The 70094-nt window shown below is 53.7% G+C and overlaps 1 protein-coding gene and 2 long non-coding RNA genes across 4 annotated transcripts; 2 read left to right on the top strand and 1 right to left on the bottom strand.

Moving 5' to 3' along the window:
• Positions 1-10765: 10765 nt before the first annotated feature.
• LOC123581500 lies at positions 10766-14642 on the top strand. 2 transcript variants are annotated; one of them, XR_006703764.1, is made up of 3 exons: positions 10766-12112; positions 12733-12871; positions 14295-14642. It is a non-coding gene; the product is annotated as an uncharacterized LOC123581500 (long non-coding RNA). The 2 variants fall into 2 exon arrangements; XR_006703763.1 differs by having other exon boundaries at positions 10789-12112; positions 12770-12871.
• Positions 14643-41711: 27069 nt separating this feature from the next.
• LOC123581499 lies at positions 41712-42665 on the top strand. The gene is made up of 2 exons (XR_006703762.1): positions 41712-41778; positions 42437-42665. It is a non-coding gene; the product is annotated as an uncharacterized LOC123581499 (long non-coding RNA).
• A 3736-nt stretch (positions 42666-46401) lies between these two features.
• On the bottom strand, positions 46402-69877 carry SDC1 (syndecan 1). The gene is made up of 5 exons (XM_045447639.1): positions 69456-69877; positions 50854-50935; positions 49383-49861; positions 48660-48795; positions 46402-48500 (listed from the first exon to the last, which is right to left on the bottom strand). The coding sequence occupies exons 1-5, from the start codon at positions 69519-69521 to the stop codon at positions 48331-48333; spliced, it is 933 nt and encodes a 310-aa protein (XP_045303595.1). The 5' UTR covers positions 69522-69877; the 3' UTR covers positions 46402-48330.
• Between the last annotated feature and the right edge of the window lie 217 nt (positions 69878-70094).

Here is a 70094-nt window from a genome sequence, read left to right as displayed (position 1 = left end):
GGAATCACAGTGTGTAACCTTTGGGGATTGGCTTTCTTCACTCAGCAAAATTCCCTGGAGAACAATTCAAGTTGTTTTGTGTGTCAATAGTTTTTCTCCTTCTTATTGCTGAGAAGCAGCCCATGGTGGGGGTACACCCACTTTGCTTCCCATTTGTCTGTTGAAGAACATCTGGGTTATTTCAAGTTTGGGGCTATTACAAATAAAATTGTTAGGAACATTTGTGTACAGATTGTTCAAGAAATGCAATTGTTAGGTCAAATGAGTTACATGTTTAGTTTTTTAAGACACTACCAGTTTCCCTGTGGTTACCTCCCCACCTGCAAAGTACATCCAAGAAGATCCAAGTTCTTCTCATCCTGGTCAGAAGTTGATGTTGTCACTATTTTTCCTTTAGCTATTTTAATAGGTGTGTAATGCTATCTCTTGTGGTTTTAATTGGCATTTCCCTATGGCTCAGAATGTTGAAGGTTTTTTCATATGCTTATTTACCACTAGAATATTCTCTTCAGTAAAATATCTGTTCATGTCTTTTGCCCACCTTCTAATTTAATGGTTTGGCTTTTTACTGTTCAGTTTTGAAACATCTTTATGTATTCTAGATGATGGTCCTTTGTGAGATAAGTGTTTTGCAAATATCCCCTCCCACATACACTGTCTTTATCTTTTTATCCTCTTTCCCGGGTCTTTCACAAAGCAAAAGTTGGGTTTTTTTTAAACTTTTTAATGTTTATTTATTTTTGAGAGAGAGAGAGAGAGAGACCATGAGCAGGGGAGGAGCAGAGAGAGAGAGACAGAGACACAGAAACTGAAGCAGGCTCCAGGCTCTGAACTGTCAGCACAGAGCCCTTCGCGGAGCTCTAACCCATGAACCGTGAGATCATGACCCGAGCTGAAGTCTGGTGCTTAACCAACTGAGCCACCCAGGCATCCTTTCACAAAGCAAAAGTTTTTAATTTTGATTAAATCCGATTTATCAGTTTTCCCTTTGATGGAGAGTGCTTTCGGTATCAAGGCTAAGAACTCTGCTTAGTTCCAAATTCCAAAGATTCTTCTTTTATGTTCGTTTGGTTTCCTAAAAGTTTTATAGTTTTGTGTTCCATATTTAAGTTTATGAACGATTTTGAGTTAATTTTTACACAGGCTACGGGGTCTAGATCGAGGTTCATTTTTTCTGCTTTGGATGGGTCCAATTGTCCCAGCACCATTTGTTTCAGAGGTTTTCCTTCCTCCTTTGGGTTGCGTTGGCTTTTTTAATCAAAACTCATATTGGGCATATTTGTGTGGGTCTGTTTCAGGGTTTGCTGCCCTGTCCCACTGATCCGTGTCCATCACCCTATCAAAAACATAAGCTTTCGTTACTGTAGCTGCATAGCGCCTGGAAAGTTGGGTAGATTGATGCTCACTTAACTTTTCTTTTGCAAAATTGTTTTAGCTATTCTAGTTCCTTGACATTCCCATATAAATTTTAGGATAATTTGTCTCTACAAAAAAGCTTATGCATTTCACAAGCTTTACTAATCGCAGAACCATAAAAAAAAAACCTCCTATTTTTTTTCCTGTTCTTTTGTAGTTTTTAAAAAATGTTTTGTTCTTTAAGTAATCTAGAGGTTCTTTTTTAAATTATGAATTGTGTGGAGTAAGGTGCAAACTTGATTTTCATTTTTTGTACTCATGTCTCTCAACCCTTTTAACTGAATATTTTTTCACTCATTTGAAATACCAACTTTATCACATACCACGTTCCTACATACGCACAGGCCTATTTCTGCACTCACTGTTCTCTTGCATTGGTCTATTTGTCTATTTATTCTTATATCATTGTTAACTCTATAACTTCACAATATTTTTTCTTGTGTATTAAGTAAACTCTATGCCCAACACAGGCTTGAACTCTCAACCCTGAGAGTAAGAGTCATATGGTCTTCCCACTGAGCTAGCCAGGTGCTCCCACAATATGTTTTGATATCTGGCAGGAGACGGTCCCCGTCACTGTTCTTCCTCTTCAAAACAGTCTTTTGCATCTTTTCTCCCATGTGAATAATAATAAAACTGTCGATTTTAATTAGATGGCTACTGGGATTATACTGAACCTATAGATAAATTTCCACCATGGACATTTTCACAAGGAAGGGATTTCCTAATATAGTACAACCCCCATTTGTTTGAGTCTTCTTTTATGTCCATTATTAAATTTTATGGTTTTCTCCAGATAAGCCTCTCATTTTTTCTTAAGAAAATATGTTGTGAGTTTTCATTGTGTGGTGAACACGATCTTTTTTCACATATATTTTCAAACTGGATGCTATCATGGAGGAACAAAGCCTTTTCTTTTTTTTTTTTTTTTTTTAATTTTTTTTTTTTCAACGTTTTATTTATTTTTGGGACAGAGAGAGACAGAGCATGAACGGGGGAGGGGCAGAGAGAGAGAGGGAGACACAGAATCGGAAACAGGCTCCAGGCTCTGAGCCATCAGCCCAGAGCCTGACGCGGGGCTCGAACTCACGGACCGCGAGATCGTGACCTGGCTGAAGTCGGACGCTTAACCGACTGCGCCACCCAGGCGCCCCGAACAAAGCCTTTTCATGTAGATGTTCCCATAGGATACACACAGGAATTTTTTATGGAAACCTCTATGTGAAAAAGGAGGGACTGGAGTTCAGAGAGGGGAACCCAGGGCCAAATGCAAGTCCTCTGTCTCCTCAAGCATCCAGAACTGCCTGGAAGGCTCTGGAATGGAGGGTGGGGAGAACAGCAGAGCTGAGGGGTCTCTCACTTCCTGAGTGGGGACCCAGCTCATGGTTTGGTTTAACTTGTCCTCCCCCTCAGAGAGGCTCCGTGAAGACTTAACTACAGCTCTCCACCCCCTATCTCCCCTCCCCCACCCTATCTCCCATCCCTGTTCCCTCCCTATTGCTTTGCAGCTTGTCTCTCACAGGCCAGGCCTGTGTTTCTACCTGGCTCTGTGACCAAGGTCTACTGTATGTGGATCCAAGGGTCCAACCTGGTAAGTGGATGCCCTGATTAGTAACAGGTTAAAGGGTCATTACACCACGGCATTGGTAATGGCGATGAGGCCACTGACCATTCCTTGAGGACAAGGTGAGAGGTGAGAAGTGAGTATGGAGAAGCCAGATTAGAACCGAATTCCTAAGGGCACCTAGGTGACTGAGTCCTGGTTCATGAGATTGAGCCCCACATCAGGCGCCACACAGTGCAGAGCCTGCTTCAGCTTCTCTCTCTCCTCTCTCTGCCCTTCTCCCCACTTGCACATACATGCGCTCTCTCTCTCAGGATAAATAAATAAGCATTAAAAAAAAAAAAAGTTATGGGAATGCAAGCTGGTGTAGCCACTCTGGAAAACAGTATGGAGGTTCCTCAAAAAACTAAAAATAGAACTACCCTATGACCCAGCAATTGCGCTATTAGGCATTTATCCAAGGGATACAGGTGTGCTGTTTCAAAGGGACACATGCACTCCCATGTTTATAGCAGCACTATCAATAATAGCCAAAGTATGGAAAGAGCCCAAATGTCCATCAATGGACAAATGGATAAAGAAGATGTGGTATATATATATACCATGGAGTATGACTCGGCAATCAAAAAGAATGAAATCTTGCCATTTGCAACTACGTGGATGGAACTGGAGGGTATTATGCTAAGTGAAATTAGTCAGTCAGAGAAAGACAAAAATCATATGACTTCACTCATATGAGGGCTTTAAGAGACAAAACAGATGAACCTAAGGGAAGGGAAGCAAAAATAATATAAAAACAGGGAGGGGACAAAACAGAAGAGACTCATAAATATGGAGAACCAACTGAGGGTTACTGGAAGGGGTGTGGGAGGAGGGATGGGCTATATGGGGAAGGGGCACTAAGGAATCTACTCCTGAAATCATTGTTGCACTGTATGCTAGCTAATTGGGATATAAATTTTAAAAAATAAAAAATAAAATACATACATACATACATACATTAAAAAAAAAAAAGTTAAAAAAACAAAACAACTCAATTCCTAGCTTGGGCAGCAAAGGGGTCCAGGAATGAAAGAGACTAGCCCGCAAGCACCTGGGTGCAGGGTGACATCCACTATGGGAAGGCCGGCCTACCGCAGGAATTGAGGGGCCTGGCCAGCAGCTTCTGAAGTAGCCACCCTGTGAGGCAGGATGTGGGGAGGGGCGGTCTGGGAGCCTGGGAAGCGAGAATGCTGGGAGTCCACCTCTGTGAATCACAAGTGTGCCGGGGGGAGCTTAATCGTGTGCATGACACTTGGCTTCTTTGTTCCTGTGTTTGTCTCACTCAGGAGTCATCTGGTGTCGGGAAGAGTCCCAGCCCATCTCGCTGAGTCAGGAGGCTGAAGGAAAGAGCACCCAAGCAAGTGCAGAATCAGTGTCCCCGGGGTGTAGTGTAGAGGCGTCAGAGGGAAGCAGACAGAGAACCCCGCAGAGGGAAGGAAGACTGGGGCTAGACTCCGCCCTGCTCTTTCTCACCCGAAAGACCCATTTCAGCTGCACCATGCAAATTCAGGGTTTCTGTAGTACACGAAGGTTATTCAGCTCCTATAGCTTTGTGACCAGAGCTATTTTCTCATCCAAAAAATAAAGATAATAATCCTACAAAGTTCCCCAAGTTATAAAATGCTTATCACTGGAGAGAGTGGGTGGTGTAATCGATTATTTTACATAGTATGTGGACATAGCTTTAAATAATGATGAACCTTGGGGCACCTGGGTGGCTCAGTTGGTGGAGCATCTGACTCTTGATTTCGGCTCAGGTGGTGATCCCAGGGTTGTGGGATCGGGTCCTGTGCTGATCATGGAGCCTGCCTGAGATTCTCTCTCTCCTTCTGCCCCTCCCCCACTTGCATGTGCTCTCTCTCTCTCTCTCAAAAAAAAAAAAAAAAAAAGTGAATAAAACGTTGAGGAAAATACATTACCTCCCCTAACCTTACAAGGTAAGGCCGTTCCAGAAAAGCTCAGCAGCATAATGAAGTCATTAAAGGTCCACATTATTTTAATCTTTCCTCCTCACCTTATTGGCTTAGTCCTTAGGCATGTGTCTTTGCAGCTACAAAATGGCTGCCTCCCCCCCACCCCCCCCCACCCCCAGGTCAGGATTAGTATATAGCCTAAAGACATCCATTTTATGTCTTTATACTTTAAGACATGCACGTTAATGTTATTTACAGACATTAAGGGTAGTCGCAACTTGTTTGCTTTAAGGCATATACACAAATGTGGTACTGAAAAGAAATTCACATAAAATAACCTTTTTAAAGTGAACCATTCAGTGGGTCACAAGGTTATACAACCATTACCACCATCTAATTCCAATTTTTTTTTTTTATTGTGGTAAAAAGTATCTCTAACAAAATTTATCATCCTAACCAGTTTTTGGTGCATAGTACAATAGCGAATGCACATTCTTGTACAACAAGTCTCTCGAACTTTTCATCTTGCAAAACTGAAACACTACACCAAACTAACGATCCTTATTTCCCCCTCCTTCCAGCCCCTGGCAACCCTCATTCTACTTTCTGTTTCTAAGAATTGTGACTGCTTTAGATAGTTATATAAATATAACTGGGAACGTGCAGTATTTGTCTTTTTGTACCTGGCTTGTCTCGCTTAGCACAACACCCTTAAGGTTCACCCATGTTACAGCATGTGACAGGACTGCCTTCTTTTTTAAGCCTGCAGGATACCCTACTGTATGCATATACTACATTTCTTTATCCATTCATTCTTTGATGGGCATTCAGATTGTTTCCAGGGTTTGTTTCCTCACTTATTTAGAAAGCGCACACGCAATCGAGGGAGGGCAGAGAGAGAGAGGGAGACAGACAGAGGATGCCAAGCAGGCTCCGCGCTGTCAGCACAGAGCCCAACTCGGGGCTGGAACTCACAAACCATGAGATCACGACCTGAGCCGCAGCCGAGAATCAGAAACTTAACCGACTGAGCCACCCAGGCACCCCCTCTGGGGTTTATTTTGTAAACAGGGAAGTAAATCTCTCCCAGAAGCTCCCAGGAGACTTTACTCAGATTTCAGTGGCCACAGCTGGGCCATAATTCCATGCTGGCTGACGGGAGGCTGGGAAAAGTATAGGGTGTCTAGCCTCCCTAGGAGGAGGAGGGTTCTTCCAGCAAGAAAGATGGTGTGAAAAGGCTGTAGATAACAGCGTCAGTCACAGTGAGAGCCTGGAACCTCTCAAACAGTAGTTCAAATATCTCAGAATACCTCAGCCCCAAATCTCCCCGTATGCAATAGTATCCAGCAAACAATAAAATGATAACACTACATTTAATTGTGCAGCTATTTCTAACAAGTGCTACCAGTTATAATTTCCTTTAAGAATAAGTAGATTTAAGTTCAAAAAAAAAAAAAAAAAGAAATTGAAGGACACCTGGTTGCTCAGTCAGTTAAGAGTCTGACTCCTGCTGATGCATAGGGGCACTTGTACCCTAGTGTTTATGCAGTGCTTTCAAAAATAGCCAAATTATGGAAAAAGCCTAAATGTCCATCAACTGATGAATGGATAAAGAAGATGTGGTTTATATATACAATATATATATATTGTATATGTGTATGTATATGTATGTATATGTATGTGTGTGTGTGCGTATATATATATATATATATATATACTTTGCGATGAGAAAGAATGAAATCATGCTATTCGCAGCAACGTGGATGGAACTGGAGGGTATTATGCTAAGTGAAGTAAGTCAGTCAGAGAAGGACAGATAGCATATGTTTTCACTCAGATGTGGATCTTGAGAAACTTAAGAGAAGACCATGGGAGAGGGGAAGGGGAAAAAAATAGTTACGAACAGAGAGGGAGGGTGGCATACCCTGAGAGACTCTTAAATACAGAGAACAAACTGAGGGTTGATGGGGGCGAAGCAGGGGAGAGGGGAAAATGGGTGATGGGCACTGAGGACGGCACTTGTTGGGATGAGCACTGGGTGTTGTTTGTAAGGGATGAACCACAGGAATCTGCCCCCCAAACCAAGAGCACACTGTACTCACTGTATGTTAGTCAATTTGACAATAAATTATATCTAAAAAAAAAAGAGAGAGAGAGAGAGTCTGACTCTTGATCTCAGCTCAAGTCTTGATCTGAGTTCAAGCCCTGTGTTGGGCTCGGCTCAGCTCAGCGCTGGACGTGAAACCAATTTAAAAATAAATAGATGAATAAATAAATAAATAAATACAATTTTAAAAAAGAATTTGACCTAAAGAAAATAAGTAGAAAATAGTACAACTGGTGTGCAAAAGATATGGCAAACATCTTTAAGGTGGTAAGTAAATCATCCAAGTTTGGGGTGCGGGGTAATGGTGAGGTTTAAATGACATAACATATGCAAAGTCTCAGCCCGTTGCCTGGAACACAAAAAGGGCTCTTTCAATGACTTGTGACAAAAACCGTGGTTACCTTCAAGTTAAAGTTGCCGGATTCAACAAATAAAATCAGAGGGCACTCAGTTAAATGTGAATTTCAGATAAACAATGAATAGGATAAGCATATCCCATGCAGTGTTTGGGACATACTTGTACTAAAAAAAAAAAAAAAAAAATTATTCATTGTTTAACTGAAATTCAAATTTAACTGAGCAACGTTTGTTTTATCTGGCGATTCCATCTCACTCGCTTTCCCTGGAATGAGGAAGAGCTGAGACACAGCGTGGGGAACCTGGATGTCATCAAGGTAGCTGGGCAGAAGATAATGAGGGAATGAGGAAGCCCTTTGGGGGGCTGGAGAACCTATGCCCAGGAGCAGCCTCCAGCCCAGGCACTGCACCCCCAGCCCCCATTTCCCCCCAACCCTGGGACAGACCCCTGGACTCTCCAGTCTCCTGCCTCCCCAGCTCCCGGTGGCTGTGATGTGGCCTGGGAGGGAAGTGTTGCTGGGGCAGCATATTATAGACAGAAAGGATCTTATGAACACACGGGAGTCTCCTGTGTGACTTTAAAGGTTTACCACAGGGACCTGGGCCCATAAACACTCAGACAAAGAGGTTTTATGAGTGTTGGGCTGAATGCATCCTTCCCTCACCTCCTCCCCCCTCCCCATCTGAGCCAGGCCAGGGAAACTCTTCTGTCCATAGAAGGGCACAGGGAGCTCCGGATGTGTCACGTGTCCTTTTACCACCCTCCCTGGCCATGCTGAGCAAGATCCAATCCCTCCCCTCCACCACCCTCTACCACACACACACACACACACACACACACACACACAGTGTCAGCTATAGCAAAACATGCCCCCTCACTTCCATTTGCTGCCTCAGCTCTTTGAGGGGGTGGGGGACACCTCAAACCAAGAGTTTCAACCAATCTCTGGGATGACAGGCCAGCTCACTCGTCGCTCCCAGCAGTCTACCCAGTAGCACCCAGCAGGAGGACGTCGTCGTAACTACACAGGCCTGGATACTTGATTCCCACCCCTCCCATAGAGCTTCTGTGCTTTACGACAGACCCCACTTAAACTCTCCGAATCTCCTGGGGGCTGACATCGTCTGCCATTTGTATTACAGGAAAGATGGGTTTAAATGGAATTCACTCGAGACAGCAGGGGAATTTCACATTCTCTAGGGAGAAAGACCTCAAAAATCTATGGGTCCTCATGTCTGGAAAATGGCGACTCTGATTCACACCAGGCCAAGAACAAAGAGATTCGTGAGCCCAGTGTGCCTTCTGTTTGTCCCATGGCACTGCTTAGCCCCATTACTCACACACAGACCAGGGTGACACAGCCGCTACACTGCTTACTCATGCACTGCTTATCCCCTGGGTGTCTGCTGTGTGGGTGTGGGGGTGTGGGTGTGTCCTCCCCAGACAGACCGAAGCCCCTCTATGGCGGAAAGATCCTCTTGTTCCTTTGTGGCTCCATGGATACACAGGAAGGACATAGCAATAACTGCCCACCCTGCTCAGAACTTCTGGCTCCAGCATAGCTCACCCGAGGGGGTGTGTGTGTGTGTGTGCATGTGTACACACAGACGTGTACACCCACCCCCCATGTCCAGCCCCGACGTCAGCTGTTAATCCCCTTATTATTGCACACCTTTCTATCTGTCCATCAGGTACAGACACAGAAGCCTGCAGCAAACCCACTCATTTATGTCTGGGTAACGTCTACCAGCCTCTGCAGAGGCTTCTCTGGAAAGGGGATCTGCCCTGTCCCTCCACGCCATTCCACTCACCCCTTTCTTCTCACAGCGCCCTCCTCCTGCACATCACAGGGAAGAAAGCCCCCTTCCAGCTCAGGCCTCTCTCTTCCATCCCCTGGCACGGCCACTCAGGCTCTTGGCTCCTCTCCCTTCTGGCACCACACTGACCCTTGTCCCCTGACCACTGGCTTGTGTGGTCAGCCATTCTGCTGCATCTGTTCTCACTCGAACTGTGCCCCGAGGGTGGGAGTCCGACCTCAGATCCCACAGCTACACTTCTCCAGGATAAACAACCCACTGGCATTGCCACAGTGGGCCACCTATCAGCATGTAGCCAGAGTGAAATCGTGCCCAGGGGCCCTATCTCTCTTCGCCTTGAGTTCAATGCCCCATTTATTAACCCAGCTTTGGTGTGTGCCAGGGATACAGGTGTGGGCAGGAGAAGAAATGTGGGCAGCGTAGGAAGGAAGAAAAAACCCACCCCACCACTTGGGGACACGTGTGCACAGTGGGCACCGCCAGCCTGCCCAGGTCGTGTTGCCCGGCCTCCTGAGGCTGAGCATGATTAGCTTTCCAACTGAGGAAAGTGAGAGGCTCGGAGAGCATTTGTCGCCAGCACTGCAGAGCAAGCAGGGAGGCAGGAGCACTGGAGCCCGGGACCAGCATTGAACCAGGACAGCAAACCCTCCCCAGCTTATAAAGTACCGCCCCCCACGCTGCACCTCCCCTGTCCCCAAAGCTGTGTGGCAATTCCAGGCAGCAGGGGGGCCAGGAGCGGAGGACCCAGAGGAAGCAGCAGAGCCCCCTCGGGAGAGCTGTTCTCCTGAGGTGTCCCCCTCATGCCCACAGTCAAGTCCATGCCCCAGGAAAAGCCAGGGTCCTCACAATCTCTGGGCATGCCTGTGTGAACAAGGGCCCCGGGAGGGGGGGCGGGCACGGCCAGGGGAATATCATCCTCCCTGCTTCCCTGCTTCGCCCTGATTCAGGCATTCAACTTGCACTCTTGCTGCTCTAGCTATGGGCCACACCCCACTCTCGTGAAGATGCCATCCCTGTCTCTGAAGCATGTGGCTTCAGGGCCCTTCTGGCCTGGGAGTGACACTGAGGCATGGCCGTGTCACACAGCACAAGGCTGGCCTGCTTTTGCGTCAGGGTAGCGTCATGACCTCAAGCCAAGGCATCTTATGGTGGGGGGCAGGGGTGGGGGAAAGGATGCACGTGTGAGAGTCCCAGCCTCCACGTGGAGACTGACCCAGCTGCCCGAGGCTCCTCCCACAGCCCGGTCCTGGGTCTGACAGGCTGCTTTTATGTTGACAGCTAAGGTTTATAGATATTTCTGCAGCAGCAAGTTAAATCGCATCTGCTCGGGCAGATATCCAGGCCCAGGGCAGGCAGGCAGATGGAGCAGCCAGGGCCCTGGGGTCCAGAGGCCCTGGCAGGCAGGCCTTCCTGCTGTAAAGCCCTATGTCTAATAGGAAATGCAGGCTGGCAGAGAGGCAGGGGCGGCCAGCGCTGCTTCCTTCAGGGTCTCAGTGCCTCAGACGACTCAGCCTGTTCTTCGGTAGCCTCTTCACGTGGATTCTGAGTTCTGGGTCTGGGCAAACCCCTTTCTGGGAAAACAGAACTGATATCAGACTATGGCTTGTGGAACGAGACAGGCAGGAAGAGGGAGGTCCCCTTCTGCCAGCTGTGACCAGGCAGGGGATCCAGAAAGCTGGCCCAGGAGGCAGTGCACGTTGGAGCAGTGAGCGGGGAGCTGGTGGGGAGCCCAGCCATGGGCCCCCGTCCTGTAGGACTGGCAGTGCGGGGCACATTATTGATCATGGAAGGTAGGGCTCAAAGCAGACAGGGACCTCAGAGCTAGGTTGGAGGTGAGAGTGCTGCCCCTCGGGATCTCCTCTCCCTACTGGGAAGGCAGAGAGGGGCTCCCCCTCCGGTCCTTCTGCCACCAGCACAGCAAGCTTTGGTGGGGCCATTTCATCTCACAGCCAGCCCCTGCCTTGGTCCCAGGCTATGTGATGAGATGCTCAGAGACCTTCAACACACAGAGAGTGGACACCTCGCCTAGTACAGCCTCTGTACTAAGCTCTGGGGTTACTGAGTAAATGAAATACAGTGTCTTCCTGGTTGTGGAGAGTAAGGGCAACACACAGATTGTGCTGGGGAGCAAGGGTAACAGAATGCAGAGCTTGTCCAGGAGGCACAGAGGGCAGGTCCCAGCCTCAGGGTGAGAGTACAGACCCCAGAGGGCAGAAGGGCAGGCTGTGGATCCTGTGGGGACCACCATCCCCAGCCTGGTCTCAGCCTAGAGTTGCCAGACCCCCCCTCACTCCCTCCATCCCTTCCTGGGAAGCCTGTCATGGGCAACGGCCAACAGGAAAAAGAAAACCCTCCCTCTCAGTGCTCCCTCACAGAGCCTGTTTCTGGTCTGGGGACACAGGCCCCCTCCAAGGAACCAGCCAATTGGCCGGGCTGGGGTGATTGACACTCTGCCCCTCCGGAAAACCCAGAGTGACTTAGCTAAACAAACCTCCCAGCAGGCTGACCAGGTTATCCTGTCCCGTGACCAACGGTCGCTCACACCAGCCCAGTTTCCAGATCACATGTGTTTACCTTCATGGACTGCCTACCACGTGGAAGGTGTTGTACCGGGAGGGGCTTACAACATCCCTCAAAGACAGGCAGGGTGTCAGGTTATCACCTAACACTGCAGAACTAACCACCCAAAACACATTTACTTTGCCTGGGAATGTGCAGTGAGCAGGGCTCAGCAGGGCCAGCTTGTCTCTGCTCCACTGGGCATCAGCTCGAAGGCCGAGTTCAGTCATCATGTAGGGCCACTCACCTGCCTGGTTCTGGCTGGTAAGAGCCAACGGCTGGGGGCAGGAACAGCTGGGACTCCTCACACACACCTTTCTCCATGGCAGCTGCTGGGTAAGTAGACTTTTTACATGTGCTCGGGGCTCCTGGGGCAAGTGTCATGGGCAAGAGAAAGATGGGCAGACACCATATCCCCTTTTCTGACCTAGAATCAGGGGCCATATAGTATCATTCCTGCCTCCATTCATTGGAAGCATGTCTTCAAAGCCGCCCCATATTGAAGGGAGGACAATTAGATTCAGTCTTTTGATGGGAAGCATGCCAAAGAACGTGTGAACATGGCTGTGAACGTGTTTTTAACTCACCACACAAGACAAGGGTTATTGTCCCGTTTCAGAGAGGGTCTTAGTTGGGGCACCTGGCTGGCTCAGTCAGTAGAGCATGTGACTCTTGATCTTGGGGTCATGAGTTTGGGCCCCACGTTGGTCTCAGAGAGGCGCTTAGAATAAAGTGGCTTGTCGAATTCACACGGTAATTTGGAATTGGGTGAGAACTCTAAGCCACGGCTCCAAGACCAAGCCTTCCTTCTGTCCACCACATGGTTCAGCGACAAAGGGCTCACAGTTCTTAGAGCATCTGATGAAACCTATGGACAGTTTTCTCGGGGGAAAAGTGTACACATATAAAAACGCGTGGCTGTGAGATTGTGTGGGCACTCCCTCTTTCTCGTCCAGCATGTAAAAAGCTACAAGTGGCCACTCTTAACAACAGGTAAAGAGCTGCAAACACTGAACACTCAACAATCCTTCCTAGATCCTTCAGAGGTGGGGTCACCGGGCAAACCATGGCCCCCAGAACCAGAGAGACAGACAGGTGAGTGCCGTGACCACAGTGCAGCTTCCAGAATACACTGGAAGCAGTGCTGGGCAGTGCTGGTACAGGGACTGGACCAGAGAGATTGCTGGAGCCTGAGAGAGAAGAACTACAGGGGACCCGGTTGCGGGGGGGGGGGTGTCAGTTTTATCTCCAAGACCTCCCAGGTTTCCACAGTGAAAAGGAAAGAAAAATCCCCTCAAACTTGCTTCCAGCACGAGATGAGAAAAGGAACCATTTTGAAAGCTCCTCTTAACACACCCTGCCCTGGGGGAAACTAGTTAAGCACAGCCTAACCTGTGGGGATTTTATCTGAGTCTAACTGACCTAGGAAAAGGGAAATACCCAGTTCAGCCCAGTCTAGCCATCTTGTCCCACCTAAGTGGGGAGGAAAAAATGGAGAAACATTTGTGAAGTTCACAGCCCAGAGGCATAGGCTCGCTGAAAGATGGAGACCTAATCACAGGACTATAGAATGTTCCCCTCGCTCCGTGTGTCACAACCATATCACTAAAGACCTACTTATAGCAATTTCTTTTACCCAATGAATCATACAGCTGTCAAGAAAAAATTAAGGGCATACTAAAAGACAAAACACAGTTTGAAGAGACAGAATAGGGGTGCCCGGTTGGCTCAGTCGGTTAAGTGTCCAACTTCGGCTCAGGTCACGATCTCACAGTTTGTGAGTTCAAGCCCCGCATTGGGCTCTGTGCTGACAGTGTGAAGCCTGCTTGGGATTCCCTCTCTCCCTCTCTCTCTGTCCCACACCCTGCCGGCTCATGCTCTCTTTCTCTACCTCTCAAAATAAACATTAAAAACATTTTTTGAACATCTATAAGTAAGATGCTAACAACTCAAAAGAATAGACACCATGCAAGAACAGACAGACAACGTACAGAGAAATGGAAAGTCTAAGAAAGAACCGATAGAAATGCTAACAATCAAAAACACTAATAGAAATGAGGAATGCCTTGGATGGGTTTATTAGTGGACTGGACACAGCTGGGGAAGGTAGGGAATGTAGCCAATGGTATCGTAGCAGCGTTGTGTGGTGACAGATGGCGGTTACGTTAGTGGTGAGCACAGCATAACGCAGAGTATTCAAATCACTGTGTTGTACACCTGAAACCAGTGTAACATTGTGTGTCAGCTATATTTCAGTTTTAACAATTAAAAGAATTTGCTCGAGGATATCTCAGTAAATTCTGGGGAGCAAACCAGTGTGACCCCAAATCAGGCTAATCAATCGTCAACTCCACACGCTCCCAGCACAGCCACCACAGCCAGGGCAGCTAGAGCACAGCCAGGAGCACATTCCTGACCCCGCACCTGCCCGGCACCCTGGAGGCCTCTCCTGGGGCCCAACCTTGGGGCTCTGGGGAAGGCCTCGCTTGTGGTCACGCTCTGGGGCTTTCCTCTGCAGGTGCCACCATGGTGCTGGGTCAACAGGACATCACATGGAAGCAAAGGAGGAGTCCCCTTCCTGCTCCCCATGTGGATGGCCTCCTAGGGCCTGAAAGGAGAAAACCAGAACCCTCAAAGCAGCCACCGGTCTCCTCACGCCCGGGAGCAGACTGGCCAGGGTCCCAGGGCAGCCACACCACAGAACAAGAGTCCTCTTGGCTTTGATACAGCGAGGGGTAGTATGGTGGGTCCCGGCCCTCCTTTCCTTCCGATCACACGTGAGGGAGGAATGTGAACATCGCCAGCCCGCAGGGGAAAGAGGGGTTGAAAAGTCCTTTGGCTCTGCAATAAATAACCCCCACTCATCCTTGCTGTCGAGAAGCCTGTGTGTAGTAGAAAACAGAGAGGCTTGGGCGCCTGAGTGGCGCAGTTGGTTAAGCGTCCGACTTCAGCCAGGTCACGATCTCGCGGTCCGTGAGTTCGAGCCCCGCGTCAGGCTCTGGGCTGATGGCTCGGAGCCTGGAGCCTGTTTCCGATTCTGTGTCTCCCTCTCTCTCTGCCCCTCCCCCGTTCATGCTCTGTCTCTCTCTGTCCCAAAAATAAATAAAAGTTGAAAAAAAAAAATCTATTAAAAAAAAAAAAAAAGAAAAGAAAACAGAGAGGCTTTATACATGGAAACTTGTGGTACCGTCCCTGGCACCGGCCACATGACCTTCAGCAGGTCCCACTCTGGCCGTGTCTCCTGATCTGTACTTAGGGCTGGAATGAAGTGGAATATCCCACATTTGCAGGATGGAAAAGGAAGGGTCCCCTAAACAGACTCGCTGGGTGATACTGACAGCGAGTTTCTTTGGTATTCCTACGGGAATCCTTTTAGGTGTGTAGCCTTGCCCAAAAGTTTTCTTTTCCTCTTTTATTCATTTGGAGAGGTGATGGTGCTGAAGAAGGGGAACCTCCAGGGCAGGAAGAGTTTGGCTAAGGGGTGGGGAGAACGTGGCACCAGGGACGGATTTCACCCCATTTCGTCCCCTGGGCTAGTTTTTGAGGCTGTTACAGGGCTACAGAGGGTTACAGAAGGGTTACAGACAAGAACTGAAAGAGTTTTGTTTCTTTTTCTCTTCCTGAAATAACGAGCTTTATGACAGCTTGGACATCAGCTGCTTCTTACCTTAAGGCCCAGGTGACAAAATGTGGTGCAAATTGGAAGGAGAGAGGACCTCGATGTGTGGCCCAGCCCCGAGGTGGTGCCTCAAGTGTTCTCCCGCTTTGGGACACCTGAGCAGCGGAAGCGGAAGGAGCAAGTGACAAAGGTGCCAGCAGGCGGGTCAGATGCCCAGTGGGCCTGCCGGGAGAGAAAGCAGCAGTACCTAGCAGGTGCGACCCACGCTCGAGCACACCTCAGACACAGTGGGGGCGGGGTGACGCCGTGCTGCCCGGAAGTCCTGCCGTGGTGTGGAGCCGTGAAGGTCTCGTCTGTGCCATAGGGTGGTGGGAGTGGAGTGTTCCCACTGGGAACACTGACGGAAGTTTTGGTTTTTTTTTTTAATTTTTTTTCAACGTTTATTTATTTTTGGGACAGAGAGAGACAGAGCATGAACGGGGGAGGGGCAGAGAGAGAGGGAGACACAGAATCGGAAACAGGCTCCAGGCTCCGAGCCATCAGCCCAGAGCCCGACGCGGGGCTCGAACTCACGGACCGCGAGATCGTGACCCGGCTGAAGTCGGACGCTTAACCGACTGCGCCACCCAGGCGCCCCACTGACAGAAGTTTTAAAAAGGGATGTGCAGAGGCTCTTGGGTGGCTCATTCGACCGACCATCCGACTTGGCTCAGGTCACGATCTCACAGTTCATGAGTCCAAGCCCCACATGGGGCTCTGCTGTGACAGTGCTGTCTCCCTCACTGTGTCTGCCCCTCCCCACCTCCTCAAAAAATAAATAAACATTTAAAAAAGAAGGAAAGAAAGGGATATGCAGACAGCAAGTGAAGCTGTAAAAAGCAAAAGAGTAAAATCTCACATTCAGTTGGGAAACTGATGTGGAACTAGGCCTTGAATGACCAGGACGCCTGAGACAAACACAGACAGACAGAAGTCAGCTCGTTGCAGGGGGAGGAAACACCTGATATGGGTACGTGAAAAATGCTCCATTCTTTTTTTTTTTTTAATGTTTGTTTATTTTTGAGAAAGAGAGAGAGAGAGAGCGTGAGCAGGGAAGAGGCAAAGAGAAAGAGAGAGACACAGAGACCGAAGCAGTTTCCAGACCCTGAGCTGTCAGCACAGAGCCCGATAAGGGGTTCGAATCCATGAGCCCTGAGATCATGACCTGAGCTGAAGTCGGACGCTTAAACAACTGAGCCACCCAGGTGCCCCGGAAGTGCTCCATTCTGGGTATGGTCATTGCAAAGTTCCTACAGGAATATTACAAGTCTCTGACAGGGTGTTTTGCAGAACTTCTGTGGGGTCACTGCAATATCACGGTGACGTGGGGATGCTGGATTACTGCTGGCCTGCTGAGGGTAGAGAATGTCCCCAAAGGCTGGCGTGGACATCCTCTGACATGTGACTTTATTCCTGGTGTCAGAGATGAGGAAGTTTGTCTTTGGGCCCAACAGCAGCCCAGAAAGGCTCAGGAGGGCAGAAGGGGAGTCAGCCTTGGCCTATGGAAGGCATTGTCAGAAGGAGAACAGCCAGGGACCAAACAAGGCCCTGCTCACAAGCTGCACTCTCCATTTGGTTGCCACTGGCCACATTTCACAATTTATATTGACATTAATTAAAAGTAAGCAAAACTTAAAATTCCATTCCTTAGGCACAATAGCCACATTGCAAGTGCTTAACGGCCACCTCTGGCCAGAGGTTACGTGGTGGATGGTGCAGACATAGAATGTTTTCATCATCACCAGAAAACGCTGCTACAACACTGAAGAAAGTCAGATGGAATGAGAGGCAGTGCTCAAACCCTCTGGAAGTGAGCCAGATGCGGAGGAGTGGGTCATAGAGGAGGCCTTGAAAGACCAGCGGCCCAGAGCAGGGCCCACCCCCAGGCCCAGGTCCTCTTTCCTGGCCCTCCCGGGCAGCCCTGAGGCCTGTCTGCAGCTGTCCCCACCACTCAGGGGCAGAGAATGGGCTTGCAGGGACCTGCAAGGAGCTGACTGGGTGCCAACACAAGGTCCAGCTGGGGTGGGGCCAGCAAAAGCGCTGCCCACCTGCCCACACCCTAGAAAGCTTTGCAGACAAAAAACCTAGCTGGGGAAGGGAGCCGGCTGGGGCTGCAGGCGAGTCTGGCTGCCTTCCGGTAGCCTCTGGCCTTCATCACCGGGACAGGCATTGATGTCCTCTAAAATGTGACTTTATTCCTGGTGTCAGAGATGGAGCAGTTTGTCTTTGGGGCCAACAGCAGCCCAGAAAGGCTCAGGAGGGCCCCAGAAGGGGGCGAGCACTGTGGTTTTTTTCAAGGCATCTTTAATGTGCCTTGGAGTCTTGATGTCAGAGGATGTCCCCAAGCTCACTGCGTCTGTCTGCTCTGGGGTTTCCCTTGTATTCATTTTTAAATTCATCTCGTAAAATTAGTTCTGTAAAGAGCAAAAGAAGGAACCCAGTGGAAAAGAAAAATGCTACAGTTTATGGGGGGGTAGAGGGAGTGAAAGCCCATTTGTGGCAAATGGGGCGCAGCTGAGAGCAAAGACCTGCTCCTCCAGCTCATACGTAAGGCGTCAGCGCTTGGCACATTAAAATCTCTTAGAGTCTTTATAGAATCCATGTATATTTCTTGTGGATGAATGTAAAATCCTTGTGAGATCTTAATGGAATCCATGTAGAAGCTTCATAGAATCCTTTGAGAAGCCACATAAAATCCTCATGGAATTCACCAGACTGCTCCTAGAAGCCTAAATCCCCATTGCTACACTCACGCACACGCTCCTATCCCCTCCAATAGAAGGAGCAAGTCACGTTGAACGGGGCCTCCTTTCCTCAGAGAAAAGCCACGTGATAGACCCGTCTCTTACATGAATGTAGGGACTGGAGACACCCACTGCCCAGGGTAAGGGGTTACTGCAAACTTCTGTGGCCTGACCTGGACAGGTATCTATCTTCAGGCCCCTTGGTCTGTAAACCTGGTCCCTTGGGAAGAGGGGGATCTTGTTCATAAGGATCCAAGGGCTTCTGAGAAGAGAAGGGATCCCAACCCCTGTATGAACACTCGTCATGGTGGCCTGGGTGTACCGCCCTCCTGAGTATGAGCCCACGAGGCAGGAGGTTTGGTTGATATCGTTTACATGTCCCCAGAACCTACTCCTGGGCCTGACACATAGTGGGTCCTCAGTAAATATTTGTTTAGTGAATAAATGAGTGAAGGTGTGCTTGCAGGAAAGGACTCCAAGGGCTCAGAAGGGTGCCCACCAAAAGGACACCTGGTGACCTGGGCCACAGGTCAACACAAGGATTGGGCCAGGCACTGGGCACTACAGCAGACTGGCTGGGGATCTGGACAAAAAGGCCTCCTCACTGGAGAGAGAGAGAGAGAGAGAGAGAGACTCATCTAGTCAGGGAAAAGCCAGGAAATGGGATTCTGGGAGCACTAGGGCAAGGTTGATCTTGAAGGCATCTTGGTGGTGGATGGCCAGGGACTGCAAGGGCAGTCTCTGGCCTGTCCTGGGCACGGGGGGTGAGACAGAGCTGAGGATTAAGTCCTTGCAGGATCTGGAAGGGTTTTCTGGTTATTTTCTGGTTTCATTGCCGGCAGTAGGCTTTTGCTATCATTCTTCAGAGTTGCATTCTGCCAGAAGCCCCCAAATTCAACCTGCAAGAGGTTTGTAGAGGCACGCAGAGATGGGGTCGCACCAGCAAGCCTGGCTGGGGGGGCTCAGGTTGCCAGGAAGGAGAGAGATTCTGTCTCTTCCAGGCAGAGAGGATAGGACCCCTTCACTGGGAGCCCCAGGCTCTGAGAAGTCCCTCCCAGAAAGCAGCAGGGCTGACTCTGGTCAAAGAAGCTGAACTCTGCCTGTCTGTCTGTCTGTCCCTCTGCACTGGGCACGACCTCTCTCAGCAGCTCCCTCTGCACACCCTGTGGAGCCGCAGCTCCACACCCCTTCACTCAGCTTGGCTGAGCGTGGACAGGAGCCCTGGCATCCAGGAATGAGTTGTTTTAGTCCCGCCAGAGCAAAGTAGGCCCAGGATTTATGTTTAAAAAAAGAAAGGAGTGAAAAAAGGGCCAAAAAAGGAATTCAGGCACCTCTAGCCCACAACATTTTTTACAGAAAACATCAAACATCCTACTTCTGCCAACATTCAAATTCAGGTGCCTGGAAGGGACAGCTAGAACTTACATGATAAAAGAAACCACACCGTGGTCACCGCCAGCGCCTCTTGCAGGCACAGCCCCCTGCCCCATGTGCCAGCAAGGACCTTGGGCAGCGGGGAGCTGGGCTGGCCTTCTTGGGAGATTTGCCCACCAGATATAACCTCAGCAGCGGCAGAAGGACTGGGAGGACAAGGCAGAGCAAGCAGGGCCTCGGGGGTCTGCTGGAGTCAGGAGTTTGTTCTTCAGTGCTGGGGAGCCTTTGCAGGTTTTTGAGCAGGGGAGTGACTTTTGAGACATGTGCATTAGAAGTGTTCTATTTAGGGAAACCGAATGTTCCAGTGTGCCTGGCTCAGTCCTGGTTTTCTGGGATGGTCCCGATTTATGCCTGCTATCTCCATTAACTCCCTGTTACACTTTCAAAACCATCCTGGTTTTGTTTACTGTATATTTTATGCTATTAGGGAATTATTTTTAATTGTTTAAGATATGATAGTAGCATTGTGGTTACGTTTTAAAAAAAAAAAAGAGTTGTTATCTTTTAGGGATATAGTCTTTAATATTTATAAGTGAATGTTGTCTGAGATTTGCTTCCAAATAATCTGCGGGGTGGATGGCAGCAGGGGATAGGTGGGAGCAGAGATGACACCAAAATTGGCTGAGTTAATAATTTTTGAGATTTGGTGTGGATACATGGAGGCTAATGAACATACTAATCTCTCTATTTTGATATTTGTTTGAAATTTTATTTTTTTAAATTTTTTTTAAAGTTTATTTAATTTTGAGAGAAAGACAGAGAGAGCAAGCAGGGGAGGGGCAGGGAGAGAGGGAAAGAATCCCGAGCAGGCTCCGCACTGTCAGCTCAGAGCCTGGTGCAGGGCTTGAACTCAACCAACTGTGAGATCGTGACCTAAGCTGAAACCAAGAGTCGTATGCTTAACTGACTGAGCCATGCAGGTGCCCCCGAAATTTCCTGATATAAAAAGTTAAAAAAGAAAGTGTCCCAGATTGGACCATAAATATGGTCACTCTAGTTCACTCACCCGGAGGGATTTTGTCCCCAGGGAACAGTCTGCAATGTCTGGAAACATTTTGGGTTGTCACCATGTGGGGTGGGGGTGGGTACAGGCCAACGAGGCTGCTAAATTCTGCGGTGCACAGCACAGCACAGCCCCCACAACAAAGCATTATTCAGCCCAAAGTGTCAGTGGTGCTGAGGTTGGGGGACCTGGGCTAGTGACAACGTCTACAATTTACTTTAAAGCACCAATCCGTGAAGGCAGGATGGTATGTGTTCACTGTAATTTGTGCTCTAAGGATGAGTAGTAAACAAACACTCACAGAAATTCATACTGTAGGAGCGGCAAGTAAGGGCTTCAAATATAGTTACCTAAATCCACTCCCCAAAATTCATTAGTTAGCATGGAAGGTGTTCTAGATACTTTGTCTTTGGGGAAGTAAGTGATATTCAAGAGATGTGTTTGGCTGGAAAGATGGTACATGCACCTGTCTTTACTTGAACAAGATAGAAGAATCCCACAAAGCTGGATAAATGGCTCATGACCATGGACTAGTGCTCTGGGTCTGTTTCCATGTGGTTCTGGGTCTCTCTCTGAGCCCCAACCAACCCCCAATATCAATAGAAGATTCTGTCCCTGGTCCAACCAGAAGGTGGGCTGTTCAGGCAGACAGAACATAGGCTTGTCTTTGGGGCACTGAACTTTTCACGCACGTGTTTGCTGGCATACCTAAGGACAAAGGAAAGGGATGCCCCCAAGCTTAGTAGACAGGGTCAAGTGACCGTTTTTGTGCCTACTCGCTATTGAAAATATGCCACTGTGGCAGAACCTGGTCTGAAATTTGCTTTCATTATAACAATCTATCACCTAAAGACTCATAGCCCCACCTAATCCTTGGTGACACCAATGTTGACCTAAGAACTTGAGGATCAGGGAATGGCCAAGTTGGCTGAGGTCAGGAGGATGATGCTGGCGGTGTGAGCAGAGGACAAATGGACATTTTCCACTTCCTTCAGCGTCTCTAAAACCCTGTACCTTCCTGGCACCAGCACCACGTATCACACCTTTTCCCATCCCGCAGGGGTCTCATCCACATCTCCCAACACTTACATCTGTGGCTTCAACCATGGCCAGGAATGGTCTCTTTGTGCCCAGGGCCTCCAAGGCAGGACAGTAGACATTCAGGAGAGCTCTGTGGCCTGAGTCTGGCCTCTGGGGCTGGAATTCATCATGGTGGCCAAGACTGGTTTTCAGCTTCCTCTCATCTGCCTCCAGCAGCAGTCAGGCAGGAACAGGCTGCCTCAATGTCCTAGAAAGCCAGGGGGCCTGGCCGCTCAGCGTCACATTTCCTGCCCCCAGCTAGGCTCCCTGATCATAAGTGGTGGTTTGCATTTAGGGGCAGGGGGCAGTTAGTGAACAGGGGGAATGGCTGGGAGGACCACTCAAGAAGCCTCATTTTCAGTCATCAACAGCTCAGGAGGTGTGAGCTTCTCAGAGCATATTCTGAAAAGCCTATTTGGCTGGAGAGAGGTGGAGAGGGCAGGGACCACCGAGTGAGTGGGGAAAGGGGTGGGCATCGCAGGGGAAGAATGCCAGCACACCAGCACACCGAGGGAGGCTGCAGGGTCCACAGAGAACTTTCTAGAGCTGTCACGAGATGAACTCCACTAACTTCACCATTCGGAGGAGAAGCATTGCCGTCCTAGCCAGTCCTCAACACATGTGCACACATACACATACACACGCCCACCCAGAGGTCTCTGGGCTGCATTTGTTGACCTCAGGGCCCTTTCTTTCCCGAGGTCTCAGATTACATGCCTCACATGGAGATCTCCTAGCTGCTAATGCCACTGTGTGAGGGCTCGGAGCCCCCAAAATGCTCCCACTGGCCCAAAGGCAAGTTCCCTCAATGGGCAACTCTGTCACAGTCAGAAGAGTCCCTGCAGGGGGCCGAGATCCCCCCAGAGGCCCGTGCTCTTCTGCCGGGGTTATTTAGTGGAAATCTCTGGTACAAGCCCATTGTAGCCGTCTTTGCCTCTATTAGGGCCAGGAATTGTGCCACGGGGAAGCTTGGGGTGGGAGGGAGAAGGGGTTCTAGGTCTCCCATAATCTTATTAGCTCCCCTCCCCAAATCATGACAAATAAATATCCTGTAAAACAAAACAAAACAAAACCGGTTTGCTGCTTCTGGGCCCTTTTCCCACCAGCTACCCCCCAAGCCCTGCCTGTCCAGGGGTTCTGAGTTTCCCCAGATCATAGCCTACAGTAGCACTGGGATTCTACAGGGCCTGCATGTGGCTCTTGCCCTCTCCTCATCCATCTGGGGTTCTCTGGGCCCAAGGATGGGGCTGGGGCTGGGGCTGGGGCTGGGTGTTGCTGATCTCTGTCTTTCCCACAACAGAACTCAGCCCAGAACCCCCTCGCCCTGTCCCCACCCCCCGCCCCCATGGACAGAGGATGTCAATGAGTGTGGGCAGAATTTAATTGCCTGGCAAGTTCGGATTCGCATCTTTGATCTGCAAACCTGGCAATGCAGGAGACAACTCAGGATCTGGGCACAGACGGACCCAGGCTGGAATCCCCACTCCGTCACCCACACCGAGTGACCTCGGGTAGTGGCTTCACTCCCCTAAGCCTGAGTTTCCTTGTCTGGGAAGTGGGGACAGTTGCCTAAATCACAAGGGACCGCGTGAGGGGTGATTACACAATGGGCACAAACAGCCCAGCCCAGTGCCTGGTGGCCTCTTGGCTTCCCCTTGCGGATTAGCCAAGCCCAGTGATGAGTGTTTTCATCTTGGTTTTGGGTGCTGAGGTTTCTGCATTATTGACCCAGTAAGCACTTTATGTATACCCTACTCCTCACAACAGTCCTCGGAGGAAAGCATCGTCATCATCGGCAACAACACCATCTTTTTCATAGTCCAGGAATCAGGCCCAGAGAGATGGCGACGCTTGGCCAAGGTCACACAGCCATAAGCAGCAGAGCTGTGGTTTGAACCAAGGCATTTGACGTCGGTACCCACCAGCCTCTCTCTGCCACCCCACTGCTCTGGGATCACTCTAAGAGAGGAGACTGGCAAAGAGACGTTCTTTGATGCATTCAACCTATTTGCTGAGTTCCTACTAGAGAATTAGGAGAGCTGGTCTCAGGCCCACCTTCGGATGCTCACTATGGGGTCCTGGGGAAAGGCTCCAGCCCACGCCTGGGGGGGAGCTCTGTGGAGCCCTGGCAGGGGTAGCCCTGCCCATCATGTCTTCCTCCGTAGCAGCTCGTTCGCCTGCCAGGGCCTTTGAACAATGATTAACTGCAGTGGGCAGGCTAGTGCAGGCTGGGACGGGCTCCGTGGGTGAGCTCACCCCTTGCACAACGGCTGCCGCACCCACCTGCCCGGCTCAGGGGCGGCCCGTGGGGGGGGGGGGGGGCGGGGGGCAGGGCCGGGCAGGCTCCAAGAAGCTAGGGAAATGGCCCTGGGAAGGACAGGGGACAGCCTGGCTGCAAGGGACCGCCACCACATCCCGCGCCCCTGGCCTCGGCTCGTGGGGCTTCTTCTGGGGGCTCCTGTGCGTCCCGTCAGTAGACTCCAGCCACAGGGATTGGTGGGATCCGCCTTGCTGGAGGTGTTTTTCAGATCGTATCACCTAAGCCCATCCCCTCTAGTCCAGCCGAGGAACAGTGTACCCAGATTGGACCAGAGGAGGCGGTAGCTCCCCCTGGGGGCCCTCCACCCCCGCTTCAGGCTCTTGGCCGAAGGAGCTACACAGCTAGCTCCTGTGCACCTCCTCCCCTGTCCTTGCTACAGCAGGAAGCACAGGCACATGCATGTTGCAGGCATGGTGCACCCACCCCCACACCGCCCCCAGGGCCCCTTCCCCAGTCGCTCGCTAGTTCCTGGAGCGGTGATGGTAGTGAACCCACATTCAGACCAGGCCAAGTCTGCCTCGAGATGCACTGCTATGCCCACGCCCTCGTTCCCAGGCTCACCTGCGGCCTGGCCTGTTTGTTGGTTGAATGGAGCACGAAAGCCCTTTGTCCTGCATAAAGTCTGTGCCTGGGTCAGGCAGGTCTGCCTTCGCTGCTTCAGAAGGCCAGATGGGATTGGGCTGTGTGGGTGGGAGGCGGGGTGGAGGAGTGAAAGGCAATTTTCTCTGAAGCTGGAAGGGAGGTGTGGGTGCCATAGACAGGGCTGACCCTCTCCCCGCTCCCACTCCTCTTCTTCAATATTCCAGGACGTCCATTCCTTGCTGGTCCAATGAGGTGTCTTGGCTGACATAAGGGGTCAGTCAGCCTTTTGGATGCCCCTCAGAGAATGGCCTCCCAGCTACCTACAGTCCCCGGGGGTGGGGCACTAAGCAAGGCCTGGGCCTGACTGGGCTGCCTGGCCTCTCCTCACAATCTAGGGACACGGCGACCCCGAGGCTTTCCAAAAACTTTTCAGTAATAAACAAAGGGTAAGCTCCTCCTTGTCCCAGATTCACCTGCCCAGCCACCTCGGGGAACTCAAGTGTTGGCCGTCCTGCGTATTCTCTGAAATCAACCCTCCCCCACCCACCCCCACCGACCCCCAACCCCCTGCCCTGAACCCAGGTCTCAGCCTCTCAGCTGAGCCCCTCCCACCAGCCTTCTTACAGCAAATTCATTTGTTCACTCAGCAAATTCATTTGTTCACTCCTCATCTGGGCTGGACAGAGGGGAAGAGAATAGAATATGCTCACTGCCCCCAGAGCACGTGACCTCCTGGGACAGACCGGCACATGAACAAATGGCAGAGAATGGGTCAGAATTGCCACGATGGAGGCCTGTCCTGACTGCTCTGACCCCTAAACAGCACCTTCTGTGTACCAGGCCCTGTTCTAAGCAGGTCCCATGTATTTACTGATTTCTATGCCATGAGCCTCACAGGAAGATATGCCCCGCACAGTAGCTGATGAGGAAAAACAGAAATTGAGTAACTTGCCCAAGGATGTAAGTAGCAGGACCGGGATTCAAACCGGGGCACCAGTGTTCTAAGCCGCACCAGTGCTTTGCTGCCTTTGAAGCAGCATAGAAGAGAAAGGGATGGCCAGGGGCAGCTTCCTAAACCAGATGGTGGCAGAACTGGGCCTGAGGTGTGAATAGGAGTCTGTCAAGAAGCAGCATGGGGCAACCCCAACAGAAGAATTAGTATCTGCAAGGCTGGGAGATGTTAGCAGCGAGCAACCCCCACAACCCCGGGGAGGAGATGGGGACAGGGGGCCGTGTATCCCCATACCTGTCTGGTCTGAATCTCTTATAATGAGCACATATTCATGTATTACAGGTGAAATTTAAACACACACAAACACAATAAAGACTAAGTAACATGTCAAAAAGCAACACCCTAAAGCAGGAGTTGGCAAACTTTGCTTGTAAAGGGCCAGATGGCAAATATTTGATGCTTTGTAGGCCATACGTTTTCTGTCACCACGACTCAACTCTGCCACGGGAGCCCCAAAGCCTCCACAGACAGTGTGTGAACAAATGGGCATGGCTGTGTGCCAATAAAACTTTATTTAAGGACGTTGAAATGTGACACGGTTTTCACACACTGCAAAATACTCTTCTTTTAGATTTTTCAGTCTTTTAAAATGCAAAAGGTGTTTTTAGCTCACGAGCTATACAAAAACAGGCATGTGCGGAGTGATTTGGCTGAGGGCCACAGTTTGCCAACCTCTGCCCTAAAGGCTCACAGAGGTGAGAGAGTATGGAGGCTTGGAGAGCTAGTTATGCAGATTGGCTAGAGCCCAGGAGCCCAAGGATTGTGAAGTGAGGCTGGGCCAAGATTGAGGAGGACTGGAGCCACCCCTAGGGTGCCTTGAGGGCCCTGAGAGCAGGTATTGTCACAGCAGGGTCAGCCCCAGGTCAGGCTCCAGTGTCACCAGGCCCTGGCTGTGAGACCCAGGTGTTTCCTTCTCTGAGCTTCAGCTGCTACAGAGTGAAATGGAACACTGGCATTGACCTTAAAAGTCCTGTGAATCTGGTCTGCTAAGGTGGGGGATGGGAAGGGGGTCCTTATTAACTCATACAATTGTTTCAGTTATTCTCAAATTTTCGGTGGCAACTTATTCAGATGTGGATTTTGGAAACACCTCCCTGGTGGCCATGTGAAGAATGGGTCAGCATTGGTGTGAATACCTTGCATTTGCCCTCTAGATCCACCCTCCACCCGCTGCCCTGGGCTGGGAAGACCAACCTGTGTGGACAACATCTGATGGGCATCTCTACCTTCCCACAGGGAGCCCCTGCAGAAGGTGGGGGGAGACAGGAGAAGCAGGTTCAGGCACCAGCTCCCTGCAGGGTGTCGCAAACTGGCTGCACCCCTTGGGGAAAGCCACAGCACTAGGCCTGGCTGACCTCACCAGTTCTCAACGGTTTCCTACCCCTTGCTCACATGCTTGCAAATTCTTCTGGCTGTCCGAACTGGAGTGCACCCTGGCTGATTGACTCAAAGAGAGGGAGACTGGAGAGACATCCCAGTTAGGAGACCATTGTCATTCTGACGAAGATGAAGCAATAATCTGGGGCTGGGGTGGGGGGGAGGGTGGGGGAGGAAGAGCTGGAACCAAAACAGAGTTAGAAGCCAAACAGGTCAAATGGAGAGCATGAAGGACAGGGAGGAGTCTCTGGGACATCTTGCATTTCCAGCTTGGATAACTGGGAAGATGGAGATACCCAGGAGGTATCCAGGAGGGGAGGCAGCCATTTGGAATGGAAATGATGAGTTTGAAGTGATGCCTGCAGGACATCCAGGTGGCTGGGTGCACAGGTGTACCCCAGCCCTCCTGCAGCCCTGATTTTCTACCCAACCTTTAGCGATGACCCCTCCATTCCCCCAGATGCGCCACCACGCTGGGAATAGCCGGGGAGCCTTCCAGAGGCGTCAATGCATAAATGATTGCTGGCCCTTTAGATTCAGGGAGAAGGCACTTAGATGCGTGGACTCAGCAAGAAGGAGTGACAGGGCATGCTGGGGCCCTCAGGAGAGGTGCAGGAAGACTCCGTCCCCAAAGAACCATTGGTTAAATAAAGACAGAGCCACCAGCCAGTAATATTGACAAGGGACACTTTTGCCCATCAGCCAGGGATGCTGAACATGATGAGGCACCTCCATTTGTGATATGCACTAAAACCTTGGTTTGCAAGCTTAATTTACTCTGGAAACATGCTTGTACTCCAAAGCCCTTGCATATCAAAGCAAATTTCCCCATAAGAAATAATGGAAACCCAGATGATTCGTTCCACAACCCCAAAATATTCATATAAAGATGATTACAATACTGTCATATAATATAAAATAATAAAGAAAATACAAAAGAAAAAGAAAAAGAAAGTAACCTGCACTTACCTTTGAAAACCTTCGTGGCTTGTACAGGGGAGACAGGAGAGAGGAGGGTTATCGTATAGGACGACTTTCACGATCACTAATGGAATCACTGCTATCTGTTGGCTCAGTGGAATCTTTTTCTGCATAGGGGCCATTGAATACGCTTGCACGGATGTTGACTACAGTGCAGTATAAATAAACTCTTGTCATATACTGTATTTAATGTAACTGGTAATAAGGCAGCAGAGGAAAGGGTCTTTATCTGCAGGCAGCTCGACCTAGAATGAAGCAAAGCATTCCTAAGCTTACTCTTGCATGGAAAAGCAAAGGACTGTCCATAGGTGCTTTGAAGTGACCAAAAAAAAAAAAAGTGGTGCCAGTTGTGGGCACCTTCCAACATTCTGAAAAATCACTGATTTCTGCCAAACACCACGGCCTGAGACTGAGCAACTGAGCATGGGAGATGATCCCCCACAATCCTGCATCGAGAGAGAGAGAGAGAGAGAACCATTGGCTCAGTTGTGATCATGTGACATTCAGTGTCACGTACTACTTGTATTGCAAGACATCACTCACTTATCAAGTTAAGATTTATTAGAAACGTTTGCTTGTTGGGGCACCTGTGTGGCTCAGTCAGTTGGGTGGCCAGCTTCTGCTCAGGTCATGATCTCACAGTTTGTGAGTTCGAGCCCCACGTCGGGCTCTGTGCTGACAGTTCAGAGCCTGGATCCTGATTCGGATTCTGTGTCTCCCTCTCTCTCTGACGCTCCCTCCCCCACACACACACTCTGTGTCTCTCTCTATCTCAAAAATAAATAGACATTAAAAAAAATTTTTTTAAAGAAATGTTTGCTCATCTTGCAGAATACTTGCAGAACAAGTTACTCGCGATCCAAGGTTTTACAGTATTTGGTTTAAATCTTTTTAACTACCCATCTCTTGTGGCTTGTAGGAGACAGGAGGTCAGATCCAGGCTTTCTTCCAGGGTGGGTCCTGATGTTGGAACATTTTGGGGAGCAAGGGTACCTCCTTCAGACCTCCCTAGGGCTTTATCTCCTTCATAACTGCACTGCCCTCTGATTACAGTGTCCTTCCACAAACGAATACTTGATTGAATATTTCTCAATTGAGTCACTGTTCAGTTTTCCCTCTCCCAGGAAATCAAACATTCTCTGGTTTTGCCTCTTCATCTTTCTGACCACAGTCATGCTGGACCTTCTCCTGGGATGCGTATTTGGGCTTCTCTGCTCTCTCTCACTCGCAGAACACTGGGCAGTTCGAGTCTCATCTTAGATTCATGGTTTTAGAGAGGGCAGTGGTTTGCACAACGCTGCTCTCCACTTGCCCATGATGAATTACCATGTCTCCTCCTGAGAGGCTGGCCCGCCTTTAAGCCCCCTACCCCCACCACCTCTAGCCCCAGTCCACAGATCTGGTATTAATTAGTGTCTAGTCAAGGCCTGATTCAGCCACATTGCTTCACAGTCAGCCTAGCAGGCAGACAGCTAATGCTCTGGGCAACCCAGGTCTGACCAACTGGTTGGTCAAGTTGGATGGTCATGTCGCTAACAGGAACAGCTGGGTGGACCTCAGCCTTAGGAGGCTGAGACAGGGCCCATGGGACAGCCCCTTGCTCTGACTCACCAGGTGATGCTGAAACCTTGAAACACCCAGGAAGGCCTTTTTTCCCAGAGAGCCTTCCTGGTTCTGCCATCAGGCCTGGGACCTCTCTTTAGGCCCTGCATTGCTCTGTGCAGAGGATAGGGTATTCGTTGACTGAGCACTGCTTTCTGGATTGTTATTCTCTGATATACTGGCAACTGCTGAAGACTTAAGCTTTCCAGAAGATCCATTAGATGCTTAGCTATTGAACCTACACCTTAGTGGGCATGAAGTAATTAAACTATGTTATTCACTTGCAAGGGTCAGGACAGAGGATGGAATGGAATGATGCTATACAAGAAGTTCATGTATCTTTATCTCTGCCAATCCATTTTCAGCTCAAACTTCATGCAAGAAGCAGGTTTCCACCACAAAATTCCTCATTAAGACTGAGGTATGCCCTGGGCTCAGACTGTAGCCCCTGGGCTCAAATTACACCTAGGGGCTCCACATCACATAGCAGAATAGCCAGGGTATGACAGAATTGGAGGGATGCAAGTCTCCATAGAAATCAGTTGCTAGAGATTTCTTCTTAACAAAACGCATGGACATCCCCACTCACGCAAGACAGTGTTGAACAAGAACGTTGATGATAAGAATCAGCCCACCGTGATTAAGGCTTCTCAAGAACTCCTTGGTGTGAAGAGGAGAAACACCAAAATGAGTCCCCTGCCTATCCCTCATGGTCTAGTTCATGTAAGGAATGGTGACATAGGGGTCCCTATACAGAGTGGGTTTGATCTGGTATTCTCAAGAAGCTCACTGAGGCCCCCAAACGGCCCTGAGCAGGAGCCCTGGGCAGTTTCACACTTGGGGGGCTTTAGGGCTTGGGCATTTTGATACCAACCAGATCCCAAGGTTCTACTCGGGATCCATTTTCCTAAGTGCCCTGAGGAGGGGGAGGGGTGTCGGGAACACCTTCTGATGGGAAGATCTGCTTCCTGTTGGGATTCCCCTGTTGATTTCCTGAGCCTCAAGCAGCCTCTGTAGCAAAAAGCCAGATGAGCCTACAGAGTAGGGGAGCCTGGATTCTGGTGCTTCCCCCTCCCCCAGGGTAGTCACAGCCTGTAGACAGCTCTGCCTCGGGAAGTATGACCCCCGGGGCTCATGCTGACTGCGTGGGACACTTTCAGAGGTTAGGAGTCCCAGGGGTCATTTGAATAGGAAGTTCTCAGGTCACATCAAATGTTCCATGTCACAAATCCCCCATTTAACCCCTTTTCGGGAAGTCATCAGTCTCTGTGGCAGGGTCAGGGAGGGGCATAGTATTGTAACTGTCATGAGTAGGTAGCGTCTAGCTGTCCCTCCGGTCAGCGCACCGGGCTAAAACACCATCTCTCGGCACAGCCTCCATGACAGCACAGCACAGAGACAAGCCCCTTTGGGGTGGGCACCACCCAACTAAAATCACGAGGAGCTCCAGGAAAAAGCTGAAGGGAGGACATCTGGTATAAGAGTCAGGGGTGCTCCTGTGTTCAAGATTGGAGAGGCAATGAGGAGAGATGGCCTCACCCCTTCTCTCTCTGTGCCTCTTCCTGTCTCTCTCTCTCTCTCCCTCTCGGTTTTAAATCCTCCTGCTGTGTCCCCAGGCAGCTGTCCCACACCTGCAGATCCCCCCAGACAGACAAAATTCTTTGTCCCACAGACTGAGAACACCTCAGTCTAGTCCTGCCTGGTCCCCACTGCTTAAACCTGCACCTTACCCTCATTGTGCTTGAGGAGAATCTGTGGGTCACAGTAAGGGTGGGTGATAGAGGGCAGAGATGCTTCCACTCACAGCCTCAGGCCCTCCCCTGGAAGGCTCCTAGAAACTGCTGGAAGTTTCTAGAGTTACAGATGGATCCTTCTAGCACTCCAGGATCCAGCTCAGTGACACTGCCTCCTGGAAGCCTGCCCTGTGTGTGCTGGCAGTCTTAAAACCAGAGGGCAGCTGCTGAGAAAGTAATGAGGGGAAGCAGAGGCCAGAAAAGTATGGGGGAAGAGGAGCGACAGAGAGGAGAAGCCACAACGTCCATCCTGGGGCTCTTATTCTCCAGGAGGCTGGCTCCATTCGTGTGTGGTCCCAGCTCCTGAGGATCCTTCCTCCAGGTGGCTGCCCATGGTGCAGGTGGCCCTCTGGGGGAGGCAGCAGGTAAGAGGGAGGGAAGGCCCTCCTGGACAGGACAAAGGGAGCATCCAGAAGGCCACAGAGAAGCTGCCTCCCCACAGGAGGCAGCGCTGTATGGGTGGGGACACAGTAATGTGCTGTCTGAGCTTCCCGCCTGGGGGCAACCTGAACTCACCCGCCTGGGGCAGAGCTGAACCCTTCTTCCTGAGCCCTCATAGGACATCTTCCCCATGCAAGGAGGGGGTGCTGGGAATCAAGCGCCAAGGGTGGCCCCTGACTCCCTGGAGCTCATGCCATCACAGTCCCCTGCACCATCATGCCCAAGGGGTGGCCCGCTGTGGCCTCGGCTGCTATGAGGAAACTGCTCCTGGAGAACCAGCACCCCCTGTGGCAATGCCTAGAAAGGCTGGGGTCCCCCATCAACTCACTTCCCCTACGGGACTAGGTCTCTTAGTTCTTTATTTTTTCTTAATTCTAGACCCCTCCCAATCAGAAATCTTATCCTTCTAGGCCAGCCGGGGAGGCCCTCCCTGACACCCACAGCCCTCGGCAGGCTTCTCCCTCATCCCCTTTCTCCTGCAAGGCCTGGAGTTACCTCACAGTGCCAAGTGCTCAGAGTCTGATGTGTGTCTTCCCAGCAGGACCGTGGGGTCCCTAACAGCCTGTGCCACTGGGGTGTCTAGGGCTGGGAATCTTGTAGGTACTTAGTGGGAACTCAGTGAGGGGCCAAGTCCTCAGCTACAGCCCCTCTGCCCCCTCCCCTGTCCACTCCCCATGGCTGCTGGCCTCAGGAATTCCTGCCTGAGGGCACAGCCCTGCCCCAGGCTGCACAGGCAGCAGCTCAGATTCTTCTAGGCTGCACAAACTTGGGACCTGGTTCCCAGAGAACTCTCAACAACTTCCCACTGGTCACTGGCCACTGCTCCTTTCTCTTCGAGGAACTAACTACTGTTCTGTGAGTCAGTAACTGGGGACAGAGGGAAAGGGTGGCCTCATGTGACAGCTACAGTCATGGGGGAAGGCCCATCCGCTTCTGCTTCTCCAGAGAGACATTCTCCTCCAGTGGGAAGGAGGCCCCAATCACAATACAGGTTAGATGTACACGCAGTCTGACCAGATGGGTTCCTGGACAACCACCTGAGCGGAGGAAAGACACCCGGCTGGGAGCAAGGGGACTCAGGAAGTCTTGGTTCCCCCTCTGATTAGCACATCACTCCCCTTCTCTGGACCTCAGCTTTAAGGGTATGGCCTCAAGAACCCTAAGAATCCTCAGTTTTGTGATTTTCAGAAATTCGTGTATGTGGAGACGTGCTGAGGGGCCAGTCGCATCCTAAAGGACCCACGTGGAGTTTGTTGCCGTCAGCACAAATCCTCTGGCTGAGAGCAGGCCTGGCAGCTGTGGTTCTGGGTTCCAACCCCAGCTCTGCCCCTCACTTGCCCATGACCCAACTTTCACAGAGGAGACCTGAGGCCCGGGAAGAAGGAATGCACCCATGATCTGGAGTGTGCCCCTGAGCCTGCTGGTTTGCAGCTCCAGGATCCTGCCCCTCCCTCCCCAGAGGATGCACCCTAAAGAGTCGATGTCCTAAAGAGGGCCAGGGTGTGGAAGGGGGTTCGGCTTTCAAGGGCTGGGATGAAGGCACCACCTCCAACAGCCTAGCTGGGAAGGCCAGTTCCTCTACCCAGGAGCATTTATGGCTATGCTGTTGACTCCGCGTGTCTGGAGGAAGGGTGGGGGCCAGATGGGAGCACGTGACACCAGAGGGAAACCCTGGAGGGGTGACTGGGGCCGCAGCTGGTCCTGTGCCTTTCATCCCCAGATGCCGGGCCTCCCTCCCCACATGGTGCCCAGAAGGAGTGTGGGGTTTCCCCTCCTGGAAACAGCCTGGGGCAGAACTGGGGGGGGGGCGGTTAGAGTGGGCTACACCTCCCACAGTCCTTGAAGTGGGTAAGGATTTCTGCCTTCGTGGCACTCCTCCCTGCCCTACAGGTCCCTCCCATCCTTTTCAGGACCATTTATTAGGCGGGTCTGGGGTGGCCCACGGATGCAGGAGGGGCAGAGAGGGCATAGTTGTGTGTGCAAATGAAGCCCTCTCCTGCCCATTGGAGTGTCCCCCTGAGGCTGTGTCTGTGCACACTGGTCACTGCCCAAGGGCTGTGTCTGCTTGAAGGTGGTGTCTTCCTTTCTAACTACAGTCAAGGCCAGGTCCATTCACATTGCCCTCTGCCTGAAGCGCTGGATCAGTCCAGAGGAGACGCTGTTTCTAATGTGCACAGAGATGTGCTGTGTGCCCCTGGTGCCCATCCCTGGGCAGAATTTGGGTGGGGAGGAGGGTCTGGAAGCTACACGACAGGTGGGAACTCAGTTCACAAAGTGGCATCCCCTTGATGCCAGAACGTCTTTTTCCCAATTTCTGACACACCTGGTTGGGGACCACTGGCGCTTCCAGCCGGGAGTCCAAGCGCTCAGTCAATTCCCACAGGGCCTGGGAGCGCCATGGCCACTTCTGGGCCAGCGTCAAACTGTCCCGAGAAGCCAAAGAGAAAGGCTGCCTGGTAGCACGTGCCTTCCACCCAAGGCGAATCTTGCCCGGTCAGTCCCTCCCTCAAGAGAAGGGTGGGTGGGGGCCTGGAGCCCAGCCCCTCCCACAACCCCATCGCCAGGCACTAAAGCCCACGGGTCAGTTCTGATCTGAAGGCCAGGCTGGGCAAGGAAGCCCCAGGGAGCTTTAGGATCAGCCAAGTCTCCCGTTTGGGGTCTCAGACACTCCCTCCCCCATGCATCACAGGGTCATTGGCAGGAGACAGGATGCGGGAGCACCAGCCTTCTCCTCCCTGCAACATCACCAGTCAAGCCCCCACCCCCACTCCCCAGGACTCTGTGCGAAAGACATGTGACCTTGACATCTGTGACCTTGACTGAAAGCCTGCATAGAATAGGCACCCACACAACCAGCACCTCGGCTCAGGTGATCCCTGGGGGCCCAGGCCCTGTGACCCGTCCTGCGTCTCCTGCAGCACCTCACATCCTCGCCCAGCCCAGGACCAGGGAGTCGAGTGTAACACTTGCAAGAGCTGGTGCATGAGCAAGGGAAGGGATGGGGAGCAATGTCCTCCGCGCTCACCCTCAACCGCCCACCCTCCCGTCCCCGGCTCGCAGCCCGGCCGGCAGAGCCCAGGTGTTTCCCATTAAGGGTTTTATTGCGGATTCTCAGGCTCTGGCTGAGGAAGGCTGAAGGAGCTCCCCAATCCTGCACACACACCCCCGGGGCTGTGCCCACACAGCGGGGCCTGTCCTCTCCCGCCACCTAGCTGGGAGGTCACCCCAGGCCCGGCTCCAGGCTCCAAGCCCATTCCTTTCCACACATCCACCCTTCCTTCACACCGCAACAGCCAGGCCATCCTTCTGTGGAACAAAGCTAATGATTCCATGCCCTTACGTTGAAATCCACCAAAGGCTGCCTTTTGTGTGCGTGCGTGTGAGTGTGTGCGCGTGTGGTTTTTTGTTTTGTTGTTGTTTTTTTTAACAACTGGCTCTGATTTATAGCGCTTACCAGTTCCCGTGGTGTAAATATCCCCACCACGGCCAATTTCAAACTAACAGTGTGAGTCACTGAACTCGTGCCCAGTGAGCATTCACGAGTCAGGAGGAGCTGGCCTCAGCTCCTGTACCCCTTCACCCTTGACTGAGGATGCAAAGTCCACCTCTCCTGGCCCTAATTGTCCCTCCGGCCTCATCTCTCACTGCTTTTCCAGCCCTGACACAGACACTGCACACGGATGGCACCCGTGGGTCCCCGAGTGCACCCAGCACTTGCCAGAAACACCCCTCTCCTGTTTGGCCTGGCCAGCTCCTTTGTTAATACCCCGTTCAGATGTTTCCTCCTGTAGGATGTCTCCTCTAACTCCCCATGCCCGATTAGTGACCTTTCTCTGTGACCCTAGAATACGGCCCTGAGGCATCTCTGTCCTTGCCCCAAAACTGAAGGCTCTGCAGAGGCCACTGCTATATTCCGGGTCTCTGGGTCTCGGCCCCTGATCCAGAAGAGGCCTCAAGATTGAGTTGAGGGAGTGAGATTCGTGGAGTAGCAAGCTTGGGGCCCAGGGCTCCAGGGGAGGGGCTACCCGGGGATCCAAGGCACTCCCTGGGACCTTTCCCAGCAGAGCCCGGTGCCACCTTCTTGGCCAGCTTTCTAGGACAGCTGCAGGAGAGGGACAGGGGACATGGCCTATATTGGGGGAAGGGGCATCCGTCTACCTCCTGGGTCTGGATACACCAGGTGCCAGCCATAGCCTGCCCCCTGGCACAGAGGGGTGCAATGCTGGCTGGGGCTGGGGCTGAAGTGACCTGCCGCCCCTCCCAGTTGTTTGTATCCTCATGACCATGGTTTCCTGTGGGCAGTCTATCATTATTGACTTTGACACCAGCACCCAGGCATTTCAGGGAGGCCACCCTTTCCCATGCCTGGGAATGGCCTCAGGGGCTGCTGGGGCAGCCTCTGCCTGGATGAGCCTCCCCCAGGTCCTGCCTAGGTGGTCCTTTGTGACCAGAATGGGTGAGACGGGAAGCAGCAATGGTATGGGAAGGGCTGGGGGAGAAAGACCTGGGTTTGCACATCAGTGTGGCCACTCAGTAGCTATACCAAGTAACGGCATGGGGCCTCAGTTTCCTCATCTGCAAGATGGAGGTGGTTATATCTGCCTTTCAGGGTTTTTGTGAACATAAGAGTAACATCCACTATTGATGGAATGCTTGCAAAGCGCCCACAGGGAAAGGCACTTTACTCACATTATCTTCCATAATCCCCCCATAGCCCTATGAGATTGAAGTTGTTAGCCCCATTTCACAGATGTGTAAACTGAGGTTCTGAGGAGTTGATAGTCACACAGTAAGTAAAGCGGGGTGTAACTCCAAAGCTCCTGCTGCCACCACTGTGCCACTCTGTGTCCCTAAAATTAGAAGGAAGGTGTGTGTAGGGCCTGACACATCCCAGGCACAGTGTAGATAGTAGCTATTATTAATAATCAGGAGGTGGAATTTTTAAATATCCCTTGCACAGTGTTATCTGAACCTGAAGGTAGGCACTGGTGTTCCTGCTTTTCAAATGAGGAGTCGGAGGCCTGAGGAGGTGTGAGCTTCTCCGGGTCCCGCAGCTAGTTCCCAGGCTCTGGGCCCGTCCTCCGCAGGGTGGGGGCCTGCTTCTGGCTCCTGGGAGAAACCTGATGTGTCTGTGGGTGCAGGTGAGGAAGGGGGCCAGAAAGACAGGGCTGAGGAGGGCTGACCATTGGGCCTGGCCCCAGAGGGGGCGTAGAGGCCAACTCCCCACCTCCTCCTCCACCAGCCCTTCTCCTGCCCCCACCCTGGGCCACATAACTGAGTTGGGATGGGGGCGGGGGAGCACAGGGTGCCTGCAGCTCCAGCCCTGCGTCCTCACGTGTGGAATGGGAGCGATAATGACACGCGCACTACCACTGAGTCCCAGGGCCTGGGGACAATAGGAGGAGCTGAGAATGGTGACACCTGGCCGGTGTGTGGGAGGCCCACCGGGGAGGGCGCGGCCAGCCTGCGCTGAGCAGCAGCTGAGGGGCGCATCTCAGGGACAGCTAGGCCCACCTCGCAAACAGTGATGATGTGGCCTTGCTGCTCACAGCAAAGCCCTGCTCTGTGTCTGCACTGTGATGCCTGACAGCGGCTTGTCTGTCACACCAGGAAACAAGACTTCTCTAGTGAGGTCCAGTGGAGGCACACCTGATATGGCAAAACATCCTAGTTTAAAAAAAGAAAAATATATCAACATTTCAAATAGCCTTGAGGACCCGTGGCAGAGAGAAGAGTTGATAAAATTCTCCCTCCTTCTATGGACTCTGGACAGCCAGCCACTAGTTGAACTTGAACAAACCCATGTACCTCAGGTTCTGTTCTCACGATTAGCCAAACTGGAGACGCCAGGGAGGCTTGGCTGCGTCTGCATCAGGAACCCCTCGGGCCTGGTGTAGACCTTCTGCCCCTCATCTCAGGCTGCGGGGACCACCTCCCAGGAGGGTGAGTGCTGGGATCTGCATCCTCAAAGCCCCTGGGTGTGGTTATCACCAGGTCAGGTCACCCTGCCCTGGCAGAGTTCTGGAAGATGCGAGGGGTGATCTCACCTACGGCTACATCCTAGGGGACTGGGAAATTGTGTCCAGAGGGAGAGAACACTAGCTGGTGAATGTCCACACTCAGGCTCCTGCACCTTGCTAGCCTGTGATGCTGTCACCGGTTTAACCACAGTGTCTATTATTTACCACAAGGCAGCAACAGACTACATGCTGTCCACCTAATACCTCACTGAGTCCTCAGGACACCCTGTGAAAGAGATCACGTGACCGGTAGATGGCACAACCAGGCTTTTGGGCCCAGGCTTCTGCTCCAGTCTTTGTCTCAACCATCATGCCATTCTGCCTTCTCCATGAGTTCTGAAGGGGTAACTACACCTCCCGCTCCCCCCACACCACCTTCACTTTGACATGAGCATTAAGAGCCCCCAGCCTCGGAAGCCCTCAGACCTGGGGCTGCTGGAGCAGGTGTGCCAGCCAGTGTGGGTCCTGGCCGGCCAGGGCTTCTGTCCTAGGAAGGGCTCGATAGGTTCAGGATTGAAGTTGCTCCCCTGGCAATGTCTCTGGGGTCCAGACTGCCCGTGGCGGGGGGAGGGAGGGGGCGAGGCAGCCCAGTGACACAGCACAGGCCACCTCTGAGGCTCCCACAGGGCCTCAGGCTTCCTTGCCTCCCAGGCCTGCAGATTTCAGCATTTTGCTGCTTTTAAGGGTGGGCGGCCCCAATCTGGGCTGCTCCATGTGGTTGTGAAAGCTTTGCCTGGGTCAAGGAGCAAGCAGGGGGTCAATATCCTATTGTCCAGGTTCAAAGTTCATGGGCCTAGAGGAAAAGGTCCTTTCTCTTACTAGACAAAGGTGTCTGTGAACCCGCAGGCTCTCACAGGTAACTTCTCTCCCTCAGGCAACAAGGACCATGCTTTCTGGATCTGAAATCTGGATTTGAACTTGGACAAAGGAAGTACAGATTTATGAATCTAGAAATGAGGAAATCCTAACAGTTGAAGAGCATTTGGGTTGTTCTAGTTTGGGGTGATTATGAGTGAAGTCACCATATCCGTACCATGGAACACTACTCAGCAATAAAAAGGAGCCTGCTGTACCCACAGCTTGGATGGAGCTCAAAGGCAGACTCCTACATGAAAGAAGCCAGACCCAAAAGGCTCATGGTATATGATTCCATTTACAGGACATCTGGAAAAGGCAAAACTGTCAGGACAGAAAACGGATCAGCGGTTGCCAAGGGCTGGGTAGGGAGTAGGGTTTCGACTACAGAGGGGCCCTGGGAAGTTTTCAGGGTGCTGAAACTGACCTATGGTGTATTTGTGATGGTGGTTACATGGCTGCTTGCGTTTGTAGAAGAATTGTACGACAGTGAGTTTTGCTGTATGTAAAATAGATCTTAATTTAAAAAAAAAAAAGAAAAAAAATTACATTTCCTTTTCTGTCTCTTTTTCCACTCGTGTTGACCTTAACACAAATTTGAATATTAGCCAATTTGACTTAGTGGATATTTCCAAAGTGCCTCCTGTGTGCCAGGCCCTCTGCTTTGCCCAGAGAAGGGAGTGGTACCCTGAAGCCTGAGCCCACTCGGGGACCTCCCCACCCCCATCCCTCTTCAGCCGTCATCAGCCCGTGCCTCCTCCCACACCTCCCAACACACCTGCTGAGGCCCAGTGCACCCCTATTTCCCTTTTAGGGGACTCTGGATCACTTCAGCCTAACCCTGACTGATGTGGGTCAATCGGTAACTATGTGCTGAAATACTGGAATTTCTGAGACATTTCCATGGTTTATGGGACCATAATATTTGAAGTGGGAACCTGGGAACCATCCTTGACACCTCCCACCTCCTGGTCACCCCACCTCTCCATGCTCCACACAGTGGCGGGGGGGGGGGTGGTCACAAACAACCAGGCAGGTGGCCCGTGGGGGTTCAGGCCTAACTATGTGTCTTATCAGTATGAATTCTATGTCACAACTTTTGGGGAGGGCAGTTGGCAATGTCGTCGGGGGTTTTTTTTTGTTTGTTTGTTTTCACTGACCCCAAGGTGCCCTGGACTATTGTGCAAAAAATCAATCCACTGGCTCGTCCTGTTGGTCTTCCTTCCTGAATGTCTTCGCACCTTCCTTCCCCAAGGCCGCTTGTTCCAGGCCCTATACCTCTCACAGGGACCCCTGCACCGGCCTCCCAGCTGACCCGCCGCCTCTGTCCCTCACACTGCCGCCAGAGGGATATTTCGGACACCAGAACCCGACAGTCTGCTCCCTCAAAATCGCTGGCACATGAGGAACCCATGCCAATCCATTAGGAAAAGACAAAAGGCCCATTAGGAAAACATGAGAAAAAAACATGAAAAAGCAGCTGTCCTATGAAAAAAGAAATACAAATAGCAAACACATATAAAAAGATTCCTAACTGCATTTACAATTCAGTAAGTGAAAATCAAGCATGTGATACTGTCTCCCTCCCCCACCACAGTGGGGAAAAGAAAATGGAACCATTTGTGGGTATGGGTGGTAACGTGGCCGGCGGAGGGGGGGGGGATGTCTAGGAGTCTCTCGCATGTCGTGTGGGTATGGTGACAGGTGTGGCACATTGGTGAAACTTTTGGAGGGTCATCGTGAGGGATATCCCCTTCCATCCAGGACCCACTGCTAGAAAGGGGCCCATGGTTTGTACTCAGAACACTTCGTCATGTCTGTATGATACACCTGCTGTACCACGGAGGTGTGGGGAGGCCTCCTCCCACGGTGTTCACCAGGGCAGAGGCCTGGAAATAAGATGCCCGCCAGCAGGGGAGAGTCGAGTCACTAATGCTCTGTCCACACTGCGAAATGCTCCACAGACATTAAGAAGAATGGAGAGGGACCAAGGTGACACTGAGTCTGGAAAAGGAGCTACAGATGTCCACGGTTGGAACCATTCCTTTGGGTGCAACTCTTGAAAAAGCATAGGCTTATCCTCACAAGTATACGCATGGAAAAATTTCTGGAAGCACACACCAAAACCCTCCGAAATGAAATTGCGTTTGGCGAGAGACAGGTGTGGAGGAGGAGGCTTTCTCTTTTCACTGCGTGCTTTATTATTCTGCTTGGATTTCTGATCGTGTGCACAGAGTGTTCTACTTTTAAAAATGTCATCGGGGGGCGCCTGGGTGGCGCAGTCGGTTAAGCGTCCGACTTCAGCCAGGTCACGATCTCGCGGTCCGTGAGTTCGAGCCCTGCGTCGGGCTCTGGGCTGATGGCTCGGAGCCTGGAGCCTGTTTCCGATTCTGTGTCTCCCTCTCTCTCTGCCCCTCCCCCGTTCATGCTCTGTCTCTCTCTGTCCCAAAAATAAATAAACGTTGAAAAAAAAAATTTTAAAAAAATAAATAAATAAAAATGTCATCGGGAAATATCTGGGTGGTGGGATTTGAGGCCGACTTAGTTTTCTTCTTTGTACTTTTCTATATCAAAAAGAATCAAAATCAATGTGTTTAAATGTTGCAAAACAAACAAAAACTTTTGCTGCCCTGGGGATAAAGTCCATGCTCCTGCGCTCACACTGGGAGGTCCTTTGGCGCCAGCGGCTGCTTCCCCTCCAGTCTCCTGGGTCCGCCACAGCCAGCCCCATCCGCTTTCCACGCCCCAGAGCCCCTTGCTCTCTCTTACCTCTGCGCCTTTGGCCATGCTGTTCCATCCACCTGGAAAACTCAGCCCCTCTGACTGCCTCTTAATTTTGCTTTTTTCCTCCTTCAGCCTGGCACCAGGCACCTGCCCATGCCCCCTCCCCCGCTGCTCACCGTCTCGCCCGGCCTGGCTGGCTCCCCAGCACCCTGGCCTCACCTCTGTCAGGCCGGCGCTCCTATCACGCCCGTGAGGCCTCTTCCGCCCGTCAGCGCCCCCCCCCCCCCCCCATCACTACCTCACAATGGCCTGGAAGGTGAGGACAGGCCCTGGTTCACCGACAGCGTCCAGGGCCCAGCTCTATGCCTGGCACACGGTGGGTTTCAACAGCGATTGCTGACGGAACTGACAGATGATTTCCTGAAATGAACGAGCGCACAGCTGGCACCCAGGCTCGGCTCTCGAGCAGGCCTGTTAGTGGGGCGGGATCCCGGGGCCTCAGGGCCCGCTGAGGCAGTCTGCAGGGGCAGACAAAGCAACCCGCAGCAGCGCCGCCCGCTCACTCCACGGTGGCTTTTATTTCCTCTTTGGTGGTGCCAAGTCCCTGAACAAATATTTTCCTGGAGCGGAGTTGCGGCTTAGCTCCCGGCCCTAAGCGCTGGAAACACCGCTGCGCCGGGCAGCTCCCAGGACCCAGAGGAGGCGCGGGGTCCGGCTGCAGCTCCGGGCCAAGGGTCATCGGGACGTCTCCGCCCGGTGCCCACCCTCCTGGCCGGCGCACGGGCCCTGCATCGGGCTGCCGACCCGGGAGGCAGCCGGCTTGATCTTGTTCGGCCCACGGCTGGGAAAGGCTTTAGCCCTGGGCCTCTCTGCCCATAAATTAGAATCCTCTGGGATCCCGAAGAAAACGTAGGCCATGTGGGCCTCCCTCGTTTTTTTTGCTGAAAAAGCTACAGTGGGGTTTAAAGGAACTAATTAGAATCTCAGAAGCCCTTTTAAAAGCCTCCCTCCCCACTTTAACTTTCTTATTGCAGAATAACATACACAGAATATGCTCATCTGGAGCGTATAGCTTGATGATTGCCTTACGTATGCATACACCCCTGTAATCACCACCTACATCAAGCCAGAGAACCTTCCAGAGAAGCTTCCTTCATGTTCCTGCCTTGCCAATCCCACACCCCCAGCAGAAGCACCACGGGCTTTTATTACCACCGATTAGCTTTGCCTGTTCCTGAACTTTATATAAATGGAATCATGCCATCGGGGCTCTTTTGTGTCTGGTTTCTTGAGCTTAACGCATTGCCTGTGATACTCATCTATGTTGTACGTGGAACAGCAGCTGGTCCTTTCTTTGACTGCGGAGGAGTATTCCACTGCATCAGCGTGTCACCATCTAGTTCTCCGTTGTCCTGTTTGGGGGTTGTTTCCACGTTCGGGCTCTGCATGGTGAATGAAGCCTCCAGCGGACGTGAGCCCTCATTCCGCTTGGATTAGAAGGAAGCTACAGGTTTCTCTTCGTCAGATTCTGCTCCACCACGCACGTGTCCATTGGCACGCTCTCCAGCCGCCTGGAAGAGTTCCGGGCGCTCCACGTGCTCCCCAGCTATCGTCCATCTCTAATGTGAGCCTCTGTTGTTGTGGGGTGCGGGGGTGCCTTGCACCGTGAATAAGCTTCGAGCTTGACTTTCAGAGCAAGACGGCAAGCAGCTCCAGGTGGCTACAGGGAGCACCCCAAAGGCAAAGACTCCCTTTCTGCAGTGAGCGCATGCCTCGTGCTGGGTCATCATGAAGCGTCTGCCCGCAGGAGGCACCCAGGGTAGCAGGAAGCCAATGTGGAAGCACACACCTAGGTGATGTGGTGAGAGGTGCCAAGAGGAGTGACCCAGAAGTTCAGGGGCACAGAGGCCTCAGTGCCTCTCCTTAGAGCTGTGAGCCCAGGCTTGAAGCAAAGCAGGTATACAGTAACACGGCCAAGGGCCCAATTTGGGAGTGCGTTCACACGCACCCCCGCACTCCGCCAGCAGGTGTAGAGCTGGTGATGCTCAAAGAAGGCACTGGGTGACAGGGTGCTATGATGCTGGGGAGGCGGGGGGGTGGGGGTGGAGGGAGAAAGCCAGGTGAGAGCTGTGATCACGGCCAGGCAGAGCTGGCAGGATCCCAAGCCCCTCGAGGGTCCCCTGGCTCAGGGCCCTCCCCTTCCGCTTCTGCAGCTCTGGGAACCAGAGCTCAGGTCTTCCAAGGCAGCCAGCCTGCCTCGCTCTTGTGCCAGGCTGGAGAGAAAGGGGATGGGGGGGGGGGGGGGGTTGCTGACGGAGACAGAGGTGGAGAGCGAGCCTCGGAGCAGGGGGCACAGCCCCACACTCCTGCATGGTAGTCCCCTGCAGACCCATTTAAAAGAAGACTTTTTCCCCAGATGCTTCTTGGGGTCCACCTACCAGAAATGCCAACCTGGGAGGTGGCATCAGATGACCCCCCCTGAGGCCCAGCAGTGGGCTCCCATCACCTCAGTCCCCCGTGACCACCCGCTCAGAGGACAACCTTCACTCCACGTGAGAAGTGCACCCGGGGAGGGCAAGGTGAGGCCCAGTGAAGTGGGGACAGGCCTCACAGGTTCTGCCGGTTTCACCTCTGAACAAGTTTTCAAAGCCAGCTCCTCCTCCCCATCTCTTTGCTGTCCTGGGATTCAGCCTCACATCCCTCTGGTTCCCGGATCTGCTTGCTCCTCAAAGACCCGCAGAGAAGTTGCGGGTGACTTCTCACCATATTCCAGCATCGTCTCTTCCCACACCTGTTTTCATGCCTCATCAGCACGAAGCCTCTTGAGTCCATAAAAAATTTTTTAATGTTTATTTATTTTTGAGAGAGAGACAGAGCGAGAGCAGGGGAGGGGCAGAGAGAGGGGACACACAGAATACAAAGCAGACTCCAGGCTCTGAGCTGTCAGCACAGAGCTTGACGAGGGGCTCGAGCTCACAGACCTCGAGATCATGACCCCTGAGCCAAAGTCGGACGCTTAACCAACTGAGCCACCCAGGTGCCCTTTGAATCCCTATTTTTGCCAAAGCTGGACCTTCTGCCTGAAATGCCTCCCACCCCCACCCCCCATTTGAGATGCCTCTGTCCTTCAAGTGCCACCTCTGGGTACCTCTCCCAACCTACCCACACTGAGCCCCCTACCATGACGTCCCTGAGAGGAGCACGGAGCATCTTTGTTCTGGATGTGAAGGCATAGGGTAACCTTGTGATCTGGAGCAAACTTGAGAGGCAAGCGAGGCAGAAAGTGCAATTTAAAACAGAAACTGGCTTAAATTAAGAAGGTGACAATCGATTTAGGAGATGGCTCGCTCGTCAGTTGAGGAAAGAACTTGTAAGAACTCTTGGTGGAAAATTCAAGGAGCCCTCATCCCCACACAACGTAGGAACACGTGGCCAGGCGCACCACGGTGAGATGTAAAGGTGAGGAAAAAAGGACACATCACTCCTTGCTCCATTCCCAGCAGAGGGGGGCAGGGGGAGTCTTGAAAACGCAGAAAAGAGGGGAGAAGGGGGTCAAGGTGGTGGGAAGCAGGGCAGCAAGCTAAGGACTGAGAAGGGCAGGGAGAAATCCCCTGAGGCAGGGGTGCCTGAGAAACTTGAATATGATGTTAACCCCTTTCACATTTTTCACTTCTCTGTTAGGTTCACTGAGTGAACCTGGTTTTATGGCACCATCCTGTCTGGGTAATGCCGTCTGGTGGGGGTGCTCCCGGCGGGAGCACAGAGCACCCCACGGCCAAAGCACGGAGCACCACACGCTGGAGCACAGACCCAGAAAGGGAATCAGCAGAGCAAGAGAAGCCGCGGGCAGCGGCACAGCTTTGCCATTTAGAGATGATGGGAGCAGGTGGACGCTGGGTCTTGGAACCTTGCAGGTCCCATGTGGAAGGGACGTCGAGCCCTCTCAGTCCTAGTGCTGCCTTCAGGGTGTGCACGGCCCACTGTGGACTCGGGGGCCCGGCTGCCTGCGTCCAAACCCAGCTCCGCTGCTCGCTGACATGTTGCTTCCTCCGTGTGCCAGTTTGTGTCTGTGAAGGGGGCACACGGTAGTGAGGTCTCAGAGATGGGTCAGCTGTCGGTGGTGGATGAAATAACCCAGGTGTGGTGTGGAGCAGCCCCTGGCCCATAGTGAGCTCAGTAGAAGTGTTAATATTCAAGTTGCCTATTTACGACTGTAAATAGGGGCTGGCAGAAAATAGGCATTCAGTGTTTTCAATGTAGAACAAATGGATGAGCTAAGGTCTTTGTCTCAGCCTCCGAACACTCTGAGCACAATATGTCGGGGAAAGTATAATTCACTCTGCAATGCCGCCCAGAGCCTGCTGTCCCCACTCCACCCACAGGTGCAGGGCCCTGGAAGGAATGGTCCCTCTTGCCCTACATTCCCAGGACACACCTGGGGTTCAGGAGAGCACCTGAAGCCGGGGGTTCCGATGCCAGGAGCCCCAGGCAGGGAGACCGGCCACAGAGGGGCAGCTGAGGGGCTGGGTGGCAGCCTGGATGGGACTCTAAGGGGAGGGCAGCCAGTGCCCTCAGGACGCTGGGCTCCTGCCGTGCATTGTGCTTTTTCGACTTTCAAAATTTTCACTGTAGTTTTTCCATGTAGACATTTTTAGGCTTTTGGCACTTTGCTGGGGAGCGTTCAGGTGTTGCATGACAATGAGTGCACAGAGTAGCTAGCAAACTTTCAGTCAGTAGGAAGCTCTCGTGTCCACAAGGTAGGGAAGGATCTAGGAGAGCAAGAAGGACGATCTGGGCAGGGGACAGAGACCCCTGGGAGGAGGTAGGACAACCAAGGCCAGACAGAGGGGGGACACAGCACTCCCTCACTGCAGAGGGACTGGCACTGATCCTACTGTTCCCCACCGAGGCACATCACAGCCCAGAACCAGTCTCTCTCCAAGAAAGTGACAGGGAAGGACATCACCAGGCCAAGAAGAGACTCAACCACCGCCACAGCCCAAAATGACAAGTGCTGTTTATTACAGTTCCATGAATGGGCCCAGCCACAGGCTCAGCCCATCCCAGGGAGGAGCAGAGATGAGCAGTCACAGACCCCTTCCCCATCTCCCGAGTCTTGTCCAATCACACACTCCGGGCAGAAAGTCTCAGTATGGAACACAGAGCACGGGTTCCCATTGCTTGGCGGAGCATCTCAGAGTCACAGATGGCCCCCCTCTTGGAGCGTCCAACAGAGCAGCGGGACGTTGTCAAACAGGCGAGCGTGGGAGTTCCCAGGAGGACTGGGCTGGAGGCTCTGGTCCTAGCAAAGGTGTGAGAGGAGGTCTGTCCAAGGTGTCCGAGAGCAGGCCTTGGCCCCAGGCCTCCGCGGGGCCAACGGCCTCAGCTAAAGCTGTGCCAAAGCCATCAAAGCTTCGTAAGCCATTCAGGAGACAGTGCGTCGAGGTTGGCAACACAGAAATTCATATCAGGCCTTATGTAACCTTGGCTGAACCTACCGACCTCCAGCAGAATTTCAGCAAAGACGAAAAACAAAAAGGAAACAAATCAGAGGGACTCTGGCCGCAGCATCCCTCCCCACGAGAAAGATAAAGGCATAGAGTTTTTAGCCAAGTTTCCCAATATCATTTGTGTTTAGAGAAAACGCTGGTCCACACAGCCAGCACAGAGAGAAGAGGCAAAGGCAAGTAGAGTTCACATGACTACTTTATATTAAAGTTTATTACATTTGGAAAATCTACTGTACAGGGAAAAACCCATTGGATTAAGTAGAGTTTTGCCAAAAGCAAAAGACTATCTCTCTTTGGAATATTCCTGATTCCAGCCCAGGGGGCAGGGCCACAGGAGCTAATCAGAGGTGAACCTGGTCGTACGTGGAGCAGCTCCATGACGGGTGTGCCCAGGCCCCTCTCATCACCTTCTAGAAGAAAATGTGCCCCAGAGACAGCACCAAAGGAAGGGCTCGGTCTTCAGGAGATTCTCTGGGGCCACTACCACCTCGCTCACCCCACAGTCCTCTCTTCTCGGTCCCCAGCTTGAGATCCTGGGATTCCATCGTCACACAGCTCAACATCGCGGCAGCCTGGGCCACGGCAGCGGCCCCGAGTCCGTGGACACAAGCGTGACCGCTCCAGACGTGACTGCCCACGGCTGCCAGGATCAGCCAGCCCCCCAGTGGGGCCACCCGACAGACATTCCATACCCTGTTGCACACGTTGAGTGACAAACTCAGAGACAACACACAGACTAGGCCTACACGTTGGCTTCCAGATTTGGTTCTCCTAGTTAAAAAACAAAACAACAACAACAAAAACAGTCTTCTTAACCCTGATGCTGTCTCCTCGCCGTAGATTAGGGAAGCAAGACGGGGGTAACCAAATCAACTTACTTAACTTACCTCGGGAGTAACCAAGTCTACTGGGCTATGAACAAAGAAACTAGAGGAAACATGTGCAAAAACAAGTTGGTATCTAAATGAGACCTCCCCGCAAAACGTCGCTCTGATGGAGCTCCGAACTCCTCTCCCTGCCACTCAAGGGTGGAAATGTGCCCCCAGACCACTGGTCTCCACCAGCAAGTGCGACAGATGGGCCAGCCCTCGGCCAAGCGGGCCATCCAGGTCCAAAGCAGCAGGGTCCCCTTTGTCTCCAGAATCGGGTCCGGGGAGGGGCTGCTCCAGGTTGGAGAAACTGAGTCAGAATGATGAGATGCCAGGTGCTGGCGGTGGCAGAAAAGTCACGTGCGAGAAAGCCCTTGCGCCCAAGTCTCCAGGCAGAAGTCAGAGAAGCAGAGGAGAGCCCCCAGCGTGCCCCGGAAGTCCGTGGGCAGGGAGCCGGGGAGGTGGCATGGTGGCAGGGCCTGCAGTTCTTCGTGGAAGAGGCAAGTGGGGGCCTAGCGAGTGGCAGGGGCAGGAGGAGCCCCGTCCCTGTCAGGCGTAGAACTCCTCCTGTTTGCTGGGCTTCTGGTAGGCCCCGCCGTTGGCTTGTTTGGGCTCCTCCAAGGAGTAGCTGCCCTCGTCCTTCTTCTTCATCCGGTACAGCATGAAACCCACCAGGCACACGGCGAAGATGAGCCCCACGAGGCCTCCAGCGATGACCCCTGTTGGGGGGGTGGGCAGGGAGGCCGGCTCAGCTCAGTTAGGCAGTAGTTCCCTCACACCGGGCAGCCCCCGAGGTGGCCGCGCTCAGCCCCACTCCAGCGCCCCAACCCCCAAGCAGCGGTATGCACCCCCCTACCACCCACCTGAAAGGAACTCACCTCCCAGCACTTCCTTGCGGTCCAGGAGGCCCTGGGAGGCCCCCGTGGCCCCACGGTCCACTGGGGGCTGATTCCGCTGGTCGGGCTCCACAGCGGCCACGGCTGTGTTCTCCCCAGATATGTCAAAGGTGAAGTCCTACGGGAGGGCAGGGACAGTTGCAGGCTGCGGAGGGCCACCACCAGCAGCAGCATCCAGTTTTATTTCTAAACCCAGAAACAGCTCAGGAGTCCCTGGTCACCGCTGCCACCAGCTCAGACACACCCAACCCAGCCCTCGGGGACCCCAAAGCCAGGCACCTCTCACCACATCACACCAGACCCTGGCTGGACTGTGGCAGATATCACAGCAAGCGAGACAAAGCGCTTGTATTTATATGAAAATAAATAGGCTCATTGTAATGTAAAGTGTAAAATGACCATGACTCTAAGATCTAAAGAAAGACCTGGTAGGGCTTCTCCCCTGCCCCACAGCAGGGGCCCTGCTTAAGTTTGGGAAGCCCTGTTTTAGGGGATCTTGAAGGACTCCTTTGCTCAGGTCTCATATTTAGTCTGTCCTGCTCTGGGCTCGGCCCCGGAGGCAGGGGGAAGGTGGGACCGCGTGAGCCTGTCTTCCTGGTGGGGAACATGACATGCTTACGGGGCACAGGGTGTTGAGTGTGCCGGATGACCAAGCCAGCGGTACTAACGTCCCAGGAAACACAGAGGATACCAGTGAGCACTCACCTGCTCCCCAGAGCCCTCTCCTGCTGGGAGCTGAGTGGAGACCCCATCCTCGGCAGCCTTCTCAGTGGCAGAAGGACCACGGTCCTCCACGCTGGGCGCGTGAGAGTCGAGCTGGCTGGGTCCTGCAGGAGCTGAGGTCTCATGGTGGTCAGGCTTCATGTCCCTGTGGGGATGGGAGGTGACAGGCCCCTGGGCCGTGGTGGCTCTTGCTGTTGATGCCTGGTGAGTGGTCGGCTGTGGCGTGGTCTCGCCGGATGGGTGGGTGGTCTCCTTCTCCCTGGCCGTGAAGCCAGGCTCCACCTCTGCCGGGAGCACTGCCTCTCTGTCCTCAGGCCTCTCTCCAGCCGGCAGGACGGACGTGGAGGTGGCGGTGTTATCTGTGCCGCTGGGCTCTGGGGCCGTGGGCACGGCCGTCAGGAGCTCCGTGCCCTTCCAGGTGGATGAGGGCTGCTGTGACAAGGTGACATCTTGCAGAGCACCTGCAGGCCCAGAGGCAGAGCTGGTTGGAGTGGGGGACGCCCAGACCTCGGGCCCAGCCAGGCTCACGCAGTGAGGAAGGCCTGGACAAGGGCCCACAGCTCTGACTCCCAGGCCTGCCTAGCGAACCCTGTTGTGAGAAGTGGTTTCCCCAGGGCAGAATGAGCTGAGGCTACACTCAGCTTTGGAAAATGGACAAGGACAGCTGCCCTTTTCTGCTGCACGTGCCTGAGGACAGCCTGGTCCCTGGAACCATGAGACATCAAGGCCGTCTGGGAAGGAACTTTTCCTGTGGTTAATGAAGCTCGCTCCCTGGGTGGGGGCACTCTCAGGGCCTGAATGCCTTGTCCCTGGCGCACACTCCTCTCTGGCCCCCTCCCTGTTCCACCTGCCCTCTCCCCAGAAAGGCTCAGCCCCACCCCCCACCCCCCACCCCCAAGAACAGAGGGCTGCATCCTACCTTCCAGCTCCCAGGCCCCTACCTCGGCCACTTTCCCCACGGATGGCCTCGGCCCTCTTCCAAAATCCTGGTCAAGAGCACCTCCTCTGGGAGGCCTCCATGGCCACCTCTAGCTCAAGGACTTCACTCCCCCAGGGAAAGGGGAAATAGGAGGAGATAAGGGACATTTATGGAAGATCTACATGCCACCAGGCTTTATGTTACCTTACAACTCCCAACAATCGTACGAAGTCAAGACATATTCCCATTTTACAAATGAGGAAATAGAGGCTTGGAGAAATCCACCTTTCCAAAGGTTGCCCAGGGAGTTAGAGAGAAGAAGATGAGCCCAAGTCTGTCTGCAGCAGACAGTCCCCAGGGCCTCCTGGAACCCCAACATTCTCTCCCACAACCCATACATGCCTTTTCCTTGCAGCGTGGACCCCATTCTCTTCCCTAACATCACCCTTCAGACCCTGCCGGGGGGCTGCCTGACCGCCACCCCCAGCTCATGGCCCGCTGCCATCTTGGGGTGGGGCCCCCATGTCAGCTCACCTGCACCTGAGCCAGAGAAGTTGTCAGAGTCATCCCCAGAGCCATCCTGATCTTCAGGGGGCACATTTGTGGCCACTATTTGCTGGAAAAGGATCAGAAAAGGGTATGAGTGGAGGCCTGGCCATGGCCCTGCTACTCTGGGGTCCCTGTCCTAGACAGCTGAGTGAGCTCCCCCACCACACACATATAGAACAGGAAGGAAACCCTTGTGTGTGGCTCTGGAACCCACAGCTCAGGGCCACCCTCTGGTCCCCCCCACACCCCTGAACGCTATGATGACACAGCCCTGTGCTAGGTACTAGGGGTGCAGAAACACCTGAGGGGGGCAGGGCTCTTGTCCCAAGAGGCTCAGTCTGGTAAGGGAGCCCCAGACCTCTCAGAAGAGCAGACAGAAGATGCCATTACTCAGAACGCAGGCTGTGGCCACAGGGGACCCCGTCAGCTCACCCTACAGTGAAAATCAGGTCTTGGGGCCATTGGCCAGGGAGCCTCAGGGGCCAAGACAGGTTTAAGAGCCTCAGGAACAATCCCCCAACACCCTGACTCCAGAGAGACATTCCAAAGTATGCTGAGCACCAGGGTATGGACACCGAGGGCCTCACGGGGGGGTGAGGGCAGGGACGGGCACGGGTAAGTCGTCTGTGCTGAGGCAGGGCTGGCCACGCAGGACACATGCTTCTTCCCACACCTGGTCTGTTTTCTCATCCACAGGAAAGACAGGACACAGACCCACTTGGGGAAGGAAGGACAGGGTGCCCATTAGGCTAGCGACAGATGAGACTGATCTAAAGGAGGCCCTGCACTCAGGAGGTGGCGACAAACAAGCCACGAGCCTGGAATGGACCCCGTGTACAAACAGCTGTCCCAGGAATGCTGTCTGCCTGGTCCGGCTGAGAGGCTGCAGGTGCCAGAGTGCAAACACCTCCCCAATTCCTGAGACAGGAGCTGCACCAGCAGACCCAGAGAGCGGGGCCGGGAGGAGGCAGGGCGCACCACACACGGCCGAGCAGGCCTGCGCGGAAAGCTGGAGGAGAGCGGCGTGGGGGTGCGGAGAGCTCCCAAATACTAGTTCCAGAACAGCGGTTGGAGAAGAGAAGACCCAACAAGCCAGGTGGCAGGAAGGGTAGCGATGAGTGTCCGTTTAGCAACACGACCTTGACCCAAATGAGTTCGTGATACACCCATCTCGAGGGCCCCAGTGTCAGGGGCCAGAACAAAGAATGAATAAAGAGGCAAAGCAGCACAGTTTAGGGCACCCAGTGTGGCCCTGAGGACATCACGAAACCTCTTATGGCCTCAGTCTCTCCATCTGTAAAATGGAGACAGTAGTAATATCTACGTTTCAGGATGGCTGCAAAAATTCAAGGAGGTTATACACATAAAGAACCTAAGATAGCCTGGCGTGCAGTAAACTCCCCACCAACAAGGGCCACTGCTCTAACCCGGGGAGCCAGCGCAGCTCAGCGCGGGAAAGAGGATTCTGGCGCCTGCCTAGGAAGAGCTGGGATAGAGGTGGCAGAGAGGCAGAGGTGGGTGGAAGAGAGGCAGGAGGGAGCCAGCTCACAGGAGGCTCTGTGCAGACTTGTCAGAGGCAGGTTCCGCCCAAGGCTGGGCTCCGGGGAGTGGGCCTCCGCAGCGGGAGAGGCATCGCCACATCCTGGCCACAGGCCACGGAGTTTCACCCTTGAAGGGAGCAGAGCAAGGAGAGCCGGACAGGACCTTTGGCCTCCCGAGGCTGCCTGGGGCAGAGCTGGCCCAGGTGGAGCCTCCGCTTCCAGGAGCTCAGGTCAGGAGGGAAGCTTCAGACATGTGTAGAAACCACCAGGCTAGAAATACCACTGAGCTTCCTCTGAAAGTACAAAACCCAAACCCTACCTCTTCCTCACCCCCCGAAGAAAAAGGTTTTGGCCCCAGAAGGGCCTGTCTGAGCTGTCACGGCCCATCTGAATGAACTGGCATGGTCCCTGCCCTCCGCCTGCACCGCAGGCCACATCCTGTCTACACTGTCCACAGGTGGTGCTTCCTACACCTGTCCTGTCTCCACCGAGCTTCGAAGCCTCCCCTAAACCTTCCGTAGTAAAGAATACTGCCCACCAGGCAGGCAGAGTGGGTCCCCTCATCCCCACATGCTCCCATCCCAGGCCCACAGCGGACTGCTTCCCACAGCCTGGCAGGGCAAGGGGAGGCCCAAGCATTCAGGGGACCCCCACCCACCCATACTCACTGAGACCCCACTTCCCTCTTGCCCACTGCCTCTGAGACCCCACTTCGCTCTTGCCCACTGCCTCTGCCTTCCCTCAGCTTTCCTGAGGAGGCCCTAGGAGACCAGCAGCGACCTTTCCCAAGGCACTGATTCCATCCCTTAGAGATGCTGTTCAACATGGCACGGGGTCAGGGCCCGGCCAGACCAGCCTCAGCTGCACAGTGTCATGAGAGCCAAATCTGCTAGCAGAAACCAGTCTCCTGTTTCACAGATGAGGGGATGCAGGCCTGCAGAGGACTCCATGCACTGGGACCATGTCACCCTTGGAGGCAAAAGCCAGGGAGGCCCAGCCTCTCACCTACAGGGAGAAGCCTCAACAGGTTAGCAGTTTCCCAAGAGCTGGGCCTCTTTCACCACTTGATAAGACTTTGGATCTGCCTGGTCCCTAAAAACAATTTGTTCCCTCAACTCTACTCAGCTTATCCCTCAGCGATCTTGTTTACACAACAAGCTCTTAAGCAAACGCTTTCTCTACTGAAACCAGCTCCTTGGCCTCGGGGCAGCCCCTCCCTCTGAGGGCTGGGTCTCCATTAGGGGAAGGGCTGCAGTGACCTCCCAATCCCCTCCAGCTTGAACCTGTGCTGGCCTCAGCTCCCTGGGGAGGAAATCAGCAGAAACTGCTGAGTTTGAACTTGGATCACTAGGTGCCAGCTGACTCCAGCATTCCGGGTGAGACTTCCAGTTTCACTTAGGCCACTGTGCTAAGAGCCTGTGGCCAGCTGCCCCCAAGGCCTCATTCAGGGCTCTCCTCAGCACTGCCTGACCTGGGTCCTTCCCAGACCATGTGGCCACAGCTCGGAGCTGCTGGGGGACAGGTGGGCCCACCTTGGAACCTGCTTCAAGCTGCCTGAGAAGGTGAAGGCCAACCAGCTCATACCTTTTTTCTTTCTTTCTTTCTTTTTTTTTTTTTTTTTTAAGTTTATTTATTTTGAGAGAGAGCGAACATGCTTGCACAGGGGAGGGGCAGAGAGAGAAGGAGAGAGAATCCCAAGCAGGCTCTGCAGTGTCCGTGTGGAGCCTGATGTTGGGCTTGAACTCACAAACCATGAGATCATGACCTGAGCCGAAACCCAGAGTCAGACACTTCAGCCACCCAGGTGTCCAGCTCATACCTTTAACGGGGCCCTTTAACCTCTGCAAATCCTAGGAAAATCCACTTTTCATATAACAAATCAAAACCCTGAGGGGCTTTGACCTGGGGTCAGGGCTCCAGCAGAACAGGAAAGAAGGTATGAAAAACTGAGGCATTCTCTGACACTGAAAACACTTTCCACCCCTTTCCACCTTTACCCTTCTATTTGAGGCAGGCAGGCGTGAGATTAGCATCTCCCACAGATAAGGAACTGAAACAGACAAGGTGATGGACTTGCCCAAGGCCACGGAGCAGTGTGCCACGTGCTCTGCTCACCTACGTCCCTCTCCCTCTGGCCCATCTATTTTAAGATGCCTGTCTTCCCAACACAGCCACAAGCTCCAGGAGCCACGAGATGAGCGCATCGCGGAGTAAAAATTCCTGACCACTACCCCAGCAGCCGAGGGGACCTCAATGCCAGCCCAGACTTCACAGGTTGACAGGAGAGGGCATGGACAAGCATCGGGTCAGAGCTGCCAGGGGCTGGGAATCTGCATCAGGATGCCACCCGCCATTCCCAAGGACAGAGGGCTGGGAGAAGAGCTTCAAGAAGCTGTCAAGAAGACAGCCTCAAGCCTCACCCTGCACTGGCCATAAAGAGAGCCACTCTCCTTGGCAGCCTGCATCTGAGTAGCCTGCTTGCCCTGGCCAGCCGAAGGACCCAAGGGACCCAGGCAGCATCCCTCGAAGACACCTCGGGGACAAGAACTCCACAGCAGTGTCACAAGTCAGGATGCCAAGTGGACCTCTCAGTGAGGTTCAAGTGAGGACGGTGGCCCCAGCCACTTCTAACTCTGGATTGATGGAAGACGTTGTCTGTCCGCCTGCTCCCTGGACTCCCGCCACCCCGTCGACTGCAGCCCATGGGTCCCTTTGGACCTGTGGTTTCCAACCCACACCCTGAATCACTGACATGTGTCACCTGCTGCCTGACTTAAGTGATGGCTAAAGCACAAATCCTTTAGAAAGCGTTACTGAGTTCACAGGATCGCATTGCTCTCTCAACCAACACACTGCTCAAAGTACAGTATTGAGGGGCGCCTGGGTGGCTCAGTCGGTTAAGCGTCTGACTTGGGCTCAGGTCATGATCTCACGGTTTGTGGGTTCGAGCCCCGTGTCGGACTCTCTGTGGACAGCCTGGAGCCTGCTTTGAATTCTGTGTCTTCCTCTCTCTCTGCCCCTCCCTCACTTGCACTCTGTCTCAAAAATAAATAACAAAACAAAAATAAAATAAAAAATAAGTCAAAGTATAGTATCGTGTAAGGAGGATTAAGAGTCACATTTTTTAAAGTAATTTTTACCCTTTCAGTTTCTTGGTCAGAACTGTGGATCTAAGGTAAATGGGCAGAGCCCTCCCCCACCCCCCATATACCTAGAGTTCATAACTCTTGGGGTCTGAGGTCTCAGCTGCAGGACCCTAGCCTTTACCCCCCCGCCTGTGCATCAGGATGCCAAACTGACCGAAGGTGAAATCCAAAGCATCACCTTTGTCCAGACCATGGGCTCTTTTCTTCAGGGTCCCTAGGAATCAGCAGGAGACTATCAGAAGTCTTCTGAGCTCCATCCCTGAGGCTGATTCAGTGGATCTGGGGCAACGGCCCAGGACTCTGATGTTGAACAAGGTCCCGGGTCCTGTAGGTGGTATGCAGACTACACTTGGAGAACAATAGTCTGGACAGGGAAATGTCTGACCCAGAGTTGCCCAGGGCCTGGGTGCTGGGGAAGGCAAATCCCTACAAAGGTCCCAAGACTCTCACTCAGGTGCAGTGTTCAAAGAAGAGGCACCAAATAGCAACAGAGCCCCGTAAACAAGCGCTAGGGGCAAACTGATCCAAGAAGACTCTGGAACATTTCTCTGTACTTCTGATGCATCCACTGCCCACAAACAGTACATCCCAGTACCTGCCTCGTCTGTAAAAGAGCCTCACCATGGAGCTAAGGAAACCCTGAACTTCCAGAGGCATGACCCCTTTGGTTCCTAGGGGTACAAAGAAACCGGCAGACAAAGGAGCCTCTGTCCTGCCTGCCCAGAGTTGCAGGACCTCCTTGGTATCCCAGGCCCGAGGCACTGACCTGGCAGGAGCAGGATCTCCCAGGGTGGGCCCACCAGGGAGGGGAGCAGGGGCTGCAGAGCCACTGTGCAGTTTTCCAGGGGAACCTGCCTGAATGGGAGGCAGGGGTAGGGGTCACAGGGGCTAGAGAATGTTGTAGAACACACTGCCCCACTCCTGCAGCTCACCCAACACCCTGGTGCCCTATGGCAGTTATAAACATAACTCTGCTTTCCTCATCTGGGGGATCATTTGTACCCCCTCCTATAGCCCTGGCTAACATGGCCTAAGCACAGTCCCGAGGGCCCAGGCAGGTCAAACCCAAAGCATCTTGGACCAAGGGTTCTCAAGGAGAGGAGCAGAGCCAGGGGTGGTAGGGGGAAAGAGCCTGACCAGGGTGGCTGCCACAGGGCAGGTCTAGCTCTACTGCTCCCTTGCCCAGTACTGCTGACCCGGGCAGCTCTCGGCCTCTCTCTAGACCACAGAAGGGGCTTGGCGGGAGAACACTAAACTCCCTTAGTGCTCTGACAGGCTAGGCTGGGACCCGGGAGCAGAGGCCCCAACTCCTTGTCAGCAGGGCCAGAGTGGTATAGGGGTGGCCATGTCAGGCTGGGTGGAAGGGGCAGGACCGTGGGCCCGGGCCCAGGAAGACACCAGGCTCCCCTCCTGCCCAGGATATCAGGGTAGTAGCAGATAAATCACTTTCTCTCTGAAGGCTTCTCTCCTGACTTGGGAGCTGCCAGGGAGACATGCTTAGGCCACTGAGAGGCACAGATCTCCCCAAGTTTTGGCCTCAAGACCCTGAAATCCACCCCGCTTTAGGCACTCCCAGGAGGAAGGGGCCCCACCAGTGCTTCAGACAGGATCAGCATTTCCGGCCTGACAGGCACAGTGATTTATCAGCTCCGTGTCTCTCTACCAAAACCAAGTCAAGACTAGACTTGCAGAGGGTGTGATGGGCATGGCCCAGGGTGGCAGGGGCCCAGGGAATGGCAGGTGGGAGACAGGGGCTTATTCTGCCTTCACCCTGAGCATCCATGAGGGCATGTAGGCCCCCAGCCCCCATCGGCACTTCCACTGTGGGGAGCACATTTCAGGGGACCTCCCAGGGATGTGCCCTTCACCCCATACACACACACAACCCACTGGAGCTGTCCCCATCCTGCCACTCAGACACAGACCTCACCAGTTGGGGGATTCCTGGGCAGGGCTGGGGTACAGGGCAGCATCCATACTGATCCATACTGGGCTTTACAGATGGGAAACCGGAGGTCAAGTTTGCAGAGCCCTTTGCCCTGCCCCATTCTGCCCATTTGGAGTACCTGGAGAGGCCAGACTTGTGTTGAGGTGGTGAGGGTCCTGGCAGCCAGTGCCAGCCCCAGTGCCCAAGCCAGGTCAGAACTGCCACCAGCACCCCCATACGCACCCCTCCACAGAGCTGGCACCGCCTCACGGCTCGCGTGCTGGGACTCGCCTTAGCCGGGCCCAGCTGAGGGCTGGGTGTGGGGCCGCAGAGCCAGAAGACCCGTTCCTCTGCTTTTCCCCACCTCCAAGAGCCTTGTACCAGGCATGGAGCAAGGTTGCCCAGCCCGGTCCTGCCAGCCTTTGTGGCCAGGGTTGCCCTGGGAGTCAGACAAGGGGTGGCCAGGGGAAAGTGACCAAACCCAGTATCAGGAAAACCTGGTTATAGCCTGGGCTCTCTGTTCCCAACTTACTGGATGACCTTGGATAAGAGTCTCTGTCCAGTTCCCCATCGGTACAATAGGTGATAGTAAGGGGGCTCCTGGTTCCAAGTCTATGGTTGGGAAGTCAAGGGGACTGCCCACCTGAGGGGTTGTGGCCCACAAACACAGTGCTCAGCAGGGGGAGGACCCACCATGACAAATAGGGAGAAGGGTACTTGATCACAGTGACTCAGTGTCACTGCCCTCAGCTTCCCAAGTGGGGTTGTGGCCTAGGCAGGACGTTAGAGGTGTTCCAAAGAAAGGGGACTCTGGGATGGCAAATGGCACCCCACGAGGACAGAGGGAGCAGCTGAGGCCACCAGAGCCTTGTACCTCCCAAGCCTTGGCTGTCCTAATGAGGCGGCAAAGACCAGAAGCTCAGTGTTGGATGCCCCAGCCAGCCCTCACAGGGGCCCCTTGAACTGCTCTCTAGCTGATTAACCTCCAGATGCCACCGGGCTTGGGGGCCTGACACCTCTGGCGCGTGGGCTTCTAGAGATACCCTCCCCCAGCTCTGTCTAAATAAAGTCTCCTCAAGTTTCGCAGGGCCAGAAACTAGTAGCTTTGGACACACCTGCAGCCAGCCGGGGCTCCAGCTGTGCAGACAGACGGGGATGGGGGCACTTCCTCACCCAAATTTATCCAATCAGTGTCCCTGCAGTTGCACAGTGTCCCCTTTAAAATGCCTCTGGTAAGACTATCGGGTGCTAGACGCTCACCCTAGAGTATAAATCAGCTCTATACAGGGGAGCAGCTAATTCCGGAACGGGGGCACCGGGGGTGGGTAGGAGCCCTGGAGGATGGGAAAGGACTGCAAGAGAGGCCGGGAGATGCCAAGGGCACATTTTTTAACTTGTGTCAGAATTGGGTCGCCAGCCAACCCCATACCTAAGAAAGACAGACTAAATTCCCTTTGTTCCCACTTTGAGCCACAGACATACATGGCTTCTCCTCCCACATACAGAAGAATAATGGGCCAGCCTGGGAACTTGCCTCTGGGATAAAGTTCAAGTCAGACTGATGAGGCACTGAGGTAGAAGCCCAGACAATGACACGGGAAGGGCAGAGTATCCTTGAAGGAGTCCCGTGGGGGTACCACGGCGGAATGGAGTTTTGGCCTTTGCAAGAGAAGGCAAAATTTTCTGTGAAGACCAGGTCTGAATCGGCTGTGCTCGCTCCCCAGGTTCCCAGTGGGATCCCACCTCAAAGGCAGCAAAGTAGACTAGGCCCCTTCACTGTCAGCCTAACATTCGCCAGGGGCCTCTTGATGGCTGAAAGGCCCACAGAGCCTCAAACGCCCCACGTGGAGCTCCCGGGCACCAGCGGCATGTGCACACAGCAGACGGTGTGTCTGTGCATGCAGCTCGGGGGGCTCTCAGGAGCCCGGAGTCACCCAGCAGGTGGAGTAGCCACAACACCTTGCCCAGAGCTCCAGGACAGTCATGGGGTGGGAGTAGGCACCTAAGGATATAACCTGGGCTGGGGGTTACTGGAAAAACAGAAATACCTGAATTAGGCCTTAGGGAAAAAACAGCTAATATGTATTGTGTGCTATGTGCCAGGCACTAATCTAAGCACTTTAGCCGAATTAATTAATCTTCACAATAACCTTAGATTCCAGTGCCGTATCCATCCTCCAGATAACGACACTGAGGCAAAGGGGACAGTTTGTCCCAGGGCATACAGCCAGTGAAGTGCTAGGGAGAGGGTCTGAGGCCAGGCAATTCAGCAGGCATGCGGTTAACAACCCTTCAGTGGGGGCCACGTGGCTCTCTTACCCTCAGGAAGAAAAGAGCCATCGTCTCCACGGGAGGTGGCACAGGGGAAAGTGCAGAAGGAAGAAGGACCACAGAAGTGAGGCCTTCCCCCCACATCCTGCAGCCTGGCCTCGCCCAGCTCCCTCGCCGGGACAGCCTTCAGTCGGCCGTTCTGGGGACAAGCCGCTGTCCCCTACAGTCCCAGGGCCCTGCTCGGCTGGCCTGAGCCCCGGCCCAGGTGCCCTGGTGTCTGGCCTCCCCCCACCGCCTGCCAGCCCAGCTCACACCTCCCCGGGGTCAGGAGCCAGCCCCTGGCAGAGGCTCAGGCAGAGGCGAGCAAAGTCTGGCCTGCCAGCGAAGGCTCACATTTCTGAGAAGGGGCAAAAGCCATGTTTTCAGGCCCTATTACATCAGCACACTGGGGTAAGACCAGCCAGCCATTCACATGAAGTAACTATACACCCAGGCCAGGTCAGACTGTACCCCTTCCTCCAGTCACAGCCACGGGGGCGGGGCGGGGGGGGGGTGCTCCCCAGGGGACTCTCTAAACAGAGTCAGGCCCAAAGCTCCCCCAGACTTGCTCCTCTGAGTCCAGGTAAGGAAGGGACTCTCAATCATGCCACGTACATTAGTTCCTGGGGTCTTTTCAAAAGCCCTCCGAGGAAACTGAGGCTTAGGGGCAAGTGAAGAAACATGCCCAAGGTACTCAGGGAGGATGTGATGGAGCCTGGTAATGACTTGGACTGCCCAATCTCCATGTCCTGTGCTCCTCCCAGCCTCCACATGACACCTCTCCAGTCCCCGTGACACTTACCTAGGCTGACCAGCCAGCCAGTTCTGGATCCCAGCTGGCCTGCCCAGCCCCAGAGCTTCAGGACCTCAGACTGGGCCCCAGTAACTACCCCCAAAGGCAGGCAGACCCAAGCAATCAGCTCAGGCTGCTGCCCTCACAGTGGGAGGAAAGGTGGACCAAGACATCCCCCCTGCTGCCCCCCAGCCCCTAGAGAGTGGTCTTGAAGAATGACCCTGTTCCCAAACAGGTAGAGGGGAGAGGGGTGAGGCCACAGCCTCTCTGCTCCTCCCACAGTTCCAAGGGCGCAGGACACAAACTCAAGACTGTCCCAGGACCTTACTACAACAACCAGGAGACCCCAGGGAAACTTTGCAAGGATGCCCCTCCCCCAGCCCCACCCACCCTTTACTCCGGAAGACCCTGTGGGGGGTGGGCGGAGAGGCAGGGGCAGAGCCTGGGGCGGCTCCCTCCGCCCAAGTGCAGGTGTGCCCATTCTCCTAGTCTGGCCCACAACCCGTAGGCCCTGGCCAGCCCGGAGGTCTTGCTGCCCAAACCATGCCTGCACCGCGCCCTGGAGGAGATGCGGTCACCATAGATGGCGGTGCCACACCCCAGCATGTCTCTCTGGGAGAGGGGGGACTGACGTCAGCCTCTACAACAGTCTCAGAGGCTCCTGAAACACCCGCAGCCTGGGGCCCTGCGAGCCCAAACCTGATCACATACCCGTCGGGGACACTCCCCAGAGATGGGACTCCAAGGCCCCGGATAGTTTCCTGGGCAGCAGGGATGCTGACAAGCTGCAGAGAGAAGAGCCAGTGCTGCCTCTGCACCCCTGCCATAAGAGTGGCACAATCAAGTCCCCAAATGGGTAGGCAAGGCCCTGGGCATCAGCGGCCACCGTGGTACAAGTGGCATGGAAGCAGCAGTCCTCAAGTCCCCCAAGGCCTCCCGGTGCCCAGCATGTGCCAGGTCTGGAGTCGATGAGTGCACCTGGCCCTCCAGAAGTTCCCTCCTTATGCACCCAGGCCCCACCACTCCATCTCCTCGGTCTGCTGTGGGGGGCAGAGGGCCGGTGTGGCCACAGAAAGGCAGCCTGAGTGGGAAAGACTAGGAATTCAACATCACTGTGGTGGGACAGTTCTCTTAACACCCGGGGAGAGCAATGCGGCCCAAGAATGGTCCCAGAGCAAAACTGGCAGCCTCTGCCACTCCCACTGCCCCCATCTGGGGACTACCTCCCCTAACACTTCCCCTGGCCAGAACATGACCTGCCTTATGGCCTGAGCTCCTGATTAGAAACTGCTGTACTGTGGGACTCGAATGAACCCTTTCTCAGTGAATGACCGTTACTGTCACTGCCCCTCTGGCCTATCTGCATGGACCAACCCTCCTGTCTGGTCCCAGTAATGGCCACCTTCTCTTGCATGTGCTCCTGGACCAGGTGTGGTCGGCTCCCCACCTGCACAAGGCAATGCACACGGCAGGCACCAGGCTCTGGGCTTTAAATCTGGTCAAGCCAAAGAGGGCTCATGACCCCCAAGGGTTGAAGCAGAATGCTTCCGGGAACAGAGACAGGCCCGGCCCTGATTCCCACCAGTCCTGTGACACAGGATACCACAAACACACCAAGTGCATGATTGTTGTTACCTACGCTTCTCTGCTCCCTCCTCCCATTTCACAGGTGGGTTCACTGAGGCCAAGACAGGCCCTTGCACAAAGTCACTCAGCAGAAAAGAGGAGGGCCAAGGCTGGATGGCAGGCATCAGAGCCTTAGTTAGTCCTGCTGGGTTCCCCTACCCCATCTAGCACACAGTGGGCTCATGGTCAAGGCTGCTTGGGTGGATCTGTGGGCCTGGCACCATGACTCAGCCAACAAGTGAAGTGATAAATATGCCTGCCTGCCTGCCCCACTGCCCCAACCTGCCCAACACAGCTTCCGTTCCTGCTGATGAGCAGACCTGGGCAGGTGGCCAGGATGCCTGGGTGTGTGCAGAGAGCATCACCAGGCCTGACCTTGCCCAGCGTCCTCTGTCCACCTCTGGTTCCCACACTGAACTCTAAGGCCACCTCCTCCAAGCAGCCTGCCAGGACCCCCACCCCCACAGATGACTCCTCGGGCAGTGAGTGTCTCCTCGAGTCCCCAGAAAAATAACGGTGGAGGACCCTAAGCCCCGGCCAAGTCCCCCATTACCACCTTCATCCTCCCCAGGACAAGGTCTCAGAGCTGAAGAAGAGGAAGGAGGCCCCAGAGGGGACAGATGGGGGAACTGAGGCACAGAGGGACAAAGACCTGCCCAAACCAGTCAGGGGCCAACCTGGGACCAGGAAGGACAAGTGTCCTAGCCATCCTTCTCTGTAGGAATAACCTCCATAGACTCCTAACGCCAGGGATGGAGGAGCATCAGGGTTAAAGCTAAAAAGGGGAGAATCCACCAGAAAAGAAGAGAGAGGAAGACCGCTTCCCAGCTTCTGAAGAGGAAGTTGCAGACGGGTGGTGACCAGGTTTCCCAAGACACTCAGGTTGCAGCCTACCCAGCAGGAAAGCCCAATGAGGAAACAGAGTCGAGACCACCCAGGCCAAGCTCAGCTGTAGCTGCAACCCGGCCTGCAGGCCCGCCAGCCGGCACACAGCCTCTTGCGGGGTCGCAGCCCTAGGTGGGTCACAAGAGCGTTCCCAGCACTGGAGCAGCCTCTCCATAGAATCAGGCAGCCCTTGGAACCGTAAATGAATGCCAGGAGGACAGAGACCCTCAATAAGCTCCAGGGGCAGAAGGGGATGCATCTGAAAGCCTTCAAGTTCATGAGTCAACAGGAAACATCCCGGGGCAGACAACTGAGTCCAGGGGCAGGTCCAGCCACTAGCCTTCCCCTTTCCGCACCCAATGGTCCCGAGCCCCAAAACTGCCCACTGCACCCCCCACCATGAGCTTGCCTCCACACACTCACGGCCTTCCAGACGTCCTGGCCTGCCAGACCTGCACAGTGTTGACAGGCAGCAGGAGGGAGCTTAGCCCACCTCCCCTCAGGCCACCCCCCACCTGCCCGCCACCGGCTCATTCTGGGCCCCACAGCACTGAGAACAGGGGAGCTAATTAGGCGCCCCGTCTAGGGCCTAGAAAGGTTATTCTTTTGGGGACTTCTGGTGCCTACTGCCCACCCAACGTAAGCTTCCTGAGGTCAGGCAGAAGCATCTCCATCACGCAGATAGAGCCGGCCATCCCGGGGGCCATGCGGGAGACTTCCCAGGTCTCCTGGATTCGAAGGTGCCGAGTTGAAGCGACCCCAGGTGCAGGGTCTTGCCTCAGTGGCCTCAAATGTGCCTCCTTGTGTTGAGCGATGCATCCATGCCTGCCCTCCCTCGGCATCATCAGGGCACCCACAGCCCGCTCCGAGGGAGGTTCCAGAATGCATCCTCGCATGGAAAGCCCTGGGACAGCTGACAGGGAAATGACACCGTGCTGAATCTGTTCCAGGGCGCAGGATCCTGGCGCCAAAAGCCCTCTTTCCACAGACTCCCTTAATCCCATTCCCTTTCCCTAGACACACTTAGGCAGGCCTTCAAGGGGGGATGGGCTTTCAACCCAAGACTCCAAAATTGGTTGTTGAAAAGAAGGAAGAAATCAGGAAACAGTGCGTTCTGTAAAACTACCAAGGTTCCAGGACTAGAAATCATTTAATGACTGATTCTTTACGGGGCTGCTTCTGCAATGGGACCTAGTGTTGGAGGGGACCAGGTGGGAAACCCAGCACAGGAACCAAGAGTACTGGGTATCTGGGCATCTGGCTGATACCATGGTGCCCACCTCCCCAGCTTTAAAAAGGATCTACTAATTCTGAAAGTGTTTCCCCAGTGCCTAAGATGAAAGCCAGTGCAGACTCGCTGTTGCCCTGGGGACAAGCACACAGGCACCATGCAAACATGGGATGCCCCATCAGGCCTCTTTGCACAAGCCAAGAACATATATATGGTCCCTGCACGGGTATCAGACCTGGGAGCACACCCCACCTTACCCCCATGGGCTCACTGTCTCCTGACCTAGGCTCCAGGGAGCAACTTTTGCCCGTCCCTAAACCACTGGGTGAACCCAACCCAAGCCAAGGATGTTGCCAATGCTCAGGGCTCACCTAAAGGCACCGTTCAGGCCAGCTCAGCCCAGCCCAATGCCCTCTCCATCCAAAGTATGCACACCCATGGCTCTCCAGGATGGAACAGCAAATACCCATAGGGCCTCACAAGTTTCAGCGAGCCTCCTATGCTGGGCTTCACTGGGGAGACTTGACAGTCCGTCAGTTCATTAATGCCATACACATACGCCCATGCATATGGACAGATCCTTTCTCGCACATCGTCCCCTTAGAGGGGCTTACTTCTATAGGCTTCGTCCACAAGATGAGGGCAATGACGTACATCGTAAAGGTTTGGCTTAAAGATGAGATAAGAAGGTAAGAAAAGTACTGAACACTCAATAATCAGCACCCAATTACAGGCGCCTCTAATTATATCGATAGCTAACTTTTCCTCTGGCACTTTCATTTCCAAACACTTTCAAGCACTCATTATGAAATGAATATGCAAATGACAAAGGACAGGGAGAACAGGTATGATGTCCGCTTTACAGAGGACATCAAGACTTGGAAGTGAAGTGACTCACCCAAGGTTACATGGTAAATTAGTGGCAGGGTTGAGACTTGGTCCTGGAGCTCTACTTAATCCAAAGCCGTTTCTGGCCTGCCAAACAGTACGCGTGCACTAAGAAAGATGCACTTCAACCCAGATAAAACATGGTGACACGATGGAGACAGGACCCAAGCTAAGAGTAAGGGCCCTTCCAATGGAGACTTATAAGTTAGCCTCACCAGGTCCAGGCTACCTGTGACCCGCGAGTCACTTACAACTCAAGCCAGGAAGAGAAACTCGGAACACAGGGTCACAAGTGCCTCCTCCCAGAGATCATCCACACCTGTTCACCGAGGGAGCCTGTAAGCATGCCCTTTGACAGCCTTTGTTATTCCAGGTACTATCAGGGATCTGCTGAGGTCCCAGCTGGGTCCATGGAGGCACAACTCCACATATCACAGATCATGAACATTACTCACAAGTGAAACTCTCACTCAGCACTGAAAACTCATGTCTTAGGAATCATTCTGATATATGTGATTAGTTTCTTAGTACTGCTGGAGAACAGTGCAAATTAGAATTGAATAGAAAAGCTGCCTGCTACACTTAGGCCCACAATTGTCACTTTTGGCTGCTGTCAGGGATGGGGGGGAGAAATAGAGCAAACCAGAATTCAAAAGGTACCAACCCTGGGGGCACCCAGCAAGGGGCAAAATGCTCTTTGGAGCTCAAGAAACCCAGGACAGAAATGCCTAACCTAACACAGTGACAACCATGAAGAAGACCCTGGCATCTTGAGATTAAATTATGCTTAGTATTCTGTCTCTCTTTTTTTTTTTTTTTTTTTTGAGAGAGAGAGAGAAAGTGCTGACAGCAGAGAGCCAATGCGGGGCTTGAACTCATGAGTTGAAGCCGGACACTTAACTGCCTGAGCCACCCAGGCGCCCCAGTATTCTTTTGTTAATAAAGGAAGGAAAATAAATATTGTAGAGAGTCCTGCCCAAAGTTGAGGTCAATATGGATTCTTAGCTCACTAAAAAAACCTGGATGCCAAGGATACCTCATTCCCAAGGGATTTCAGAATCCGAAACTGCAATAGGAAACGTTCCTCTATAAAATACTACAAAATTCAAGCTTTTCACTAATTCTTTCCAGGCCTCCCTCCTTTCTCATCTCTCTCCCCACCAATCTTGGTTAATGAGGTTTTATTGGAACCCACCATGAGCCACAGGTAGAGACTTAAAGCAGCTCCACCCTCCCACCCTCCTGAAGCCAGGAGTGACATCACCTCTAGAAGGCTCTGAGCCCAGGAGGAGAGGAGGCACTTAGCGCCTCCCCCAACCCCCACCCACCCTACCAGGCCTTAGGAAAATGTCTCTACTGGCCCCCATAATTAGGGCAAAAAGGGATTTTATGCCTTTCAAGAAAGAGAAAAGGGAAGGAGAGGAAAACAGCAAATAACTATTCCAGAACAAGCAATTTTTCTGGCATGGAAGAAACAAAAGACCACAGGAAACACACACACACACACACACACACACACACACACACACACACACACAGAAACCTTTTCAGACAAACCTGTTCTTGTCTCTTGGGAGTGGTTTTAAGCAACCTTCTGCCCTAATAGCCTTCTCTTGCCCATTCAAAATCAGGTGCCGACGATCACACCCTACCTCACTGGTCCCCAGGGGGGTTCTGACCTGCTTCCCACTGGGACCAAAGTGAACCCTGGGAGAGGACCAGATCTCTGCAACCTGTAGACACCTCCTCCTATTTTAGGCAAACCCCATTGCCTAGTTTCTTTTAGTAAGGGGGGAGGGGGCAGGGACTTTATGCCACCTTATGCCCCCACTTTTAACCCAACATGGACACCCACTGTAAGAGGGAAAAGGCAGGTCTGGGAAAGAGAAAACAAACTAAACTTTATAAAAGGAAAAAAGAAAACCTAAGCTCCAAGCCAACGTCTGACCCCAAAGCTTAGTGCTTTCAGGCTCTACTCAGCCACCTCTTCCAGGAAGTCCTCCTACCACCACATTCTAATAAGCCATCCTCCTTCCCTCCTCTCCCCTTTGACTCAACTGCCTCCCAGCCCTCTGTAATGTGTCAAAGTTTCTAGGCAAGAAATAATGCCTCTTAATGCAGCATCTGCCCTTACCCAGTACACAGGAGACTCTGGGAAACACAGTCCACAGAGAATCTCACAACCCATCTGCCTCCCCCATATAACAGGCACTCTGGGATCCCAGCTTATAAGAATGCCAGCCTCAACCAAGGCAGGCAAAAGAAACAAACCCCGCACTCCTGATTTTAGCTGGAAATAGGTGGGGGAACCCCACCTCGGCAGTCTCTGCTGAGGCCCAGTCTTGGACCTGTAGAGAGTGGAGTATGCAGGTAACGCTAGGTGGACCACCGAATTAAGCCACACATCTCCACTCTCCTCTCCAGAGTATGAACTATGAGTCAAGGCACAATCTGAGTCCTACCAAGCTGCAACTCTGAAGAGAGAAGAAGCCAGATACCAACTTCTTGGATCTGAAAGCCAGGAGTGCACTGGAGACTCGGCTCAGAAATCCTATCTGTCCCCATGGCTCCCCCAGATTTGGCACCCTTCGCCCCCCGCCTCCATCCAACTCATCAGCAATGCGAGAAGCATCAGGGACCCTGTCCTTGTACTTCAAAATATAGTTCCAAACACAACAGTCGCCTGGAAAAGTGGGGGGTGGGGGGGGCACTTCACAGATAAGCCTGGGAAACACCTCACCTGAGCCAGACCCTGTAAAATACCCCAAAGCTCTCAACAGCTGGTAGCTTCTATTATTGTAGAGGGACCCGCTTACAGAGGGTCGGCACTGCTGAGAGTTGTGCAGATGCCACATTACCCGTGGAAGACCCGGCACCCCTCCCCCCTCCTGCGAGCCTTCCCTGCCCACGTGCCTCCCTCACCAAGAGCTGGGGAAGTAGAGCAGTCCAGATGTGGTAGCGAGAGACCGCCACTTCCGGAAGGGGAAGAGCCCCCCCCCCCCCCCGCTCCGTCCACACCTCCCCTCTCCATCCCAGGGGATGGCCTCCCCAGCCCGCGGGGAGGGCCCCGGGACTCCAGCACCGGGTGTGGGGGCTGGGAGTGGACGTGGACACCCGGCGGCCAGCGCTGACACCTGGCGGCGGCCCAGGTCCCGGCCCACGGCGGGGCCGGCGCTGCGGGGCGGTTCCCAGGAAAGGGTTACAGGGGCCGAGAACAAAGCGCCCCCATTGGGGAAGGCGGGCTAGCGGACGGCGGCGGGGGCGGGAGATCACTTTCTGGGGGCCCTTGGGATGCTCTTTGTCGGCCAGGTCCCTCTTCAGAGGGGACCCACCCCTCGCCAAAGGTGGATGCTGGAGTCCTACCCAAAGGCCTCCTCCCCCAGCCAAGGGCTCCACATTTGTCCCTCTTTCCCCCAGCTCCACTGGGCGGGCCAAGGGACCCGCCTTCCCTCCGCGCGGCTACAGCACAAAGCCAGGCCGGGGGAGGGGAAGAGCCATTCCGGGGTCCACTCGCGTGGAAGCCGCAGCCCTCCCTGGCCGTGCCCAGCACCGCCCGCACCCCTCAGCGGGCAACACAACTTCAGCAGCCCCAAAGTTGGGTTCCTGCGGGGCTCCGGTGTTCCGGGACCAACTTCGCGGAACCTCCCGCTGCCAGCTCTGCCCAGCTCCCTTAGGGCAGCCGATGGGAAGCCGAGGATCCCACCTCCGCGGCCACCACGACCCCCGCGCAGCTCTGGCCCGGGCTCCTCTGCCAACGCGCCGGCCCCGCTGCTCCCAAACTTGCCTGCGCCGAAGGGGCCGGGAGCCCGGGCTCGGCGGGTCTGCGGGTGGCCGCGGTCACCGCATCTTCCCGGGTCGCCGGCGGGGACCCCGGCTGCTGCGGTGCCAGGGGTAACTGGATGGGAACTCGCGACCCCGGGAGCCGCCGCAGGCTAGTGGGCACCAGCGCATGGGGATCCGATTCACATAATTGAGCGCTGGGCCCCCGCACAGGCTCCTCTCCGCGGGGCGCCCGAGCCCCCCCCCCGCCCGTAGCGGCGGAACCCGCGCGGCGCCCACCGACGGCGGAGGCAATTGGAGCGGGACCCCGGTTTCGCGGGCACGGTCGCGGGGCCCGCCGGGCTAGCGCGGGAAGGCAAGTCCCCGCTTCCCCTCCCCCTCCACGTGCCGCTGGAGGCATCGGCGAGTCTGCAAACACCGGCTTCCCGCCGCTCCCCGCCCGGCCCCGGGCCGCACTCACCGGGAGAGCCGGCTGCAGGCGCAGCGCCAGCGCGCAGAGCCAGAGCCAGAGCGCAGCGCGCCTCATGCTGCCCGGACCGGCGGCGGGAGCGCTGCGGGCTGCGGGGATCGCGGCGACGCCGCGCGGTACGGACTGCGCGAGGCTCCGCGCCGGCTCCTCCGGGTCGTTGCGCGCGGCACCCTCGGGCAATGCCCCGCGCGCGGCTGTCCCTGGCGAGGGCTGCGGAATCCGCCGGCTGCAATCCGTTCTCTACCTCTGGATTCCTCTCCGCCCGGCTCGGCTCCAGCCCTCACCTCTCCCGCCGAGCTCCGCCTTATAATAAACCCACAGGCCCTTAGCCGTTGCAAAAACTAGCCCCCCACCCCCAGCTCGCCTAGTCTCGGGGCCAGCCCCAGTCCCCACCCCCTAGGACCCCGCCCTCTGAGCCACCCAGCCCGGCCCCCTTGGAACGCCCCACCCCCGGCGTCCTGGCCCCGCCCCCATCCCCGCCCCCTCCCGCACCGCCGGGGGGACCTCGCCTTCCTCCGGAGCTGTGGTTCCCACAGGCTGTTGTGAGTGGCGTTTCAGCTCCGCTGCTCCCGAGTGGCGGGATCGGGGCACCCCCTTCCGCCCTGGCTCAGTATATTGGGGGCGCTGACC

This window comes from Leopardus geoffroyi, chromosome A3 (assembly GCF_018350155.1).
Source record: "Leopardus geoffroyi isolate Oge1 chromosome A3, O.geoffroyi_Oge1_pat1.0, whole genome shotgun sequence".
NCBI lineage: Eukaryota > Metazoa > Chordata > Mammalia > Carnivora > Felidae > Leopardus > Leopardus geoffroyi.
Note: the sequence above shows the minus strand (reverse complement) of the source record. Positions and strands in the feature narration are given on the sequence as shown.

What these genes read in the sequence shown, in the direction of transcription:
- SDC1 (XM_045447639.1), bottom strand. Translation starts at nt 69,521, where the DNA reads ATGAGGCGCGCTGCGCTCTGGCTCTGGCTCTGCGCGCTGGCGCTGCGC. An exon ending in GCCTGCAGCCGGCTCTCCCG is followed by an intron (nt 50,936 to 69,455) that starts GTGAGTGCGGCC and finishes ATCCTTTTCCAG; the next exon opens with CAAATAGTGGCCACAAATGT. An exon ending in CTTCTCTGGCTCAGGTGCAG is followed by an intron (nt 49,862 to 50,853) that starts GTGAGCTGACAT and finishes CTGGGCCTGCAG; the next exon opens with GTGCTCTGCAAGATGTCACC.